Raw genomic sequence first — 72089 nt, 5'->3', positions numbered from 1 at the left:
ATTAATTAATATGTTAATTAATCAAACGAATAAGTTTGTTTTAGACCTCATGTTAGTTTTGGGCCTCAAGGCCCAATGGGCTTCAAATGTCAAGTCCCATAACTCAAGTTGTATGACAACTTGAAAACACAAAGGGCATAAAAGCCCAATGAACCCACATGGCCGGCCATTGAGAGTGTGAGGTAGAATTGATTTTAATTTCAATTATGCCACTCAATGTAAGTGGCTATAGAAAGGAAATTATCACTCATTCCCTCATAAGGGTTTTCTAGAGAGAAAAAAGTAAAACACAAAAAGCTCTATCTTCTTTTAGGAGGCCGGCCACCTTAGGAAGAATGGACTAGCATCTATTTCTTTCTAGGTTGCTCATCTTTTCCTCAATGTTATCCTTGGTGTGAAAACTTAGAGGATCCATTTCTTGAGAACTTGGAAAATCCATTCCTTCATCCATATCCAAGAAGTCATGGAGCCAAGAAGCAAAGTTCCTCCATCCACATCCATAGAGCCAAGGAGCAAGGAGACTAAGTAAAGAAGGCCCTCACATGGGTGAATATCCTTTGCTAAGCAAAGAGGTGCTTTAAAGGTATAAAAGTTTCTTAACTCTTTTCTTTAAGATTTTCTTAACTCGTGCATTTACGTTATGTTTCTTTAGTTATTTTAGTACTTTAAGTTATTTTCGTGTGTTTGTAGGTCGAAAGGGCTAAAGGAGCAAAAAGATGCATTTTGGAGACTTTTGGAGCACTTTTGGGCTAAGGACGGATAGCTTATGCTTGAAGCCAAAGTGTTGGACGAAATTGAAGACCTAATTGGAGCCAAAGTGTTGGAACCTTGTTCTCTTTAGTTTTAGGACATTTAAACCTTTCCTAATCCCAATCATGCCATGCATAACACACATCCATTCTAACACATTGTCATTGCACATGCATTTCCTTCATTAGTTAACCCACATGCACTTATCACTTATCATCACCACATATCATATCACTTAATCACTTATCACTTATCATCACCACTTAACCACTTATCATATCATAACCACATATCATATCACTTATCACTTATCACTTAACATATCATCCACCTACTTCACCTACAACATCCACTTCACCTACAACATCCACCTACTTCACCTACAACATCCACTTCACCTACAACATCCACCTACTTCACCTACAACATCCACCTACTTCACCTACAAATGACATAGCCATATGTTCCCTCCACTACTCCTATAAATACCCTTGCATTCATTCATTCATGGACATCTCATTTTTCATACACAACACACCACAAACACTTCCATCTTCTCCCTAGCCGTGAGTCTCTCCATTTTCTGCACCATTCCCTTCCCTTTCTCCTCCATTTCTTCCATTTCCATAATCCCCCAATCCATTCAACACACCAACAACATCCCTTAGTCCTTGTGCTACAACGAAGACGAAGAGAAGAAGGCCTAAACGTTCATACAATTCACGTTTGAGTTGTTGGAATGTTTACGCGTTTCTTTGATTTCAATGTTTAAATTCAATTCTCTTTGTTTTGTAATGGAAGAGAAGAGTGCCTAAACGTTCATACAATTCAAGTTTGAGTTGTTGGAATGTTTAGGTGTTTCTTTGATTTCAAAGTTATGAGGAACTAAACCCTTTTTGGCTAGGGGTGATTTCAATACCATGTTTATTTATGTGATATGAATTGATGAATTCCGGTTATGAACTCTTGATTCGTGAATGCAATTGGCTTAACTATTTGATGATTAACTTATTTGTGTTTGTTGATTGAGGGTCGACACTTAATTAGCATGCATGAATATGTGGCTAAAGTTTAAGAAGGTTTCACATAATCGTTACTAACTTATACTTGAAAGTAGTGAAGGTCGCTTGTCACGATCGCGTTAAGTTTAATTCTTAGCATGAGTAACATGATGTCATAGTTACAAATGCTTTGTCAATGCTTATGGTTTTCATTATTCTTGATGATCTTCGATTGTATCTCTATTATGATGACATGTAGGGAACTTTTGAGAATGTTTTGGGTTGTCGAATGATGCCATCCAATCCAATAATATAAGGAAAATCTAAGGGTTAACTAGTGATGTCACGGTTAATTTGGGGCATTGTCGTTCATAATTCAATGAAGGAATAACTGGAAATTGATTCATATGCATAAATATCATGTGTAGAGAAAGAACCCTTAGCTAGCTTCCCATCCATTCATTTCCGTCAAATCCATATTTACAATTTGTTTTGTTTCCAAGTATTCATTTTAGTTTAAATTCGTCCAAATCCAATTCCCCCCCCCCTATTTCGTTGAAGTCTTAGTCTTAATCTTTCTTATTTTTAGTTTTGCTTTCTTCGAGCATTAAATAGTGTTTTATATTGTGTTTTTATGTTTTTAAGTCAATTTAGAAGGTTTTAGCAAGCCCTCCTAATCCCCGGTCTAGAACGATCCCTCACTTATCCATTCTACTACAATTGTCAAACGAGGGTTTAATTTGAGTGTCAAGTAATTCTCGCACCAACTAGCATCTATTTCTTTCTAGGTTGCTCATCTTTTCCTCAATGTTATCCTTGGTGTGAAAACTTAGAGGATCCATTTCTTGAGAACTTGGAAAATCCATTCCTTCATCCATATCCAAGAAGTCATGGAGCCAAGAAGCAAAGTTCCTCCATCCACATCCATAGAGCCAAGGAGCAAGGAGACTAAGTAAAGAAGGCCCTCACATGGGTGAATATCCTTTGCTAAGCAAAGAGGTGCTTTAAAGGTATAAAAGTTTCTTAACTCTTTTCTTTAAGATTTGAGCTGAGTCTTGGTTCACCACAACTACTAGGCCTTGAATTTCATGGGTAAAGTTTTGTTTTTGAGTGCATACAAGCATGATTCCGTCTTGAATTGTTAATTGCATGCATAAATGTTGCTCAAATGAACATTTCCATCATATTTATCAAGGTGAAAGTTTGAATATGGGAGCAAATGGCTTTCAGGGAAGTTTTGGAAACAGTTCATATCAAGGCAATGAGACTTATCAGGGTGAAAGTTCAAATATGGAAGCAAATGGTTATTAATGAGGAGGCTATAGATTTACTGGAAGTAATCACAGGTCATTCAATCTTCAGACCAATCATGGTACATTTAATTCAAACAGAAGTACTTATGGAAACAATGCTCAAAAACCATATTTTGGTATCAAATTCAAAGGGAATAATGGTGGTTTTTCTTCCGGTCAAAGCAAGGGCTCACAGTCAGGTTTTCATGATCAGTCTTCAAATGGTGGTTCTAGAAGTGGGACTACTTGGCAGAATTGGAATGGTAATACCAATTTCAGATCATCTATAACACCTGAATGACAAATCTGTTCTCGAAGAGGTCAGACAACTCCTAACTGTCATTTTAGAAGTGTCAATGGTTCCAATTTTAAAAAATAACAGTTATTAGTGTGTCAAATATGAGGAAAGAAAGGTCATGTTGCTCTGGAGTGTTATCACAAGAATACCTATGCATTTCAAGGAGTTCCACCACCACCACCAACAATCACTACAAGGATTACTCAAGGAACTTAAGATTTTTCTCCAGCAAGGAATGATCAATCACCTTAAGGTTTTTTTGCTATAGATACATGGGTGTTAGTTACTGGAGCTACACATCATATGACTCTGCCAATGTCAATAATATGAACCAAGTCATAGCTTACAATGGAGATGCCAAGATAATCATTTGAAATTGTGAAGGTTTGGATGTGAAGCATATTGGTTCAACTACTCTAGTCACTCCAGCTCATTTTCTATATTTGAAATATGTTTTACATGCTCCTAATATTACTGTAAACTTATTGTCAATGAAGAAATTATTTCATGACAATGGTTGCTAGTTTATATGTGATGATCTTGTGTTTTATATACAGGACAAGGCAACCAAAGTGATACTATACCAAGGAATGAGGGAACTTTTCACCATACTTGTGACAATGTTTACAAGGACAAGTTCAATCAATGGGTTGCAAAAAGAGTTGAAGGCTGGATTTCTTGGGAAGACTGTTAAAACTGCAATATGGCACAAAAGGTTGGGGCACCCTTCTGAAGAGAAACTAGCTATTATGTTGAGATCTGCAAAAGTGCCAGTTAGTGTAGATATTTCTCAGTCATTGTGCTCTTCTTGTATTACAAATAAGATGTGTAGACAGCCATTTCCTGTAAGGCAAAGTAAAGCTAGTTGTATGTTTGAAAAATTGCATTCTGATGTATGAGGGCTTTCTCCAAAGACTTCAATAGAAGGATACATATATTATATCAGCTTTATTGATGAGTATTCTAGATTTTTATGGATTTTCCTTTGATTAATAAATCTAAAGCTCTATCTATGTTTGTGAAATTTCATGCTTTTGTATTCAATCAGTTTAATTCTTCAATTAAGTGCTTGCAAACTGATGGAGGAGGAGAATATGTCAGTAAAGCATTTACTAGTTTTCTGGAATCAAAAGGGATAATTCATATGATTTATTGTCCTTATACTCCTCAACAGAATGGTATTTCTGAGAGGAAACATAGGCACCTAGTAGAAACAGCATTGACTTTTATGGCTGAGGGAAATCTACCTCTAACTTTCTGATTTCATTCATGTGCTTATGCAGCATTTCTCATAAATAGAAAGCCTTGTAAGGTATTAGAGATGAAATCTCCATGTCAAGTACTGTTTGGTAAAATCCCAGATATACAGCATTTGAAAGTGTTTGGCATAGCTGTTTATCCTTTCCTCAGGCCATACAATTCAAACAAACTGCAAGCAAGGTCAGTGCAATGTGTGTTTATGGGTTATGCTATGGGGTACAAGGGAGTAATTTGCTACAATATGATAATTAGAAAACTGATCTTGTCTAAACATGTAATTCATGATGAGTTGGCATTTCCTTATAAGATGCAATCAACTACAAGGGCAACTAGATCACAACAGGTCCAATCAATGGTTCAAAAACCCATTCTGGTTCAAATGCCCATACCAAGTATGTCTCACAAACCTCAAAGGGAGAATAATAATAGCTATCAAAGATAATGTGTTTGCTTCAATGTCTGAAAGTAGTGATGCCACCAGTTCACATGCATCAGCCTCTTCTCCAGATTCAAATTTTAGGTATGATTCAATGTCACAATTCATTACAATAGACACCAGTTTCACATGCATCAAATTCACAGACATCAAGCACTTTTTCATAGTTAAGTTCTATTTCTAATTCATTGTCACAAGGTGCTTCTTCATATCTAGAGCTTTCTCCCTTCACTCTCACTCCTTCCGGTATGTCATAGATGTTGCATGTCCATCATGATACATAACTTGAGTAATACTTCCTATCTCAACCTCTACTTCATCTGATATTGATGTCTCCAAAATTGCTTCAATGCATCCAATGATTACTAGATCAAAGAGTGGTGTGTTACCACAAATGAGCTATAAAGGATATCTTGCTGCCTTACCTGAGCTTCAATATTTGCAATTAACTTCAGATGAGTACTTTGGTGGAGGGTTTTCATTCTTAGCTAGTTTTGTTGATGCTTCTGAACCAACAACTTTTAGAAAAGCTACATCCATGCCACGATGGTAGAATGCAATGCAAGAGGAATACAATTCTCTTAAGGATCAATCATTGGTAGCACATGGGTGTACAAACTCAAAAACAATCTTGATGGATCTATATCCAGGTATAAAGCTAGGTTGGTGGCACAAGGTTTTTCACAAGAACAATGAGTTGATTACTTAGAAACATTTAGTCATGTGGTTCGACATACAACAGTGAGAATATTACTAGCATTGGCAACAATCAATCAATTGGGAGTAAGACAGTTGGATATCAAGAATGCATTTTTACATAGTGATCTTCAAGAGGAAATTTGCATGAAACAACCTCAGGGATTCGTGGATATGGCCAATCCATCTTATGTTTGCAAGTTAATCAAGTCATTGTATGGTCTTAAGCAAGCTCCAAGAGCGTGGAATTCCAAGTTCACAAGTTGCTTGTAATGGGGTTCAAAGCTTCTACTTTTGATTCCAGTTTGTTTGTTAAGCAAAGTGATGGTGATGTTGTCATTCTACTCTTATATGTAGATGACATTATACCTACTGGATCAAACCCGAGCAAGGTACAAAGTGTAATCATAGAGTTATTTAAGGTGTTTGAGCTTAAAGATATAGGAAAGCTGACTTATTTTCTTGGTCTGCAAGTTAACTACAAGAAGAATGGGGATATTTGTGTCAACCAGTCTAAGTACATAAAAGACTTGTTGCATAAAGCTAGTATGGAGTCATGTAAACCAGCATCTACACCATGCAAACCTCACAATCCATTGCTAGTTACTGAAGGCACAGTGATGACTGATCCAAGTTTGTATGGCAACATTGTTGACTCTCTACAATACTTAACCTTTACACGACCGGATATTGCATATGCAATGAATTCCGTATGCCAGTTCATGGCTTCTTCCACAGAGATACATTTTGGAGCCGTGAAAAGGATCTTGAGATTCTTAAAAGGAACTCTACAAATTGGTATAACTTTTTCAGCTGAAACTACAGTGGGAATCACAGTGCTTATTGACTCAGATTGGGCTGCAGATTTGAACACAAGGAGATTTGTGACAGGTTATGTTGTATACATTGGCAACAATCCATTTTTATGGCAATCAAAGAAGTAGGATTCTATATCACGAAGTTTTACAGAAGTTGAGCATAAAGCATTGGCACATATTGCAGCTGATGTTGCTTGGATAAGAAATGTTCTTAGGGATATAGAAGTTGTCTTACCTTTTCCTCCAGTGATATACTGTGATAAGAAATCTGCAATTGCATTAAGTGCCAATCTAGTTTTTCACTCGAGGATCAAACACTTAGACACAAAATATCATTTCATACGGGAAAGAGTTCAAAAGGGAGATATTCAGGTTCAATATTTACCTACTGAAGATCAAACTGCAGACTTACAAACTAAGGGCCTACGCAGTCCTTCATTCTTAAAACATTCATTCAATCTCAAGCTTGGAAACCCAGCTGAGATTGAGGGGGGGGGATGTTGACAAATATGCACACATCAGTAAGAGATGGTTTTGACAGATGGCCTACACATCAGCTAAGGTTGATAGGATTGTGGTTACATAGCTAAAAGGATAAGAAAAGTTAGTTTCTGGTGACTTAGCTGTGAAACTAAGGTTGTAGTATAAATAACAGTTTCTCTGTAATTCTTATTTAATCAATACATTCATAGCAATTCATTCTTCGTTCTCTCTCTCTCTCTTCTTTCTCTCTCTCACTACATTCTTTTGAGAAGGTTTTCTTTGCTTCTTCTTCCTTTCGAGATACTTAGCTTAGTGTTAATAACTTGAACTCCTTTATATGTAAATCTTATGCCTATAAATGTGCACTCTAATAAGAAGGAAATATCACCTTGATTTCTCCTCCACTTTCTCTATTGTCTCTTACTCTCCATTTTATTTCCAATATGTTATCAACACAAATGTCTGATGTCTCCATGTATTCTTTAAATTCTTTGCTAAGAGAGAATCACATACCATGATGGTAAACACAACTTGGATGGTGTAATAATTCATTTGTAAATTACCAAGTGTGTGATGTGGCTTTCGCTCATGCTATTATTTGTTTTCTTTTATGCACAAAAGCCTCCATATTTTTTTTCTTCTACACGATATGATAAATATAACCATGAATTGCAACATCGGTTGATCAATCATGGTATGATATTGATACATACGATTCCTTTCAAGAGTCATCAATCATTCATAGAAATATTTATGTTTTTATATCTTTCATTTGAACTAGAGTCATTGCGTGGTTTAAAGATTTCCATATTCAACATTGGACATCATAATGCTCTCAATTATTCTTCCTTGGTTGTGTTTGACTCTTATTTGGCACAGTTTCCTTTCATATATAATATGTATAAGACCAGATGAAGCCGTGTTAAAAGAAAAAAAATAATAATGCCGTATGATCTAATGGTTCTTTTACTCTTATTTGACACATTTTGGTTCTTTTTCTTGTTTTTAGTATCACGATTTGCTGTCAACTAATAGTTTTCTTATTTCTTTAATTATCACGTTTAATGTGCATCTTACTGTTTCAACTCCATAATCAATGAGACAAAGTAATCAGTTATGTTCATAAATGTTTAATAATTAAGAGTTGACCGATGAATCTATTGATTCAAAAGCGTGGAATGGGTAAATGTCACAGATGATAAACTGATTTCTTACTTATGTTGCTCTATTTTTATTAGTATCGTCTATAATAATTGATGAATCAAATATTTTCAAGCAGAAGCAAGTGGAGGAAAAGGATTTTTGAAACTTGCTTGATTCTAAGTATCTGGGAGTTCAATGGGTTCTCTACCATATAAAGAGCTATAAAGAATATAAAATGGTCTTTTAAGAAGCCTTAAGGATAAAGAAAAAAGAAGTAATATGAGTATAACAAGGATAGCTACGATAGAAGAGTTTCCCGGGCCTTTTATCATAACTTCTGCTCGTTGCATACCTTGATCCACTATTGTCCGAATAACATTTCCTGCTACAATTTGAGCAGCAAATGGGTGCTTCATATTTTCCTGGAGTTCGCTCCCATAAATATAGCCATCCCTACCCCCTCACATCAATCCCACGAGCCTCTTATCCATTTTCACCACATCAAGGTGGCACTCTACCGCTGAGTTATATCCCTTCCCTTCCCTTGCTCCCCATCGAGAAATAGAACTAACTAATCCTAAGGTAAAGGGTTGAGACTTCTACGAATAGCTCTTAATGCCGCATCTCTTCCGAGACCCGAGCCATAACTTCTGCTCGTTGCATACCTTGATCCACTATTGTTTGAATAGCATTTCCAGTTGTGGTTTGAGTAGCAAATATCGAATTCTTCCTTTCGAGAAGGGAGGATTAGAAAAATCCTATTGATTGCAGCTTTCTTCAGACCTATGGGAAAAACATGAAAAAAAAGGCTCAAATGGTACAATCCTTCCGTCACCCCAGAATGAAAAAGGGCACCATAACACCAATTGCTACAGGAATACCATTTTGTTGACCTATGCTAGAAATTACAATTGTGGGAATCTTAAATTTATGGAGTAAATCGTAGCAATGGTCCTTCAACTTTAACCCAATTGGATCAATGGTCCCCTCAACTAAAAATCCATTACCATTGGTCTGTCAACTCATCAAAACATGCAACTATAGTTATTTTCGTCAACTCCGTTAAAATGAGTCACATGTCATGCACGTGAGACTAAATCCAAGGGCAATATATGGAAAATCATATAAGAAAAATTGTATCAATGATACCTCAACTTTATTTAAACTGGAGAAATTGTCCCTCAACTTTAACTCAATTAGAGCAATAATTCCTCAACTTTAACCCAATTATAGCAATGGTCTTTCCAACGTAAATAATTTTGACGAAGTTGACGAAAATGACCATAGCTACATGTTTTGATGAGTTGAGGGACCGATGGTAATGGATTTTTAGTTGAGGGACCATTGCTCCAATTTGATTAAAGTTGAGAAATTATTACTACGATTTAATTACTCTTTTATGCTAAACTAATTAATATGTGCCATGTACGTTTTCCTCTTTTCACCTTTCATATTTCATGGTGGAAAATGTATTACAAATTAGAGAAATGCTTAAAAAAAAGTTTAGCAAAATGCTAAGGGGATTCTCTCAAAAGTGGAACTTTCTATGAACTCTCCCCTGTTAACTACATTGCAAAAGCTGAAAATTTGATACGGTCTACAGAAGAAGAAGATGATAGAAAGAGAAACAAGAGAGATTGTAGAGGAAAATGAAAGCTCTTGAATGTATTAATCTTTCTGATACAATAGTTCTAGCTATATATACAAACACACTTAACAACCTAACAAACTTCTAACAAAGTTGACAACTCTATACATCAAATGAAGTCATATGTTCATCGCCATCCAACATACTGGATAGTAACACATGTCACTTAATATTTACCATCTCACAGTTTAATGTCAATTATCATGCCAAAATTATAAAAATTATACAAAAAACATGAGGTGGCAGAGAGTCCCATTTTTTATAGAATTCCCTTAGCATTTCTCTATAAATTTACAATTATATCATATCTACTATTTTTCATGGTGAGGAAAACCTTAATGTAAGCATTTCTATCATCCTTTCTTGTACCATGCATTTATTAAAGGAAACGCATGTAGGATGAGTTTAATCATGGGATCAAGATGGTACACACACATTATTAAGATAATGGATAACAAGGTTTTTTGGTGTATGGTAGGCCTGACAATTCCTGACACGATCTAATAACCCAACACAACACAACACGAAATTAACAAGTGTTCGGGTCGACACGATAACGAATCGGGTCGTTATTTGGTAACCCGATAAGCACCTATTAAGATAATGGGTCGGGTATATACGTGGGTAATATGATACACGATAAGTAGAATATTAATTTAATAATTTTATAACCCTACAAAAATACTATAATAATTATACCCCCAAAATATTAACTATAATAATTATATATATGTATATATTAAATTTTAGGGTAAAGTACAAAAAACTACCTCAACTATTGAGGTCACTACAGTTTCATACCTCATCTTTTAAAATTGACAATGTCATACCACATCTTACGAATTTGTGACAATGTCATACCTCCGTCAATTTTTCTGTTAATTTTTTTGTTAAGTGCTGACGTGGCAAGAGACTGGGACCACTTTCTATTAAAAAATTATGAAAAACTAAAAAAAAGTATTTAATATTTTTTAAATATTAAAATTGTGACACCTCGTCTCGGATTTTTCGTACCGTAGGGGTGAAATGACAGTTTTGCCCTTAGTATGTTTATTTAGTTGTGTGGTCATTTTTGGGCTTTGGTTGGTGGAGTTTGGACCACACACACACCTTCACACTCACCCTCTCTCTCTGCCCTGTCCCGAGTCCCTCTCTCTCTCCCATTCCTATTCTTTTTGTACGGACGACACCCAAAACCCTTGAAACCTTCACAGATCAAGGAAACAAATTACATATTCGTGCTCGTGAGGTCCTTAGGAGTTCAACCATACCCATTTCAGGTAAGGATACCTTTGTTTTCACGTCGAACTCGGCATCCCGATTTTGGTCACTGTTCATGCACACGTTAATTCTTGTGTTTTTGGGAATTTCAAGCTTGTAGGAAGCTTGGTGAGGTCCTTAGGAGGCTCAGGGTGGTTCGTTTGAAGGTTTTGGATGTCGTGATCGTGAGTTGCAGGTTTGGCCGGAGTTGGTGGTGTTTTCCCGGCGAGATTCCGTTGGTTTTAGTGCTTGACAGTGGTATGGATTTGTTCCTCTTGTTGTAAGCTTCATTTTGGTACCAATTTTGTGAAATTTGGTTGAAAAACGAAGAAGATACAAAGTTTTGAAAATTTCCCAGTTTTCCGACATCGGAGTTTGGCCGGAGAAGATGACGGAATATTCCGTCAGTTTGGACAGAATATTCCTAACGACGTTAACGACTTCAGTTAGATTTAACGGAATATTCCTGACGGCGTTAACTGACGCCGTCAGTGTGCCAGGCACGTGCCTGCACGTGGGCGTCGCGTGTAGTCGTGCCTTGGCCAGCGCGTGGGGGCACGTGCGGCGTCGGAAAATTTTTCTAAAAATATGAGGATGTTCCTGAGGTTGAGTAGATCACGTTGGTGTATTCATACACCCCATTTGAGCATTGTATGAGAAGTTATTTCGTAAGGTTGGTTATGTGCTTTAAAATTAACGTTTTTATAGTTGTTTCGTATATAGGTGAGACCTATTCCGAGGACAAGCGCGGTCACTCGAGGCAAGGGGGTTACGACCCTTCTACATACCAGTGAGTGGGCTTTTGGTTTTCTGTATATACCTATATACTTATGTTTTTCCCAGAAAGTGAAATGAAATGCTTATATGTTTATATGCCATGTATATTGTTTGCCCAGTTATTTATGCATTATTGTTGCATATTTATATGTGTGTTGGTGCTGCGGACGCATAGGTAAGTGCCAGGTAAGTTATGGTTTATGTTTACGTTCAGTAGTGATTTGAGATGCATAGAGAGCTCATAACCTGCACCCCTGGTGTTAGTGCTCCCGCCCAGAGTTGGGCACAGTCCTTCACGTGATGTTCACCTCCCGCACCACACGCTCATCTTAGATCTAAGTTAGGTGCACAGTCCTGTCGTACAGACCACTTTAGGTGGTTCCGACTTGTAGGTGACCTGCGATCATTCGCCCAGCCTTCACGTGATCGTAGCACTTGAGCGTACTTATTATACACCCAGTCCTGTCGTACAGACCACTTTAGGTGGTTCTGACTCGTGTGCAGGTATAGTTAGTGAGAAGGAGATTTAAGCTCTAGATTCAGCCGTACAGGTCACGTTAGGTGACTCCGGCTAACAGATTACATGGCATTGTTTGGCATTACCTGAGTACTTGCATTTTATTTCGAGGCATTTGGCATGACATATTTCCGAGCATGACTTATATACATGTATATTCTATTTTCTGGGAAGTATACAGGTTTTACGGCGAGGGGTTAGAACTTTGTTTTAAAATTGGTTTTTGAAAAACTTTGTTTTTGCCCACTCACGCTTTCTGTTTTGCGCCCCTCCAGGTTCTAGTTGGCTAGCACTTGTGGTGGCTTCCCAGAGGATTTTCCCAGCATATCTGACAGATTATCACCAGTGTAGGACCACCTTTGGGTGTGTTTATGTAGTGTTGTTTCTCCCGGACTGCATTAGGTCTTCGTGCTCTGAACTTTGTTTTCACACTTACTCTTGCACATGTATGTTCTTACTTTGTGTATAGCTGGTTTTTATTTATTCGTACTTTTATTATTATTTATTAGCTTCCGCACTGTGCACATGGTTACGTCACTTCCACGTGACGGCCAGCATGCCCTGATCTCAGTCGGGGTGTGTCAAAAATCATAAATAAAAGTAAAATTCAAAAAAAAAAAATAATAATAATAATAAAAAAAAACCCTAGTCGTCCCTTCCCTCCCCCTCTCTCTCTTCCCCATCTTCATCTTCTTCTGCTTAATCTTTAACACAAAAATAAATAAATAAATAAATAAAAATAAAAAATAAAAAAATTTGAAAACCCAACCCCACCCGCCCCCGCAGGAGAAGGAGGAAGAACCAAAGAAGAAGAAGACAGAGGAAGAAGAGGAGGAGGAAAAAAAAAATTGAAAACCCAACCCCACCCGCCCCCCCCCCCCCCCCAGGAAAAGGAGGAGGAACCGAAGAAGAAGAAGAAGAGGAGGAGGAAAAAAAAAATTGAAAACCCAACCCCACCTGCCCCCCCAGGAGAAGGAGGAAGAACCGAAGAAGAAGAAGAAGAAGGAGGAAGAAGAGGAGGAGGAAAAAAAAAAAAAAAATTGAAAACCCAACCCCACCCGCCCCCCAGGAAAAGGAGGAAGAACCGAAGAAGAAGAAGAAGAAGGAAGAAGAGGAGGAAAAAAAAAAGAATTTGAAAACCCAACGCCCCCCCCCCCCCTTCTTCAAAGGAGAAGGAGGAGGGGAAAAAAAAAAAAAAAAACCAAAAGAAGGAAGAAGAAGGAGAAGAAGGAGAGGGGAAAGGGGATGCCGCACCTCTAAGAAATTTTTTTGTTTTGTTTTTTATTCTTAATTTTTTTTAATATTTAATTATTAAAAATATATTTAATTATTTTTTAATCTAGCTGGATTAGTGAGTGGTCCCTATCTCTTGCCACGTCAGCACTTAACAGAAAAATTGATGGAGGTATGACATTGTTACAAATTCGTAAGATGCGGTATGACATTGTCAATATTAAAAGATGAGGTATGAAACTGTCGTGACCCCAATAGTTGAGGTAGTTTTTTGTAATTTACCCTAAATTTTAAATTAAATTTTATACCCCTAAAAACTATAATAATTAATATGCATCATGTTGTCCCTTGAAGAAAAAGGAAGGGAAAAATGAAAATTATAAGAAAAGCTGAAAAGGAAACAAAAAAGAGAGGGAAAGATGGGACCTAGTGGTATTTTCAATTTTGCTTGCTACTAGTAGGGTGGGTTTTTCCACCGTGGTCTCTCAAGTGTGCACTTGTTATTGTTAGGATAAGATCCGACAGCTATGTTCCTGACACGTATACGTCATTTACCTCTCTCTCTCCTTTTTTTCTTGAGAAAATTTTCATTGTAACGGGAACACAAATAGTACACCATGTGTTTTAATAGAAGTGGTGAGAATTTTTTTTTTTTTAATTTATTAACTTTTTATCACACATATCCCACTATTTTTATAATGACACGTGATGTACTACTTCGTGTACCGGTCAATTATACGTACAAAATAAATAGAGTTAAATCTACTTAATAAAAATATATATATACACACAGCATTGAACTTGTTGGGATACGCATTCTACAAAACTAGTTTTAATGATCTAACCGTCAAACATGATTGTATATACTTCGAGATCACATACGCCAAAAATTGAAAAAAAAAACAAACATTCTGAGATCAAGAAACGGGACAAAACTTTTCAACGGTTATAAAAAAAAATCACGATTTAATGATTATTTTAACTCTGATTTTGATGATTTTTTACAGGTACACTCCTTGATCCTATATGAATACAATGATTGAATTCGATCTTCAATTTAAAATATTTACACTAGTGGATACCACAAAATTTTATGTTATACTTAATGAAAGTATAAATAAACTCTTAAGTATTAGTGAATCTATTGTTTTGATGGGATATGCATTCTACGAAACTAATTTCAATGATCCAACCGTCAAACATGTTTGTATATACTTCGAGATCGTATACACCAAAAATTGCAAAAAAAAAAAAAACATTCTAAGATCAAGTAACGGGACAAAACTTTTCGACAGTTATAAAAAGAAAAATCACGATTTAACGGTTATTTTAACTTCGATTTTGATGATTTTTTACAGTTACACTCCTTGACCCTATATGAATACAATGAATGAACTCGATCTTCAATTTAACATATTTACAATAGTGGATACCACAAAATCTTATATTATACTTAATGAAAATATAAACAAACTCTTAAGTGTTAGTGAATCAATTGTTTTGATGGGATACACATTCTACGAAACTAGTTTCAACGATCCAGCTGTCAAACATGTTTGTATATACTTCGAGATCTCATATGCCAAAAATTGCAACAAACAAACATTCAGAGATCAAGTAACGAGACAAAACTTTTCGACGGTTATCAATAAAAAATCACAATTTAACGGTTATTTTAACTCCGATTTTGATGATTTTTTACATCTACACTTCTTGACCCTATACGAATACATTGAATCAACTCGATCTTCAATTTAAAATATTTACACTAGTGGATACCACAAAATCTTATGTTATACTTAATGAAAGTATGAATAAACTCTTAAGTGTTAGTGAATCTATTATTTTGATGGGATACGTATTCTACAAAACTAATTTCAACCATCAAACATGTTTTTATATACTTCAAGATCGCATACGCCAAAAATTGCGAAAAACAAACATTCTGAGATCATGTAACGGGAGAAATTTTTCGACGATTATCGACGAAAAATCACGATTTAACGGTTATTTTAACTCCCATTTTGATGTTTTTTACAGGTACACTCCTTGACCCTATGTGAATATAATGAATGAACTCGATCTTCAATTTAAAATATTTACACTAGTGGATACTACAAAATCTTATGTTATACTTAATGAAAGTATGAATAAACTCTAAGTGTTAGTGAATCTATCATTTTGATGGGATACGCATTCTACGAAATTAATTTAAATGATCAAACCATCAAACATGTTTGTATATACTTTGAAATCGAATATGCCAAAAATTGCAAAAAACAAATATTCAGAGATCAAGTAACGGAAGAAAAGTTTTCGACGGTTATCATTGAAAAATCATGATTTAACAGTTATTTTAACTCCTATTTTGATGATTTTTTAACAACCACACTCCTTGATCCTATGTGAATACAATGAATAAACTCGATCTTCAATTTAAAATATTTACACTAGTGGATACTACAAAATCTTATGTTATATTTAATAAAAGTATGAATAAACTCTTAAGTGTTAGTGAATCTATCGTTTTGATGGGATACACATCATACGAAATTAATTTCAACGATCCAACCGTCAAAATTGTTTGTATATGCTTCAAGATCGCATACACTAAAAATCACAAAAAACAAACATTCAGAGATCAAGTAAAGGGACAAAACTTTTCGACGGTTAGCAATGAAAAATCACGATTCAACGGTTATTTTAACTCCGATTTTGATGATTTTTTACGACTACACTCCTTGACCCTATATGAATACAATGAATGAACTCGATTTTCAATTAAAATAGTTACACTCGTGGATATCTCAAAATCTTATGTTATACTTAATGAAAGTATGAATAAACTCTAAAGTGTTAGTGAATCTATTGTTTTGATGGGATACACATTCTATGAAACTAGTTTCAATGATCCAACCGTCAAACATGTTTTGTATATACTTCAAGATCGCATACGTCAAAAATTGTAAAAAACAAACATTCAGAGATCAAGTAATGAGACAAAACTTTTTTATGGTTATCAACGAAAAATCACGATTTAACGGTTATTTTAACTCTAATTTTGATGATTTTTTTTATAGCTACACTCTTTGACCCTATTAAGTGTTAGTGAATCTATCATTTTGATGGGGTACGCATTCTACGAAAATAATTTCAACTATCCAACTTATTTGTATATGCTTCTAGATCGCATACGCCAAAAATCGCAAAAAACAAAAATTCAGATATCAAGTAACGAGACAAAACTTTTCAACAGTTATCAACAAAAAATCACGATTTAACGGTTATTTTAACTCCGATTTTGATGATTTTTTACAGGTACACTCCTTCACCCTATATGAATACAATGAATGAATTCGATCTTCAATTTAAAATATTTACACTAGTGGATACCACAAAATCTTATGTCATGATGATCGATGAAAATTGAGGATTTTGTAAAAGGAATAATATGCAAGCTTTGAGTTCCATCGGCAAGGTTTAAACTTTTGAGAAAGACTTCACAACCTTGAAAACAAAAACTCTTTCATTTTGCATATCCTTGCACATTTAATATTTTATAATAGACTAGTAGTGTATGGATGTTTGTTTCTTATTTTCAAGTGTAGATGTAGTACTTAAACGACAAATGTGTTTTAATGTTTTGAAGTAATATTTATGTGGCAATGTGTGGTATGTGAAAATTTAAGAAAAAAAACACATTTTTCTTAACGGGTCATAGCGGGTCATAACGGGTCGGGTCATTTTACCCGTTGGGTAAAGTGACCCAACCTGTTAAGGACCCATTAAGATAATGGGTGTGACACGACACGACTCGTTAAAATAACAGGTGTTACACGAAAACGATATGAACACGATAAACACGACCCGTTTGCCAGGCCTAGTGTATGGACATCAAACCCTGAATTACGAATAACAACGTTTTGTCCTACTCATAGAAGTTCAGACGGAATTTCCTTATATGTTGAACCGTTTGCATTTATTGTGGCATTTTCTATGGAATTCTTTTTCATTTTCAATGGTATAAGTAGTATTTTAATTAGATTTATTAATAAATTTAAATAATAAACTTAAAACTAATAAGTTTAAGAGGAGGCTATATATATATGTATATTGTAACAAACGATATTATCTATACATTAGGGGGGGAGGAGTGAACTAAGCCTTATAATGAACTAAGAATAATGTAGTTCAAATTCATCTTTGGCAAAAACCGAACTCAAGTCCTCTCACTTCCAAGTGAAGAGGGATCACTATATTTAACCCATTCGGTTGGAGAAGGTATACGAATATGACCTAATATTATTCACTATTTTTTTTTTTTTTTTTAGTAGAGCTATAATTCTTGACGAACTTATATTTAGCCTAATCGATTGAAGATGCTTAAAACTTAGGCGTGGGCTCATAATAATAGGCAGGCATGCGCTGAAGATATAACATGGACAGCATGGTGCAAAGGGTTGGACTGTGACAGCCAGCTTGATGGGTTTGGGCTTGGGCTGGACATTGTGTAGCCTTGCAGGCAGCTCCAAGACGGCTTTACGTTCGCAAGTGACTTGAAAGTGAGGGAGCTAGGGCGCGGCAGGCAATTCATGCAGGAAATATGTCTTAAATACCTAATCACTTGATATGATTTTTTTGTGAAGATTTCATGTAATAATTTTATTTTAGAAGTCAGGCAACAGGTCGGTCTAATAAGTCAGAGGTTATAGCTGAAATCGTGCACAATTCTGGACGACTGAACAACCTAACAATAGTTTGGTCGGCCCCTTTTTCTTGAATTCTATGTGGCCTAGCTGTGACTTATTTGAACCGAAAATTTCAGATACTATATAAATAGACATTAGAGAGGTTTGATGTTGCAACCCTTTTTAAATTTTCAAAGACCACTTTTTTTTTTTTTTTTTTTTTAGTACAACGATATATGGTACACTAAGAAAATAGAGAGTTCAGCTATACCACAAAATGGATAACCTAATTTAGTATTGAATTCATCATCTACGAGATTCGAACCTAAGACTTCTCACTTATAAATGAAGAAGAATATCACTAAACCATAATATTGAATGACAAAACACTTTCCTTTTGAATTTATGGTCTTTATTTATTTATTTATTTTGATAAAATAGGATTGGGAGTGTGTGAATGGGCTGCTTTGTTTTTGGCTAGGATTCATGAACACACCCGAGGACAGAGGGACACACGTAAAATAAATTCAAGTGGGACAAATAAAATAGAAATACTTGGTTTTGCCACCTTGATACAATGGGAATTGGACCGATCGTAGGAGTTAAACTATTAGCATTTGACCCAATAAAACTTATTTCTTCAAAATTATTGATGCTTGTATTATACTATTGCCATATGCAGCTGGTAAATTGATAAGAATTCAGTCCACGAGCACAAAGGGTGGATAATAACTTAATGGAATTCTTTTGATCTGTAGAACGATAGCATTTAATGTGTTAAATAATTAGTTGTTAAGAAGAGAAAAATCGGTAAGAATCAAAACTTACATCAATGTGGATAAGCATAATTGCTTTTTATTATTACAGTAAAGCGCGACCTCAAACTTCTTGTAGTTCTTGTTCGTGGTATAAATTCAAAAAATAAAGGTGTTATTGGCAGTGAAGAAAGAAAACCCTATTTAAATGTACGAAAACTCTGGAACTGCACAATTCACAAATAAAATATAAATGACAAGAGAGCATTTTCTCTACTCTGTTTGATGAAGCAATGGAAAACTCAGTTTCTATTTAAAAAATAAAAAAAATAAAAGAATTGTGTATGTGTACGTAGATGTCTATATCATGGTACGATACTACGATGTACGTTTTACGATTTCCCTAAATTGTGTGGGCCTTATATTAAGTATTAGAGCTGGCGTTGAGGGAGAGCTATCGATTCCGTAGCACAGGGCCCCCAAAACAGTTTTTTTTTTTTTTCTTTCTAATCGGATATTCTATGAAATAATATTATATTATTTTTCTAAATACAAACACTAATCAGAACTAAGGAAAAGATATAAAAATCATAGTGGCCCCACAAGCCACAAGCAACATGAGGAGAAATTTTTAGTTGTGACAGGAATATAAGTAGTACATCACGTGCTTTAATAGGAATGCTGAAAAATTTTATTTTTTAAGTTATTAACTTTTTAGCACATATATCCCACTATTTGTATAGTGACACATGATTTACTATCACGTGTACCAGTCACCTTGAAAAATCTCTTCTACATGAATGCCTACATAAGCCACTAAATTGTAAGAAATTTTATAAAAATTATAAAATAATAATATTCCTCACAATGTTTCTTAATTCTCACCGCAAGAGTCATAGTCCACTTCTCTCTCTCACCCAGATGCCCCTCTCCTGCTTCTCCTGTATCTCCCCACCTCACTACTTTTTTTTTACACAAACCATTAAACCCTAAATTTAGAATTTCATGTCATTGAAGAAAATTTTCCAAATCACAAAGACAATTGAAGTGGTCAGAGGGATGTAGATTTCGACTAAAGTAAGGTATTTACTAGTTCAAGTATATTAAGTTGGAATTGAAGATTTAGGTATTTTTATTAATAATGATTTTTGTTTCCTTTTGTACTTTTTAGGGCAAAACTCATAAAAATTAATCAAGTAATTGTCATAGCACAAGGGGAGTAGTAAACAAAAACCACTAGGTGCACATGAATTGCGAACTATCAGGTTTTATTGTTTATACTTAGTATAATTTAATTGTGATATTGCTTGAGATATAAAAGATGACACCTACTAAAAAATATTCACGTGGCTACTTGAAACGCCAAAGAAAAAAAGGTTGAACAACTGACTCGTCTAAAAAATGAGTTATTGATAGGTTTTTTGTTAAAGAAAAGGAACCATAAAGTTCAAATTTTTATTTATTTTTAAGATTGTCTTAAGAAGGGCACCTTTTATAAATTCGCACAAGATCTCCGAAATCTTAGAGACGACCCTATTAAGGAAATGCTAATTAATGACAAGTTGACAACCATGGTTTAGTTAGTAATTAGTAATTACCCACACATTTAATTATAATCTAACCTCTTGCCACAAGTTTAAATTCGTTATTTTTATTTTATTATTTTATTATTTTTAAAATATATTATTTGTTGTTTACTTTTTTTTCAATTTTTTTCTTTTTTAATTATTATTGTTTCCATGGAAATATATTTTAAAAATAATAAACTTACTAATCACCTATAGTGCCATTACGTGGGTAGTTGTTTTGTGTGTGTGTGTGTGTGTGTGTGTTTTTTTTTTTTTCTTTCTTTTGAAATCCTAGTAGGAGAAGGGCAATTTTGAAATTATGAAAGCTTCATCCCTTTTATTTTTTTTTTCTTTTTAGTGTGTGTGTGTGTGTGTGTGTGTGTATGTCGAGGGTAGAGTTATTCACACGCCTCATTTTATCTTTCATACACTTTTGTTATTTTGTCCATTGATCTTTAAAAATTCATTTGATCCGACGACTGAAAATTGAGCGAGGTGTTGGAACCAAATTCGCACATCGCCACATGTGGTAAAGATGCACAAATCCGAGTACCTGTAAAACAACAAACAATTGTGAATAAGCCTGGGGGCTGCGTGCAAGCCAAAAGCTCTCTGAAGGTCAAGTTTATAAGCAAGTATAAGACTTAAGCAGTGGGCAAGAAAGTTAGAGTCCAATGATTACGTGACTAGAGATGAACCCTCGAATGGTGTACTTATACTAGTCAGGAAATAGACCTTTTTAGGATATAATCTTTTATTAAGTTGGGAGAATCCTAAAAGATATCTAGGAGTAGATATTACATCTTCTTAGGAGTGTGATTACTTGGGCACATGCCAATTTCTAGATAATAGGAACTCCAATATATTAGGAAACCTGACTGATTCCATCCTAGATCAGGTTCCCGTATCTTGCGGAACAAACATAATCATTCTCATCGAAGTAGCTCGGACTTCGCCAACTACTTCGGAACAAGATGATGGTGGCACTGCTGCTCCATTAATCCAATTATACTCGGAGTTGTTGAGTCTATGACCAAACTTCCAAGATAGTTGTATTCTGATCTGCCTTACTCCGGCTTTGGAAAATCATGGTCCCACAATTGCCCCTAACTATGCATCTGAAAGGAACATATTCCCCTTAAGGATGGATAGTTATCCAAAGACCATGCCTTTCAAAGTAAGTAGGAATATGTACCGTCTAGTTTTCAATCTTCATTAGGTGATCTATTTCTGAGATGTTTCGGATTCAAACGTTTTGTCTCGAATATCCTACCACAAAAGGTCGCAATGATGAAGTTTGTCTTTGTTGCATGTTCACGTAAAACGAGAAATTCCTGTCAATTGTAACCATCCAATTTGCGAATCCCAAGTGAAGTTGGTTTGCATCCAACGAATGGATGACTCCTCATCGCATCACTTATATAACCTCGAACCCTTCTCTTCATCTTCCCAAAAATCCCCAAATCACTTGAGGAAAAAAGCTCTAACTTATCACTCATCCATTCAAAAAAAGTTTAATCCCTTTAATATTCTCTAATGGCCGCGTCTACGAGCAGAACTTCAAAATCATCCAAAAATTCTTCGTAGAATCTTCCATTGACAAGGTGTGTAGTTAAGAAGAATGACTAGCCTTCGTTCAAAGCTATCTGGATCTTCTAAACCAATGCAAGGTTTGGTGGGTACCTGAGCACAACGTACAAGCTGATCACCCTACCTTATCTGATCATCAGGGTCCCTGCACCAAAATCCATCCATGGTTTTTGGACTTAGGCCTTAGATTTCCTCTATCTAATCTTTTAAAAGGCATCTTGATTAGCTACGACATGGTTATCTGTGACATGGCCTTGACTGCCTTTAAGTTCATTACATCTTTTAAACTACTTAATCATTAGTATGAGACTGTTCTCGGACTTCAAGAATTCATGATGATGTACAAAGCGCGAAAAAACTTTGATGGCCATTACTACTTCATGCCTAAACCCAACCTTGTTCAGGTGCCATACATCTTGGATATTCTTTGGCAGGATAAAGACTGGTTCAAGGATATCTTAGTAGTCAATGGTGATTTGGAGGGTGATATCTCAGGGGTCAGAGTTAGGAACATCCCTTATCCTAATTTATGTCTTAACAATGACCTGGAAAATATTGGCGTGTGTTGACCGGAGTTAATCAATTGGGCAATGCAAATCCTTACTGAGCGCCGTAGTTGGAATTGGCTGACTTATCTAGTTCGATCCTCAAATCGTAAGAAAAATGCAATTATCAATCATTGCTCTAAATTTCCCTTTCTAGATCCCAACTGGATTGAAGCTAAAGTAGTTTATAAGGGGATTGATTTCCTCAAACCCAAAATTTCTCAAACTCCAGCAAAAAAAAGTGAAAGCAATCCAGCATGACTTCCTTAACGTTGTTGTTAACTACACCTTCTTAAATACTACTACTAATAATAGAAGTGATGCCCGAGAATCCTGAAAAAGAGGAAGAAATCCCATTATTGAGGAGAATGAGACGTCTTGCCACTCTGACAAATGCAAATCTAGAGACATCTACACCATAACTTTTCATATGACGGTTTCAACCTTATTCGTTTCTATCTTGATAATCAATGCAACAACAACCACCTGAGTCCGAGCTTGAATCTTCATCTTTGCAATAGCAAATAGCTTTGCCCCCTTGCCAAAAGGAAGTTCAGTCCTCGAACCTCTTCTAACCTAGTTTCAATACCTCCAGTGACAATGAGTCTACCTGAGCCCATTAAGATGCCTTCTGGAGCTAACAACCTTTTGACAACTACCAAAATTGAAGGACGAGTGCAGTCTCCATTTATGATTAGGCCTTCAATAAATCATATTGCCTTCCCAGCAGACTTCGAAACGCCGATTTTTCCTGAGCTTTACTTTGCGTTACAATTGCCTTTACAAACTACAAGGAAGTTTGTACATCTTTTGAGGATGCCATGATGCAATGTCACGAAAGCCGACATGAGGTAACCTTTCATTCTATTTTTGAAAAATAACTTTGATAATTTGTCTTTCTTTTTTTTTTCACTTGCGTTGATCAAACTTATGTCTGGACGAATGTGATAATCTTTTGCCAAAAGGAGTGAATTCATTAACTTGAGCGATCTTTTTTACATGAATCAAAAGCCAAATTGCAACTCAAGCAACAGTTGCAGGCTCAATCAGTAGAACTAAAGAGGTTATAGGTGGAGTAACAAGCCATGAAGTTCATGAGCTAGAAGTGGAGAAGTACATTGATGAAGCTACTTTCAAGGAGATTAAAGTGAATGAATACAAGGAAACTCTTGCTGAGGTGTGGTAAGAATTAGACCTAGAACGCAAAGCCAAAGTTGAGGCAAAGCAAGCTCTGGTACACCTTAAAGCTAAATTAAAATGGGTGTTATCTTTAGAACTGAGGGCTTGGGAAGAGAAGTGAATTGATCTCCAATTAGAGGTGGAAAGACTTCACCATGAGGTAGAACAAAAGGACAGTGTGTGTTTTGCAGATTTTCAACCACTCAAGGACGAGCATGAGTTTGAAATAGTAAGTCTTTGTGCATCTCACCAGAAGATGTCCAAAGAGAAGGACACGGAAAGAAACAACTTCGGATATCTCTCAAGCTATACACGACTAGACCATCTGAGAGTTTAGGATGTTTACAAGATTCTGAAGGAAATCCAAGAAGCTAACTTCCACGTCCGAGAATAATTGAGGAATAAGATTTCTAACTTGAAGGTGGAGCAAGAAAATGAATCTACCTTCAGTGATAATCCAACAGCTAATGTTTCCTTCAACTTCTGCCAAAGGCAAGGTTGTTGCCAAGAGGGATTGTTAATAATGTTCGCATTGGTTTCTTTGATTGCTAGGATGGAGGCATGTTCCATCCATAACTTGAACAACTTTTTGTTCCTAGTCACGAGACTTCGTGTTTTTCTCTGCATTTCTTTTTGTGAATGAATAATATTTTTTCGAATGATGTTTGTGTTTTCAGTATAGTAGTTTTTACCCAAGTGATTAAGTGCTTAAAACTTTCCATCCTTTACTCATACGTTGCTGTATATAGTTTAATTTGACAATCTTTTCCGAAGTAGAACACGGGTAAGCTTGTGGGCCTGAGAAAATGCTTGAAGCCCCTATCGGGAATAATGATTCGGAAAAACTTTACCTCCCAAACTTAGTGCCTATAAAAATTTCCATCATGATAGTCAGAGTACCACCTTAATCTAGTACCAGGTATCAAACCCATCAAAAATATTTTTCTCTGCATTTGCCTTAATGCATTGATCAGATTAAGGGTGGGAACTGTCGTCTTGTATCCGGAATGAGCTCCAGCTTTTGTCTTCACTTTGTCTATTCTTCTTGCCTCTGTTTCAAAGTTAAGGGTCTTGATTCTACAATGTAAGGCTAAGGGAAGATTTCTTCCTTTGTTCGAATTTCTAATTCCTTAAAGAGTCTTAAATGAAAGTTCTTTGAAGACCCGATCGCCTGCATGCTGGTTGGAAACACCTTTGTAATCTTTTTGTCAAATCCAAGCGTTTATGATCGAACTACCTTAGCTAACTTGGCCAAAGAATTTCCACGTACAAGAGCTCCTTTGGAATAAAATTTCTCTTTGGGATTGCCTAGTTTGGATTCCCCCTTCGGACCTAGTTAACACATGGTGTAGTAGAACATACTTGAACTAGTACGTTAGTCCGGGATATAAGTATTCATACTCATGGTCGGAGTTCAAAGCCACTTTAAGATGGTTTTCAGATTGCCCTTTAACTATTTCCTTTAATGGCGTAAAGTCCACGTTTAAATGTGATACCACAACATCTCTAGTTATATTTCCGGTGGCTAAATGACGCATTGAACTTCCAGGTCAGGGTGCCATATGCCTGTGTCCATTACCAATCGTAACCGCACTGATTACGGCTCAAGTCTCTCAAGCTGCTAACCAAACAATACGGGATAGTCTAAAAAAAACTCCTCTGACATTATTACTTTCAATTTTTAGACTTGCGATCATGTGAAGTTTCAATGTAATGCATTGCTAAAGTGATTGAGGTATTTTCTACATCATCGAAAACAAAAAGAAAGAAGAAACATATATTTGATCATAAGATAAACAAATTCCAAAATTTCTTAATTAATAAAGGAAATATGTTTGTTTAGAAAGGGGCATGATTGAATCCGGAAAAGATTGCCTACAAATCTCTGGGAAGGAGAATCAAATCACTGGTATAGTGTTTAGAAAATATGATATAGCATAAGTATTACATCAGAGATCATGTTTGATGACAACCTATGGGGGGGGGGGTGTTAAGGAGATGAAAGGTAACTAGGTGGTTGTACGGCTATGCCTGAGCCATTAGTTTCATTGTTCCCAGAAATTGGATAGGGGCCCCTATTGAAGGTATGAAATGTATCCTTGCTCTTGTTGATGTTGTTGAGAATGCCATTATTTTGGGTGCACCTTTAAAGAGGACATTTACTCCTAATCCATTATCTACTAGGACTTGGCTAACCATAGCATTAGAAATTTGTACCTTGACAATAAGAGCCTCGTAAAAGAGAATGGATAGCTTCTAAGTCTTGGTCAAAGTACATCAAGATGTTAAGGTCAACATGTATTGGTTTACTCATTGTTCTAAAAATCTCCGCCTAGTGCCGCCTATGCGCTAAGCAGCTGGCCACCGCCCCAATTAATGCCTAGGCGTTTGAAAATTAAGAAAGGGTGCCTAAACTTGCTGAGGCGCTCGCCTAGCCCGCCCAGACCCACCTAGACATATGCCTAGGTTACGACTCACTTAGATAGAAATAGATAACTTTCTTTTTGCATTTTATTATTTCCAATAAATTGTAAGAGACTTATTGAACACTTCAATAAACACACATTATATGTTGGCTCCCTATGTTTTCATTATGTTCCAATACTTCATAATATATATGTCATTCTATTTTCTAGTTTATGATGAAATTATATATATTTTAAGAATAAACAAACACTTATTTACATGAAATACAATAGATTTACTTAAATCCGCCTAGTCTGCCTAGGCGCTAGGCTCCAGTCCACTGTCTGACTAGCGCCTAGTGTCTTTTAGAACCTTGGGTTTTGCTGATTGAAGCCATCATTTGAGACTTTCTGCATGCTGCATTCCTTCCCTTTTGCGTCCTTCCTAAGTGTTCATGTTTTCCATATACGCAGTTGATTATGAGGAATAGTTTTTTTCCTTGGCATTAGATCGGGTGAAAGTCCTGAACCTTCATACGCTTTAGCATCGCATTTTAGGAGTAGGTCATTGGGATTGTATGTCTGGGCTTAGATCAATGATTCTTGTTGGGGTCTGAGCAAGTGTTATCTAGATCATTGGCTCCTTAAAGTAGGAGACGACGTCTTCGAGGGCTTTCGCTCACATCTCGAGGTTGACGAGTATTACCCGTTCCTTGGCTCATTAACTTCTCTGAAAGTCCTTAAAAAACACATGTATGCGCAACATGTTTTCCTATACTTGGTCCATGAATAAAACATCCTCCTCGTGGAGAAAGATGACATAGTCATAGCATAATCGTTTGAGAAGGGCCTTCATGGGGTAGAGTGATCGGTTGAGATGAATATAAGTTCGCTATCAATGAAAGCACCAATTGTTGGAACCCGCAGATGGGGGAGATGCACAAAGTCGAGTAACCTGTAAAACAACAAACAATTGTGAGCGAGCATAAGACCAGTGGGATGAGGGAGGGGTGTGTGTCAACCAAAGGCTCTCCGGTCAAGTTTGTAAGGAAGTATAGGACTCAAGCAATGGACAAGAGAATTAGAGAGCGATGACTGTGTTACTAGAGACGAACCTTGGAATGGTGTATTTATACCAGTCGAGAAAGAAACATTTTCAGGATAAAATCCTGTATTAAGTCAGGAGAATCCTAGAAGATATTTAGGAGTAGATATTGCATACTTTTAGGAGTGTGATTTCTTACGACGCATGACAATTTCTAGATTGTAGGAACTCCAAGATATATAGGAATCATGGCTGATTTCGTGCAAATCAGGTTCCCATATCATGCAGAACAAGCATGGTCATTCTTAGGAAAATCGTTCACACTTCGCCCACTCCCCGGAATAGGAGATGGTTGCACCACTGCTTGCTCCATCAAACAAGCTCCTCTTGAAGCTGTTGAGTCTATGACCAGACTTTTAAGATAATTGTATTCCGATCTGACTTACTACAGCCCTCGAAAATTATGGTCCCACAAGGGATGTATGAAATGTAAAAATGAGTGTATAGATAACACCACCATTTCTCAAATTATTAATAGGGAAACACCTTGTTGAAAAATTGTTGAATGGATGTTACTCTCCAATAATAGAAAGTGGTAACCATATCCAGTGCGAAGGCTAAATGCAAGGAAATGACTAAGGTAGTACGTTAGTTACTATAGATCCAAAATATAATGTGCGACTTAAGTTTCAAACTGACAAGTAAAATGAAGTTATGTTGTGATAACAAGGTAGAGTTGCCATTTTTCTATATAAAAAAAAAAAAATGTGCGGAAATCATCTATTTTATAATTTGCCAATATTTATTGTTTCTTTACGCTTGCTTTCATTGTTTGTTGAAAAGTAAATTAAAAATTCTTAATTACTTGTTTTGTTCAAAAATATTTTCTTTAGAATAATACAATTCCTACTCTCCATGCCAATTATTCTACTCTAAAAGAAGATAAATTAGGTTATGGAACACCATAAGTCAACCACTAGCTAGGTGGCGAAGTTATATTTCATTTATAATTGAAAAATGAGATTAGTCACTTAATACAACAGTATAGTAGTATTCTTTTTTACTTGTAAGTGAGATATTTGAGGTTCGGTTCTCGCTAAGGACAAATTTGAACCACATTATTACTAGTTCATTGTGAGATTTAGCTCACTTCTCTATTTTTTTAGTATAGATAATATCATTTATTTAAAAAAAAAAATTGAAAAAGGAGATTAACATATTCTTAATTACGTTCTTTTGTTCAAGATATTTTGTTAATCACAATTCCTACTCTGCATGACAATTATGACAAAACAAGCATATAAATAAAAAAACTGAGCAAGAGGAAGACAAATAAACATAAGCACGTGAAGCCTACCAACTTGTACGTTAACCTTACTTGTCTTTAAGAAAAAATATACAACCGAGTGTGTTAATCATACTTATCTCACCAATCATTCATGTTTTAGTCACATACTTCCAAAATAACATCATGGGTTTGGTTCGTGATTCGTAATTTAATAAACACAATCCATTAATCAAACATGTGCTCGTTCACGTTGAATAACCACACCCCGGGCCACCGGAGACTATCATGTGTTTCATCGTCACACGTCCATTCACATATCTATAGCTTTTTGTCGTAAGCATAAATATTTTGAAATAAAATAATAAAGTGTTTGATAAACTAATTATAAAAGTACTTTTAACAAAAAGCAGTGCTATAATGTTTGATAATTTTTTAGATAAACGAGTTGAGACTTTGTAAAATGATAAAAATGAAGAAAAAAAAAATGTAATACTGAATGTACTATTAATTTAATTCTTTAGAAAATAAAGATCAATTATTAAATATACTTTTTTAAAAATCTTAACTTAAACCTACCACGAATACAAATTAGTATGACAAATTACTTCAAAATACTAAAAAAATTCAAACTAATAGCTAGGATTCATTAGCACAACAGACCCTTCTCCTTCTCCAGCTGCGCAATTCATTTGTTTTGCCTTCCTCAGGATCATGGCATTTTCACCGTGTTCATTATCTTAATTGATCTGAGTGAAATCACGATGCAAGGTCAAAAGAACACCTCAGGAATTCATTCATGGCGTTTAGTGTCTGGATTGTGATGGCGCTTCTTTGGATGTTATCCCGAAGTGGCCTACATCCCCTCATTTGCCTGCGAAATGAAAAGTTAACATTTTCAAGTGTCAAGAGACAAACTTAAGGTTGGCAAAGAGTTATAATATATTAGACTCGGTTATCATATGATAAATAACAGCCCCTTTTTTTTAGCCAAGATTCCAATAAACTTGGCTAAGACAATGAGACATTTATATTAAAAGAGGATTTAGACTAAGTCACACAATGAACTAGATATAACAAATTGATATTAAACTCATTATCGACGAAAAGTCGAACTTCAGATATTTTATTTACAAATAGAGAGGGAATGCCATGAGAAAATACTCTTTTTCCTTTAGCTTCGCTAGGGGGTTTCTTTATAGAGGCCCCTCTTACATTACTTGTATTTTTCCTGTGATTTAATGAAAGGTGTTGTAGGCATAATTTACTGAACAATTATGGAGGTCATAGAGAGAGGGGTGCGACAATAGAAGAGAGAAAGAGAGAAAGAGAGAAATGTGTAATTGTGAGGTGTGTTCTATTCGACCTCATTGTGCCTTTATTTATAGTAGTAGGGAAGGTTAATTCCTTACCCTTTTAGGATTACAACTCTAATAGGATATTGTTGTCTCTAAAAGTTACAAAACCTACGTGGCGCGCAGGCCGAGTAACTAATAAGCTAACTACGTCCTTCGGTCGAATGCGGGGCGTGCCAACTCGTCGGCCGAGCCTGGCCGAGGAGTAAAATATGTTGATGTAGCTTTGAGCGCGTTGCTGACTTCTTTAACTTGCGATTGCGACCGAGGAAGGAACACTCTCGGTCTCTGGGTTCTACAGCCTGAAGACAAGGCTGCCAATTCTGCGGAGTTCACAAATCGTCCGAGCCCGATTCGGTCACTGTGATTATGTTCGTGAGAGTATAAGCACGTCGAATCGAAACCAAGGTGTATGGACACAGGTACTCGAACGTGATAGATGTCTTGATGGTAAACGTAGTTCGGCTGTCGGAATGCCGAACCCTGAAACTCACTTGTGAGTATCCGATCATAAAACCACTCGGCGACCAGTACGCCGAGCAATGTAATTCGTAACACCTAACTATGCCGAGAAAGCTTAGCAAGGTGACCCCTGCCAACAAAGGTTCGAAAACCTTTCTCGACCGAGACTTGGATAGATAATCAGTCGACCTCGACGCAGTGCTGTTTATCCAAACTGAAGATGCTTCTTGGTCGTCTGATTCTGCGGCAGCAGTGCTGTTTATCCAAACTGAAGGTGCTCGCCGGGCGCTTCCACAGTGCTGTTTATCCAAACTGAAGGTGTGTCGGCAGGAAAAGAAAAGGAAAAAATCTCAAGATGTTGAGAGGTTTTGCGCAGGGCAATTGTATGCTGATTCTAAGGTCCCTCTTCTTGTTGCATGATTTCTTGTATTTATAGTGCCCCATTCCCTGAAACCGACTCCGATTTGGATTGGGAGTCATTTTCCCAATTCGCCTCTTCCTTGAACAAACCTACTCCTACTGGGATTCTGAATTTTCCTTCTTTTCGGGACTTCATTCCTTGCTGGTCGAGAATCCTAATTGCACCAGGATTTCCTCGACATTTCTATTTATCTGGATTACTTCTGATGGGATTTGGCCGACCCTGCCAGCTGGCCCGGGCCTTATTATTCGGCCCATAGTATTTATCATCTCCTTGGGCCGAGCACATCCTGCTGCTCGGCCCAGCAACAATATTTCGGGCCCAAACAGATATTAACTACTAAGGGCAATATTCAAAGATATCTCTAGATACACTAGGATTTACACAATCACATTCCTAATCTAATAGGACTACAACACTACCCCTTGAGTGTGTAAATACTCAAGTGAATGGCGCATCAGGTCTTCAGTGATGAAGCAAGTACAATTAATGAAGTCGTCGACACAATGAGCAAATGCGAGTCTCAAATCAACGAAAGAATGCATAAAAGGTAAAACTCACAAAACATTGCTATGGTGAAACCCAAGATGGGAGAAAACCCATAGGCTAAGGAGAAAAGTGAGAAGTTGCATTAAGTCAAAGCTATACGTTTTTTGAACGCAAGTAGAATAGCTCACAAGGGTATGACTAGCCCAGGATGGGTGCCTTGTTAAAATCTAGTTAGGTAGAAAAAACCCAGTGGGAAAAATGCTCCTAATCGTAGGGAAAAAGAGTACATTAAGATCAAGTGAGTATACTTCTGGATATTCCCCTTGAGTTTGGCAGAACTTCCAAAGGAGATCTACAAGCATTGCATACGAATAGTTAGGCATACCAATTCCTCGGACAAGCTTCTGGAAGGTTAACTTTAGTCGGCAAGGTTGTCTAGGATCGGCTTGCATGACTTCAATCTCCTGATTCTTTGTTGATGTAGATGTAGACGCAATATGTCTTGGTGTTTGACTTCATTGATATATCATGGCTTGGTCGGGTTGATACATGCAGCATAATCTTCATGGATCGTCGTTGGGACTCAACGATGGATGAAAACAACAATACTTCGAATATGCTTAACAAGAACTCTTAACCATGTCTCACTTACAGCGTAGTGAAGTGGGGTGAGTCTTGGAACGATTTGAAGATTTCGCAACTAAGGTCATATCGTGGACCTCTAAGATATTGCGATATCCCTAACGGTAAAGACATAACCTATGAACACGGAAATTTCTTGAAACAAGAACACGTGTACAAAATAATATATTATGATTTTTTGATTTTTTTTCCTTTGGGTTATGATCTCTTCTACAAATTTAGCCTCTGATTCGATCTTCGTGAGGTGTAGATGTGCTATTGACCCAAGGGCCGTTGAGGCTTGATCTTAGGATGAACAGTTGTGTAGATTTGTTGATGTTGTTGTTGATGATCTAAGGGTGGTGGACACTTGATCTTGGATGAACAATTGTTTCTTCAAAGGCCGTCGGGGCTTGATCTTAAATGAACGGTTGGTTTTCTTCAAGGGCTTTTGGGCTTGATCTTGAAGAATAGATGTGTGGATTTGTTGATGTTGTTGATCCAAAGGGCCGTTGGGGCTTGATCTTAGAATGAACGATAAACACTTTCTTCAAGGGCCGTCGAGGCTTGATCTTGAAGGAGGATTTTACGAAGAACGAAGAGAGCTTTCTTGATCTTTTGGAATTCTTGGGAATTTAGATGCTTGAGAGCTTTGGAGTTTCAAAGCTTCAAGGATTTGGGGAATTCTCTTCCAATTTGGGAGTAGAGAAATGTATTGGTGAATTGGTTGATGATTGATACCTTGATGGAGAAGCCTATTTATAGGCCTTGAGAATGAATCACCACCACAAAATTTTCCCACCCAAGCATAATTTTCCCACTTAATGCAATATTAAAATTGAAGTGGTCTAACATATGGCCTAATTTCCCACTTAATGCAATATTGAAATTGAAGTGGTCTAATTTATGACCTAATTTCCCACTTAATACCATTTTAAACTTGAAATGGTCCAACTTATGGCCTAATATTCCCACTTGATACAATTTTAAACTTGAAGTGTGCTTGCTTTGTTATTGCCCAAATGAGAAAAACTTGCTTTGATCCATAATGGATTGAAGTGTACATGCCTTGTCATTGCCCAAAATGAGAAGAAAAACTTGTTTTGATCCATAATGGATTGAAATGTGCTTGCCTTGTCATTGCCCAAAATGAGAAAAACTTGCTTTGATCCATAATGGATTGAAATGTGCTTGCCTTGTTATTGCCCAAAATGAGAAGAAAAACTTGTTTAATCCTCCAAGGGTATTTCTTTCTATTTTGTTGAGTCACACGCCATGTGTACAATTTGTACGACACGTGGCGTAAGCCATGTATGCCCTAACATGTCAAAACTTTAATGTGTTGGTGAACATTTGTTTCACCGAAATTTCGATTTCTACAAATGCCCGCACTTTAAGGCGTGTCGTATACATGTGCTTGTCACGTGTAGAAGATGTGTTTTGAAGTTTCTCAATGTAGATGTCGATCCAAGGGCTGTCAAGGCTTGTTCTTGAAATGGACTGGAAATTTCTTCAAGGGCCACTGATGCTTGATCTTGAATTGGGCTAGAGTTTTCTTCAAGTGCCGTTGAGGCTTGTTCTTGAATTTGGTTTGAAATTTCTTCAAAGGCCGTCGAGGCTTGATCTTGATTGATATTGGACCACAGGGATCTTCACGTGGTAGATCTTTTCCCTTGTTGACTTTCCACAACTTTGATCTTAAACAGGGTTGAAGGGTTTCTTCTGCTAGAGTTGCACCAAATGTCTGAATTTATTCCTTTTATCTGGAGCTGAACTTGATTCAAGGGTGGTGAACACTTGATCTTGAATCGGACTTGTGATTTCTTCAAGGGCCGTTGAGGCTTGTTCTTGAATTTTGTTTGAAATTTCTTCAAGGGCTGTCGAGGCTTGATCTTGAAAGAAATTGGACCACAAGGAGCTTCACATGGTAGATCTTTGCGCTTGTTGACTTTCCACAGCTTTGATCTTGAACGGGGTTGGGGGATTTCTTCTGCTAGAGTTGCACCAAATGTTTGAATTTACTCCTTTTATCTGGAGTTGAACTTGATTTAAGGGTGGTGGACACTTGATCTTGAATCCGACTTGTGATTTCTTCAAGGGCCGTCAAGGCTTGTTCTTGAATGGAATTGGACCACGAGCGGTGTCACATGGCAGCATCTTAGTGAGCCGACTTAAAACAAGTCCGTCAAGTCTACAGTACTTTTCAACCCTGATATGAGATACTTTTTCTTTTTGAAGAAGTAGCGGATGAATCGACACATGTTTTGTTGTGTTTGTCTCCACATGCTTCAATGTATCATTTTCGCTTGCCTTATTTGTTCTCCAGGCAGATGTGGTATCTTCTGCTACCTTGTCTATTTCCCCAGCAAAGCGATGCTAGGTAAGCAATCAGGGAAGGGTTCCAGGCAGTCGGTTCCTGACTAGAAGTGTTCCGACTGATTACTCTCTTTCTCCTTGTCCTGTAGGTAAGAACAAGGACAAAGAAAAAGACAGGGGAAAAGCATGATATGAGATACTCTTGCTTTTGAAGAAGTGGTGGCGATTTGACAGCGTTACACGACAAGACTTTACTCTTCGACGATGGTGCCAGTGAAAGGTTGTTGAAGCTTTTGAAGTTTTTTTATTAGAGCAACGTTGCCGAGCTTGGATTTGACTTAGACTCCTCTATCTGGATTATGCCATTCTACAAGGAAGGGCGTCGTGCTTTAGTGATCTATTTCAGCTCATCATTGATCCTTCTGCTTCAATCTCTTGCAGTATTTGTCCCTGGTGCAGGAGTGGAATGCAACCTTTGCATTTAAATTGTCTTTCAAAACATTACTTCTCAGCGACGATGAGTACTCGAGAGTAATGCAAGGTATGCAACTAGGCAAAGGTTCCATGCAATCAGTTCCAGATCGGAAGTTTGATTTCAGGTTCCTACTGATTGCTCTTTTTCTCCTTGTCCTGCAGGTAAGGGCAAGGGCAAAGGAAAATACAGGGAAAAAGCATGATATTAGATACTCTTGCTTTCAACCCTGATAATATGTGATACTCTTGCTTTGGCGTGATTTGTTTGCAAAGGTATTCTCGAAGAGGAAGAAAACTGAGTATTTTGAGAGGCTTTATTGGGAGTGTACTCTCGGAGGTAAAGAAGAGTTAGGCATTTTTGCAGGTCTACCTTGCCGTGAAGGACAAAGGTCGACATATATATGGATTTCCTAATAAGTAGTGGTGCTGTTCCTTTACTCTTGTCAACGACAGTGGGGTAATTAGAACAGTAAGATTCACGCGTTTTCAACTTTGCCAGAAATCTTTGACAAAGTTACCTGTAATGTCCGCAAAGTTGAGGTTACATGTGAAAGGTGCTGACAAGTTTTGATCCAGCAAATCCGGTTTTTGAAATTCAAAGAGTGATGACTCTTCGATCCTTGAACAAGCAACCCAGCTTTTGAGGTTCGGAGAGTGATACCTCTTTGATTTCTGAACAAAAGCCTCTTCGATTTCTGAGTAAACACCTCTTTGATTTATGAATAAACAGCCCTGTTGCCTCTTCTTTTTTATAGAGGCAACAATTGTGTTTCAAAAGCACGCTTGAGAGTTACTGCATGTAGAGGCTACCCTATTTGTATTTATGAGATTTTGATTTACCTGACCTCTTTTTCCTTCCTTATTTCTATAAATGGCTTGCCTGTCTGATCGGTATCTTGATTTGAATGCTGGGGAAGATGCCAACATGCCTTCTCAAGACAACATATGGCACCCATCCTTCGTATCCCGTAACGGTCCTCTTACAGTTGGGGACTCTATGATGAAGAATGACATAACTGCTACGGTGGTTGCTAGAAATCTTCTCACCCCCAAGGATAACAGGATCCTTTCTAAGCGGTCTGATGAGCTGGCTATTCAAGACTATTTGGCTTTCAGTGTTTTGTGTGCGAGCTCTGTATCGAACATGGGCCAACGCCTTCTTGCTCGTACTCGTCAAGTTGAGTCACTAATGGTTGAGATGGCAAGTCTTAAGCAAAAGATTAGAGGGCTTAAGCATTAAAATAAAGAGTTGCACATGCTTGCTAATAGTTGCTCAACGAGCATGAAGAGAAAGCTTGACCAGCTACAGGAATTTGAAAGTCAGATTCAAAGTGACCATCAGATGTTCGTGGCTTTACTCCAGAGGCGCCTATTGCTCTGAAGTTTTACTGAGTGTTGAGGCTCCAAACAATCAACCTCCGACACCACTTCTTCTTAGCGTTCCGCCGAGTGATGAGGCGACACCTGATCAACCTTTGTGGAGACGCCCTCTTATTTGCTCTTTTTTTTTAATTATTTTTTTATTTTTTTTGGTACAAAATAATATTTGTTGCCTTTATAATAAAAATTGACTTTAATAAAATCTTTTTTTTTTTTTTTTTTTTTTTTTGACGTGACTGAACTCAAAGTTGAATGTTCGAGCTGCCTACTACTCTTCCAAAGAAGAGATCAAGTCGTAACATAGTTCAAATGCATATAATTTTTTTTTTTTGTGCCGTACGCAATTTATGCTCTTGCGGGCTAGGAGCATGGAGCGTTTGCTTTTAGGGGTAGTAGCGTTTCAAGAATCTGCCCTTGATGGGGCTGATCCTTAAGCTGTCTTCTGCCATGATTAGGTAGATGCTGTTGGTGTAGACTTCTTGTATTACGTAAAGTCCATCCCACTTTGATGTGAACGTACTTTTTGTTTTGTGAGTTGTGATGATAGGCCTACGCAATGCAAGGACGAGATCTCCCATTTGAAAATAACGAGGGCCAACTTTCTTCTTGAAAGCCTTAGAGAGTCATGCCTGATAACACTCCAAGTGTTGTTGAGCTTCGAGCCTTCTTTCATCCAGACCTTCCAGCTTTTGAAAGCGCAACTTTGCATTCTCTTCATCAGTCAAGCCTTTTTGTATAGCCATCCTTAGTGAGGGCATATGACTTTCGAGTGGTAGAACAACTTCAACGCCATATACGAGAGAATAAGGTGTAGCTTAGGTAGGAGTCCTATGTGTCGTCCTATATGCCCAAAGTGCTTCATTTATTCTTTCATGCCAGTCTGTCTTTGTTCGACCGATCACCTTCTTTAGGAGGTTGCACAACATTTTGTTGAATGCTTCTGCGAGACCGTTGGATGGAGCATGATACATAGAAGACTTATGCTGCTTGAACTTGTATTTCTCGCAGAGCTCATCCACGAGTCAGTGATAATGTAGCGAGGTACACCATATCGGTGGATGGTATGCTCTTTGATGAAACGGACGACAATTTCCTTGACTTCCTTTAGGGGTATGGCTTCAGCCCACTTGGAGAAGTAATCTTTTGCAGCTAGGATGTAAGCTTCTCCTCCAGATGATTTTGGCGTAATTGGTCCTACAATGTCCAATCCCTATGTGTCGAATAGCCATGAAGCAGTTGTAGGGTGTAATTGTTCAGGCAGTTGATGTATGAAGTTGGTGTGGAATTGGTAGGCTTGGCACCTTTTGTCATGTTCCAGGCAATCCTTCACCATGCTTGGCCAGTAATAACCTATTCTTTTGAGTTGGAAATTGATGCGAGAATTACTTGACACTCAAATTAAACCCTCGTTTGACAATTGTAGTAGAATGGATAAGTGAGGGATCGTTCTAGACCGGGGATTAGGAGGGCTTGCTAAAACCTTCTAAATTGACTTAAAAACATAAAAACTAAATTAAAATACTCTTAACAAGACTACTATGACTCAGAAAGGCTTTGAAAAACTCAAATTGTCTAAAACAATCAAATTGACTCAAAAAGAAGCTAGAACTTGATTTAGACGAATTTGCAATTGTTTATGACTCCACAAGCTTAAAGATACAAAAATAAAACAAATACGAATGATTAAGACTTAACAAAATAGGGGGGGGGAATTGTGGTTGGACGATATTAAATTAAAAAGACAGAATATAATTAAAGGCAAAATGTAAATATGAATGTGATAAAAAATATGGATGATGGAATAGCCAAGGGGTTCTTCTCCACACATGTTACACTTGCAAACAAAATTGATTCTCAGTTGGTCTTTCGATAAGTTGTGAAACTCAATGCTCCAAGTTAATTAGATCCGCTTAGATTAACTTTCAGATTTCCCTAAATTCGTTGGATTGAATGGAATACGCATTACAACCAAATTATTCTTAATCAAAGTCCCTAACTATGGAATACGCATGATAGAGACATTTAACCAAGATCATTAAGTTCAACGGAAATCATAAACATCGACGAGGCATTCGTTACTATGGAATACGCATGAAACTTATGCCAAGAATTCGTTTAACGCGATTGTTTATAAGCAACCTCTACTACTTGTGAATATAAGTTCATAACGATTAGGTGAAATTCACTTATATTCTAGCGTCATATTTATGCATGAAAATTAAGCTTGCAATCTCAATGAACATACATAAATAAGTTATCAATCAAACAGTTAAACGAATTGAATCCACAACTTATGAAATTCCAACCAAACGTAATCAATTCAAAATGCAAATATAAACATAGTTTCGAATCACCCCCTAGCTAAAGGGGGTTTAGTTCCTCATAACTTTGAAATTAAAGAAACACCTAAACATTCCAACAACTCAAACGTGAATTGTATGAACGTTTAGGCACTCTTCTCTTCCCTTCTCATACGTACAAAACAAAGAGAATTAAATTTAAACTTTGAAATCAAAGAAACACCTAAACATTCCAACAACTCAAACTTGAATTGTATGAACGTTTAAGCACTCTTTTCTTCCTCGTTGTTGTAGCACAAGGTCTAAGGTGAGCTTTGGGGATTATGTGAAGTGTTTTGGAGGGATGGGAAGTGGTTGGATAGTGGCTGCAATGAAGGAGAAAAACTGCACAGAAAATGGAAGGGGAATTGCGGCAATGGATGTGTATTTGTGTTGTGTGAAGTGTTGTGAATGGAAATATGAGATATGAATTGAATGGCGAGTGAATGAATGAATGCTAGGGTATTTATAGGGGTGGTGGAGGGAACATATGGCTGTTTGTTTAAGCATTTGTGTGGAGGAATGATGGAAAAACAGCTAGGACACATGTGAAAACTGGAATTGCACAAGGGGAGCAAAGGGAACCCACGGCATAGATGGATTTGCATGTGTTTGGGAAGCTTTCTTGCTCATTTTCTGGATGCAATGATGAAGAGTTTAATAATTAATGCATGTAGGTGATTGAAATGATGAAGAATGAGTGGTGGATGTGTGAATGATTGAATGTGCATGTGGGTGAATGTGAAGGGAATGCATGTGAGGATGCTGGAAATGCAATGGGACTCACGGCACAAAGGTTCTTTGGTGATGAATGTGGTTGATTTAATGGAGGAACAAGTGCATGTGTTGAATTAGTGGTGCATGTGATTAAAGATGGAGAAGGTGGTGTAATGATGAAGTGGAATGGCTGAAAATGCAAGGGGGAGTGAAGGCCACGGCAAAGGTGTTTTGGTGCATGTGTTGGCTGTTTTGTTTGTTGGTTAAAGCTTGTGTTTGCATGTGAATGTTGTTTGTGTTTTAAAGAATGAATGGTGGTGTAATAATGAAGTGTGATGAGTGATAAGTGTATGATATGTTGAGTGATAAGATAAGTGGTTATTGATATGTAGATGAATGAATGATATGATAAGTAATAAATATATGATATGTGGTTATTGATATGTAGATGAATGAATGATATGATAAGTAATGAATGAATGATATGTGGTTATTGATATGTAGATGAATGAATGATATGATAAGTAACAAATATATGATATGTGGTGAGTGATAAGTGAATGGTTTGATAAGTGATAAATGAACTAGTTTAAAGGGCTAGGGTTTAAGTACATAGAATGGGCCTAAAATAGGTTGGTTTGTATGGCATAATGTGTTGTGTCTTCAAGTGCATACAAGGCCTTCAAATTCGTCCATCCTCTTGGCTCCATGGATAAGCTATCCAATCCATGCCCAAAAAATGCTCCAAATGGCCTCAAAATGCACTTTCTTGCTCCCTAGGCCCTTAGAACCTGAAAACACACAAAAGAAGCATAAAGGACTAAAATAACGAGAGAAACATAACGTAAATGCACGAGAACAAGCCATTTAAGTCGCATGAATATGCTCCTATCAAATACCCCCACACTTAGCTTTTGCTAGTCCTCGAGCAAAACAGAATAAAAACAAATAAACAAAACGACACTAAACACGTAAAACACAACCTAAACCTTCCAACAACCGTCTTAGGGATTTCCAATGCACATGACACGTTAAAAATCATCATTCTCACAGATTTTAGTCATCTTCACACTTAAGTACATTCTTAATCATAGTCACCACATACTATTTCACAATTAAGCATTTAAAACCATGTTTTGAATGTAGTAACATGCCTTAGAGAATTTGCTCAAATCCTTACAAGATATGCACTCGTTTTTCACACAGATTTTCTGACTACACTCCCTACACTAGGTATATGTGAGAAGATTGATGTAAACATGAAAGACTAGTATCTCACATATGTTATAACAAAGAAAGCATTTTCTGGATTTACGATAATGACATGAATATGATCTCATGAATGGAATGCTACTACTTAGAATGAGAACCAGTGATTCCATAAGCTCATATCAATTTCAAACTCCGCAAATTGAAACACATAACACTCAAGATAGAAGTTGAGGGATGTAACGGGGCTAAGGGTAATGGTTTAACAAAGAAAGGTAGAGTACACAAACGTTCTTAAAGCAATAGTGAGCAAAGTATTGAATTAGGCACTTAGAATTCCCTTTAGAACGCAGAAGTTAACTTTGAACACCCAAGGGGAAGTCACAAAACTTAGGGCCATATTCAAACTTTTTGGGCCCTTTCGTCAACAATCACACTTGTGAGTCCATTCTCACTTATTTTCATTTTTTTTTTTTTTTTTTTTTTTTTTTTTTTTTTTTCTCTCTTCGTGCCTCCTTTAAGACTTAGGCACATACATACACACAAAAATCCCTTCCCCCACACTTATTTTCTGCAACATATTAATAAAAAGGAATTCAATTAAGTCATGCTCACTATCTTTCAAGAACAAAGGGTACGGATGGTCCTACTCTAGGCTAGGTAAGAGGTGATGTGGTTAGCAAAGAAAATAGGCTAAACGAGGCTCAACGGGGTTAAAACTTACAACAAATACGAAATATGGGAAGTAAGGCTATTTGGTTATGGTGGCAACTACACAACTTCATCTTGATATATGTTATGCAATTCAATGTCATGCTTTGAATGAAACGGATATAAGTTCTGGCATTTAGTTCTATCATGATACAATTGCATCCTAAGTAGCAACCAAGCAAGGAATAATGAGATCATGCAACAACTTTAGAAAACACAGAATCACAGAAAATAACTCTCCAAAGAAGGTAATGGCTCGAGTCTCACAGGGTTGTAGCGTTTGTTTGAATTCCTTCCTTCAAGCATGTTACAAAAACGAATTTTTCTTTTATGATTGCATGTGAAGTCATACCTTATAACCATAACCAAGCATATACCAAGAGTAAATCAAACTTTTCTCTATGTTAATAACTCTTTTTAACCGTCATGCAATTACAAACCAAATCCTTATCATTGTGTTGGAAGGTACCCTAAGACACAAACTCACAAAAACGACTCAAAACACTCTTTTTAGGCTTTTCAAAACAATTTTTCAAATTTTTATGTGCTTTTCGGCGTTATAAAAACAAAACATACTAAAACACTCTAAAACAACTTAAAAACACCTTAAAACAGCAAGGAACAATATTTGAAGTTATGGGTGATAAAATCCCACGAATTTGCATTAACAACATTAGTTACCCCCCCACACTTAAATCAAACATTGTCCTCAATGTTTTAAGCATAGATTCACACAAAACATAAGTAAATACACAAAAAATACTTAAACATACTAAACATGGCAGAATGTAATTAACAAAGAGAAGAGTTTAGAGACGCAAATCTGGTTATAGAGTGTAAATTCCATCTTCTCCTTGGTAATTGCATTGAGGCTTTTGATCTTTGTGATTCCACATGCTTACTCTTGAACTGGTTTCTGCCCATCGCTGATTTTCCTTTGTGCTACTTCTTGAACTGGGCAGCATGATGGTTCTTTTGGTCTTCCCCGAAGGTCTGAGCTTTCCCCCTTTATCTGTTTCTTTGTTCAATCTTTGCAGGAGTGGTCCCTTCTCTGGAAGTGTATCAACCGTTGAAGATGACTACTCGAGAGCAACGCTAGGTAAGCAATCAGGAATAGGTTCCAGGCAGTTGGCTCCAGATCGGAAGACTGACTCCAAGTGCCGGCTGATTGCTTCTTTCACTTTGCCATGCGAGTAAGAACAAGGACAAAGAAAAAGACAGGGAAAGAGCATGATATGAGATACTTTTGCTTTTGACCTTTATGATATGAGATACCTTTGCTTTTGAAGAAGCGGTGCATGAATCAGCACATGCATTTCCTCCTGGGTCATCTTTACTCCAGGCGTCTGGTATCATCTTTGGGGAAGAAGAAAATTTTGAGTAATTCAAAAGGCTTTGCTGGGAGTGCGCCCTCAGAGGTGAGAGAGAGTTGGTGTGCATTTTCTTCAAGTCTGCCTTGCCATAAGAGATGAAGGTCGACAAATATAGGGATTTTCTGAATAGAAAGTGGTGGTACTGCTCTTTTACCCTTTGTCGACAGACGTCTCTTCGATTTCTGAACGAACGGCTCTTCGATTTCTGCATGGAAAAAGTAGTCACGGGTGCGGCTCTTTTGACAAAGCCGCACGCGTTTTCTGAAAAGCAGAGAAAGCGTCGCCGAACTTTGCGCTTGTCGGCTAAAGACGTGTAATTGAGATGATGGCCTCCACGTGTTATCAGCTTTGTCAGATATCTTTTGACAAAGCTGAGCGCGTTTTCTGAAAAGCCGCGAATGCGTCGTCGAAATTTGCGGAGGAAAATCCGGATCTCTGAATCGGTGGACGCGTCGCCATGGCTTTTTATGGAGCTATCGATCACCCCAACAAATACACTCTGAAGAAATCCCATTCTTGAAAAATCGACTCCGGCCCTTTGAGAATTAATTACATCCACCCCTTGAACACTTTTGAAAAATGGCAAACTCATCGAACCTTAGCTTGGAATTGAGCCTTAGCAGTGATGCGGGCGCGCCGCGTCAAGGTAACGTATGGCGCCCTTCTTTCTTTTCTTCTAACGGTCCTCTCACAGGTGAAGACTCCGTGATGCAGGACGCCACAACAGCTACAATAGTAGCTAGGAACCTCCTCACTCCGAAAGATAGTAGGCTGCTGTCAGGACGGTCCGATGAGTTGGCCGTTCAAGAGTCCCTCGCACTTAGTGTTCAGTGTGCGAGTTCTGTGTCCAACATGGGCCAACGCCTGCTTGCCCGCTCCCGTCAGGTGGAATCATTGATGGCAGAGGTGGAAAGTCTCAAGCAGGAGATCCAGCAGCTGAAGTATGAGAATAGAAGTTTGCACGTGCTTGCAAACAACTATTCGACGGGCATGAAGAGGAAGCTTGATGAGCTGCAAGAGTCTGAAGGTCGGATTCACAGTGACCGTCAAAGGTTTTCGTCTTTCCTCCAGAGGCACCTTTTTCCTGGCTCATCCAGCGCTTGGCCAAGTATTGAGGCTTGGAATGCTCTATCTTCGATGCCTCCCGCTCCGATGCCTTCTGTTCCTACGCCTTCCGCTTCAAGAGTAAAGCCACGTAGTGGGGCCTCAAGCAAACAACCTTTGTGAAGCACCATCTTTCTTTGTTTAGCAGTGCCTATCAATAAATCAAACATTTTCTCAATGTTACAATCATAAACTCACACAATTAATAAACAAACAAACAATAACAACTAAACAACCTAACAAGGCAGAAACGAAATAGCAACAAAATGACTCAAATGACTCTAAAAACACATATTTTTGGGTTTTTTCAAAAGAATTTTTTTTTTTTTTTTTTTTTTTTTTTTTTTCAAATTTTCGGAGTTTTATACCAAGACACTATAAAACACACTAAAACACTCTAAAAATGCTTAAAACAGCAAGAAACAACATTCTAAGTGAAAGGTGAATAAATCCCACGAAATTCATGCAAATACAAATTGTTTACCCCCCCACACTTAAATCAAACTTTGTCCTCAATGTTTTAAACAGAAAGTCACAACAGAGCAAGCAAATAAACAAATACGAGAAAGAAAGCAAAGTAAAGGCAGTAAAGAAAAAGAAAGGAATAAAAATAAGTCTCTTAAAGGGGTTTCCAAGTTCTTCTCTATTCGGATGCATGGGTTGCCTCCCACGAAGCGCTTTCTTTTACGTCTTGCAGCCGGACGGTACCTCCGTTTAAGCTTGACTAGGTTCCACGGCATGGAGGGATACCTCCTCCACGACATGCTCCTCAAACATCTCGTAATAGGGCTTCAACCGATGCCCATTCACTTTGAATTCTTGCTGCGTCCTTGAACTTTTGATTTGCACTGCACCATGAGGGAAAACATTAGTAACAACAAACGGGCCAATCCATTTAGAACGCAACTTACCAGGAAACAACCGTAGGCGAGAGTTGAAAAGTAACACTTTCTGCCCAACTGTGAAGGTCTTGGTTCGAATCATTTTATCATGGAATGCTTTGGTCTTGGCTTTGTACATCCGGGCATTCTCATAGGCTTCATTCCGAATCTCCTCAAGTTCATTCAATTGGAGCTTCCTATGAACTCCCGCTGCATCTATGTCCATGTTGAAAATCTTCACGGCCCAATGTGCCTTGTGCTCTAACTCTACGGGCAAATGACATGGCTTACCATAGACGAGCCGAAAAGGTGACATCCCAATGGGTGTTTTGTATGCCGTACGATATGCCCACAGTGCATCATCTAAACGTAAGCTCCAATCCCTCCTTGTTGGTCCAACGGTCTTCTCCAAAATTTTTTTGATTTCTCGGTTAGACACCTCGGCTTGGCCATTTGTTTGAGGATGGTAAGGTGTAGAGACCTTATGGTTGACATGGTACTTTCTTAGCAACGCCTCAATGGTCCGATTGCAAAAGTGAGACCCTCCATCACTTATGATTACTCTCGGCATTCCAAACCTAGCAAAAATGTTAGTTTTCACGAAATCTGCAACCACCTTAGAATCGTTAGTACGGGTGGCTTTTGCTTCCACCCATTTAGAAACATAATCAACGGCTAGCAAGATATAAGTGAAACCATAAGATGGAGGGAAAGGGCCCATGAAATCAATGCCCCAAACATCAAAAATTTCAACATTAAAGACAGGGGTTTGCGGCATTTGGTCCTTGGTACCTATGTTACCCATTCGTTGGCAACGATCACAAGACATACAAAAGGTTCTAGCATCCCTAAATATAGTCGGCCAATAAAAACCACACTCTAGAACCTTGAGGGCAGTGCGTTGTGTGCCAAAATGACCACCACATGCATATGTGTGACAAAAGCTTAGAATTGAGGGAAATTCAGAATCATGCACACATCTACGTACAATTTGATCTGAGCAATACTTCCACAAATAAGGGTTATCCCAAACATAGAAACGTGCATCATTTTTAAGCTTATCACGTTGGTGCTTGTTTAGTTCATTTGGAATTTTTTTAGCCACCAAGTAATTCACTAAATCTGCATACCATGGTTCACTTACCTCAATGGATAGAAGCTGCTCATCGGGAAAAGTTTCAGGGATAGGTACGGCATGTTTATGCTCCTCGTGGATCATTCGGCTTAAATGGTCAGCCACTACATTCTCGCTTCCTTTCTTATCCCGGATTTCAATATCAAATTCTTGAAGAAGAAGAATCCAACGGATAAGCCTCGGCTTTGCTTCCTTTTTCGTGAGCAAGTACCTCAAAGCTGCATGATCAGAATAAACGATTACTTTAGTACCAATTAAATATGAACGAAATTTATCTAAAGCAAAAACCACAGCTAGAAGTTCTTTTTCCGTCGTGGAGTAGTTCAATTGGGCATCATTGAGAGTCCGAGATGCATAGTATATGACATGCGGCCGCTTGTCTCTTCTTTGTCCTAGAACAGCTCCTAATGCATAGTCGGATGCATCGCACATGAGCTCGAACGGAAGGCTCCAATCTGGAGGTACAATAATGGGGGCCGAGACTAGCTTCTCCTTGAGTTGGTTAAATGCCGAATTACACTCTTCATCAAACTTGAATGGCACATCTTTTTGAAGCAATCGGCAAAGAGGGTTGGACATCTTGGAGAAGTCCTTGATAAAACGCCTATAGAACCCTGCATGGCCAAGAAACGAACGTACCTCTCTAACCGAAGTAGGAGAGGGTAAGTGACGTACAAGGTCTATTTTTGATTTATCTACTGCAATTCCTTTTTCTGAAACAATATGTCCTAAAACTATACCTTGTTTCACCATAAAGTGACATTTCTCCCAATTCAAGACAAGGTTAGTTTCAACACATCGTTTCAAAATTAAGGTCAGATTATCCAAGCAATTATCAAATGAACTCCCAAATACACTGAAATCATCCATGAAAACCTCAATGATCTTTTCAACAAAATCGGAAAATATACTTACCATACACCTTTGGAAAGTGGCCGGTGCGTTGCATAAGCCAAATGGCATGCGACGATAAGCAAATGTTCCAAAGGGACATGTGAATGTGGTCTTCTCTTGATCATCCGGGGCTATCACAATTTGGTTATATCCAGAGTATCCATCAAGAAAACAGTAAAAAGCATGACCGGCTAACCTTTCGAGCATCTGGTCGATGAATGGCAAAGGAAAGTGATCTTTCCTAGTCATGGCATTTAGCTTCCGGTAATCGATACATACGCGCCATCCAGTCTGAATGCGTGTAGGCACGAGCTCATTCTCATCATTCTTGATAACAGTTACTCCGGACTTCTTGGGAACGACTTGAACTGGAGAGACCCAACGGCTATCGGAGATAGGGTAGGTCACTCCGCAATCCAAAAGCTTGATTATTTCCTTCTTCACCACTTCCATCATCGGAGGGTTGAGACGGCGTTGAGCCTCTCGAGTTGGTTTAGCCCCCTCCTCAAGAAGTATACGGTGCATGCATGTGGTAGGGCTTATTCCTTTAATGTCGGCCAAAGTCCACCCTATGGCCGTTTTGTGTTCTCGCAGCACCCTCACAAGCTTCTCCTCCTCCATTGCCGTGAGACTTGATGAAATGATGACGGGCAATGTTTCGCCTTTTCCCAAAAACACATACTTCAAATGGTCTGGCAACGGCTTAAGTTCAAGCGATGGTGCCTGAACAACAGAAGGTAGCATCTTAGTGGAAACTGAATTTGAAAGTGAGAGTGGAACCTTACCATATTGTTGTGGCAATGACTCAAGGGCTGCCACAACCTCAATTATTTCTTCACTAGAACCCATTGCAAAGAATTCCTTCTCCTTGTCGTGGCCTTGCATTGGCCCAAATCCTTCATTTTTGCGCTCTATGGCCTTAGTGATGGTTGTTTCCAGGGCGTCCTCGTTCAATTCTTCAAGGTATACCTGCGCCAAAGAATCGATAACATCAATGGAAAAACAAGAATGGTCATCAACGGGATATCTCATAGTTTCAGAAATATTAAAATCAATCACTTCCCCATCGAATTCCATTGTCAATGTGCCTTTGTATACATCAATCTTCGTTCGGGCCGTCTTCATGAATGGCCTACCAAGGAGAATCGGCAAAGATGTAGAATGGGCTGAATCCTCCATGTCTAGGACGTAGAAATCAGCCGGAAAAATTAAATGGTTCACCTGCACAAGCACATCTTCCAAAACTCCTTTTGGATACGCGTTAGAACGATCGGCCAATTGTATAATTACACCATCTTGTTTTAATTCACCCAAATTCATAGATGCATAAATAGAATAAGGCATGACATTTATGGATGCACCTAAATCAAGCATGGCATGTTCAAAACGATTATGTCCAATCACACAAGGAATCGTGAAACTACCGGGGTCTTTGCACTTGGTAGGCAGTTTACGTTGCAAAACAGCGGACACATTCTCGCTTACCTTCACTACCTCTTTGTTTGCCCTTCTTCTCCTTGTATTGCATAGGTCCTTGAGGAATTTAGCATACTTTGGAACCTGTTTGATTGCATCGAGAAGCGGTATGTTCACTTGCACCTTCCGGAACGTTTCAAGAATGTCCTTCTCGCTTTCTTCCTTTTTTTCTTGCATGAACCTGCGAGGAAAAGGTACATTGGGCAGATTAGGACGTGAAGTACATGAATTTGAACTTAAATTACCTGATTTGGCCGAGTTAGGGTGATCTGCCTCAGGTTGTGTCGTCTCTTCATCTACTTTCTGGGCAGATTTGGGATTGTTTGGCTCGGTCCCAACTTCTTTTCCACCCCTTAGGGTGATGGCCTTGGCGGATTCGAATCCTCCCTTTGGATTGACTGTGGTTGAGCTAGGAAGCTTTCCTTGCTCTCTAATCTGTCCAAGGAACTCAGAAATCTGCCCTATTTGTTTCTTCATATCCATCATCTCCTTCTCGTTATTTTCTATTCGGTTGTTTTGATTTTGCAACCCCTGCGAAATAGAGGTTAGTAATTGCATAGCTTGATTACTTTCCAAAGACGTACCTGAATGAGATGATGCCGAAGGTTGTTGGGATTGTTGGGGTGCATACGGCTTGGAATAAAAACCAGGGGGGTTTGGCCTAAATCCTCCTTGTTGGGCAGCTTGTTGTGGCTCCCTCCATTTGAAGTTTGGATGGTCCCTCCATCCGGCATTGTAAGTGTTCGAGTATGGGTTGTTTTGATTTTGTCCTTGGAAACCAATTGCATTGGCAGATTCCCACCCACCATTCTCGATTAGTTGAGGGCACTTGTCGGATGGATGCCCTTGAATTGAGCACACGCCACAAACTTGGTGTTCTTGTGCTTTTGGACCAATCACAACCTGAGAAACAAGAGAAGTAAGATTAGCAAGTTGTGATTGAATTTCAGAAATAGCACTCACCTCATTTACACTTTGTTGCCGTGGGGCTTCCCTTTGGCCCACTCCTTCATATTGTTGAGCGTTGAGCGCTCGGTTGGCTATGAGAATCTTGGCATCCCTTGGTGTTTTGTCCACCAATGCTCCTCCCGCTGATGCATCAACCATTTGACGTTCGATAGGAAGGAGGCCCTCATAGAAATATTGAAGGAGAAGTTCCTCCTTCATTTGATGTTGGGGACATGAAGCTACAAGGCCCTTGAAGCGCTCATAATAAGCCGGGAACGTCTCACCATGATTCTGTTGAATACCACTAATTTTCTTCCGTAGGAGAATCACTCTCGAAGTAGGGAAGAATTTCTCCAAGAAAGCACGCTTCATACTCTCCCACGAAGTCACAGTTCCCGGGGCTAGTTCGTAGAGCCAATCTTTGGCCTTGTCCATAAGTGAAAATGGAAAGGCCTTCATCTTCAATATACTCCCATCCACATTGACGGGGGTCATGCTCGAACAAACCACCTCGAACTCCTTCAAGTGTTTGTTGGGGTCTTCCATAGACAAGCCATGGAACTTCGGAATATGGTGTAACAAACTGGATTTGAGTTCAAATTCCTCAGTCTTCCCCTCTGCAGCCGTGGGGTATTGGATACAAAGAGGCAATGCATTATCCAAACCTGAGGCCGAAAGCTCCTTGATGGTTCTATTATCTGCTGCCATGGCTTGTTCTTCTTCAAAAATCTGATCCGTGGGCTTTTCTTCTACACCTACTTCGTCTTCTTCAAGCCCAGGTTGTGGTGGAGGTTGTGGTGGCTCTTGTTGACTCCTCGTTCTCCTCAAAGTGCGTTCAAAATCACCGTCAAAGTCGGAGATGTTCTCTATAATAGGCCGAGAGCGACGAGTCATACACAGTACCTAAAAAACAAGGAAACAAACAAACTAAGAATCTAAAATAAGAATGCACGAAAAACAAAAAAAATATAAAAATAAAGACAAAGGATTAGCAAAGTTGCTAATCCCCGGCAACGGCGCCAAAATTTGATGCGAGAATTACTTGACACTCAAATTAAACCCTCGTTTGACAATTGTAGTAGAATGGATAAGTGAGGGATCGTTCTAGACCGGGGATTAGGAGGGCTTGCTAAAACCTTCTAAATTGACTTAAAAACATAAAAACTAAATTAAAATACTCTTAACAAGACTACTATGACTCAGAAAGGCTTTGAAAAACTCAAATTGTCTAAAACAATCAAATTGACTCAAAAAGAAGCTAGAACTTGATTTAGACGAATTTGCAATTGTTTATGACTCCACAAGCTTAAAGATACAAAAATAAAACAAATACGAATGATTAAGACTTAACAAAATAGGGGGGGGGAATTGTGGTTGGACGATATTAAATTAAAAAGACAGAATATAATTAAAGGCAAAATGTAAATATGAATGTGATAAAAAATATGGATGATGGAATAGCCAAGGGGTTCTTCTCCACACATGTTACACTTGCAAACAAAATTGATTCTCAGTTGGTCTTTCGATAAGTTGTGAAACTCAATGCTCCAAGTTAATTAGATCCGCTTAGATTAACTTTCAGATTTCCCTAAATTCGTTGGATTGAATGGAATACGCATTACAACCAAATTATTCTTAATCAAAGTCCCTAACTATGGAATACGCATGATAGAGACATTTAACCAAGATCATTAAGTTCAACGGAAATCATAAACATCGACGAGGCATTCGTTACTATGGAATACGCATGAAACTTATGCCAAGAATTCGTTTAACGCGATTGTTTATAAGCAACCTCTACTACTTGTGAATATAAGTTCATAACGATTAGGTGAAATTCACTTATATTCTAGCGTCATATTTATGCATGAAAATTAAGCTTGCAATCTCAATGAACATACATAAATAAGTTATCAATCAAACAGTTAAACGAATTGAATCCACAACTTATGAAATTCCAACCAAACGTAATCAATTCAAAATGCAAATATAAACATAGTTTCGAATCACCCCCTAGCTAAAGGGGGTTTAGTTCCTCATAACTTTGAAATTAAAGAAACACCTAAACATTCCAACAACTCAAACGTGAATTGTATGAACGTTTAGGCACTCTTCTCTTCCCTTCTCATACGTACAAAACAAAGAGAATTAAATTTAAACTTTGAAATCAAAGAAACACCTAAACATTCCAACAACTCAAACTTGAATTGTATGAACGTTTAAGCACTCTTTTCTTCCTCGTTGTTGTAGCACAAGGTCTAAGGTGAGCTTTGGGGATTATGTGAAGTGTTTTGGAGGGATGGGAAGTGGTTGGATAGTGGCTGCAATGAAGGAGAAAAACTGCACAGAAAATGGAAGGGGAATTGCGGCAATGGATGTGTATTTGTGTTGTGTGAAGTGTTGTGAATGGAAATATGAGATATGAATTGAATGGCGAGTGAATGAATGAATGCTAGGGTATTTATAGGGGTGGTGGAGGGAACATATGGCTGTTTGTTTAAGCATTTGTGTGGAGGAATGATGGAAAAACAGCTAGGACACATGTGAAAACTGGAATTGCACAAGGGGAGCAAAGGGAACCCACGGCATAGATGGATTTGCATGTGTTTGGGAAGCTTTCTTGCTCATTTTCTGGATGCAATGATGAAGAGTTTAATAATTAATGCATGTAGGTGATTGAAATGATGAAGAATGAGTGGTGGATGTGTGAATGATTGAATGTGCATGTGGGTGAATGTGAAGGGAATGCATGTGAGGATGCTGGAAATGCAATGGGACTCACGGCACAAAGGTTCTTTGGTGATGAATGTGGTTGATTTAATGGAGGAACAAGTGCATGTGTTGAATTAGTGGTGCATGTGATTAAAGATGGAGAAGGTGGTGTAATGATGAAGTGGAATGGCTGAAAATGCAAGGGGGAGTGAAGGCCACGGCAAAGGTGTTTTGGTGCATGTGTTGGCTGTTTTGTTTGTTGGTTAAAGCTTGTGTTTGCATGTGAATGTTGTTTGTGTTTTAAAGAATGAATGGTGGTGTAATAATGAAGTGTGATGAGTGATAAGTGTATGATATGTTGAGTGATAAGATAAGTGGTTATTGATATGTGGTTATTGATATGTAGATGAATGAATGATATGATAAGTAATAAATATATGATATGTGGTTATTGATATGTAGATGAATGAATGATATGATAAGTAACAAATATATGATATGTGGTGAGTGATAAGTGAATGGTTTGATAAGTGATAAATGAACTAGTTTAAAGGGCTAGGGTTTAAGTACATAGAATGGGCCTAAAATAGGTTGGTTTGTATGGCATAATGTGTTGTGTCTTCAAGTGCATACAAGGCCTTCAAATTCGTCCATCCTCTTGGCTCCATGGATAAGCTATCCAATCCATGCCCAAAAAATGCTCCAAATGGCCTCAAAATGCACTTTCTTGCTCCCTAGGCCCTTAGAACCTGAAAACACACAAAAGAAGCATAAAGGACTAAAATAACGAGAGAAACATAACGTAAATGCACGAGAACAAGCCATTTAAGTCGCATGAATATGCTCCTATCAGAAATGCAGCTTTGGTCTAGACTGATATGCCCCGCATACACCTGAATGTGCTTCTTCCATGGCTTGGTTGACTTCTTCTTCACCTAGGTATCTTAGAAGTACCCCTTTAAAAGAGCGTCGGTAGAGTGTTCTTTTGTAGTAGAGGAAGCGAGGTGTTCGTCGACGTATTTCAGAGTGATGTCTAGGATCTGTGAACACGAAAGATTCCTTGAAACAAGAAACCAGAATAACGTGTACAAAATAATATTTTTGTGTTTATGATTTTGGGGTTACGATCTCTCTCAAATTTGGTCCTCTGATTCTATCTTCGTAGGGTGTAGGTTTGTGGATGAGTTGTTGATCCAAAGGGCCGTCGGGGCTTGATCTAAGGATGAACAGTGATGAACGGATCTTCAAGGGGCGTTGGGCTTGATCTTGAAGAATGGGTGTATGGATTTCTTCAAGGGCTTTTGGGCTTGATCTTGAAGGTTGATGGATGAGCAGATCTTCAAGGGCTTTTGGGCTTAGTCTTGAAGAACGATTGGACGTGTGGATTTGTTTGTGCTGTTGATCCAAGGGGCCGTTGGGGCTTGATCTTAGGATGAACGATGAACACTTTCTTCAAGGGCCGTCGGGGCTTGATCTTGAATAATGGTTGTGTGGATTTCTTCAAGGGCTTTTGGGCTTGATCTTGAAGGTTGATGGATGAGCGGATCTTCAAGGGCTTTTGGGCTTAATCTTGAAGAACGATTGGATGTGTGGATTTGTTGAGGTTGTTGATCCAAAGGGCCGTTGGGGGCTTATGCTTAGGATGAACGGATGAACACTTTCTTCAAGGGCCGTCGGGGCTTGATCTTGAAAGAGGATTTAACGAAGAACGAAGAGAGCTTTCTTGATCCTTCGGAATTCTTGGGAATTTGGATGGTTGGAAGCTTTGGAGTTTCAAAGCTTCAAGGATTTGGGGAATTCTCTTCTAATTTTGGAGTAGAGAAATGTATTTGTGAATTCCTTGATGCTTGATACCTTGATGGAGAAGCCTATTTATAGGCTTTGAGAATGAATCACCACCACAAAATATTTTTTTCCTTTCCAAGCACCATTGCCTAATTTTCCCACTTAATGCAATATTGAAATTGAAGTGGTGTAACTTATGGCCTAATTTCCCACTTAATACCATTTTAAACTTGAAGTGGTCTAACTTATGGCCTAATTTCCCACTTAATGCAATATTGAAATTGAAGTGGTGTAACTTATGGCCTAATTTCCCACTTAATACCATTTTAAACTTGAAGTGGTCTAACTTATGGCCTAATTTCCCACTTAACACCATTTTAAACTTGAAATGTGTATGCCTTGTCATTGCCCAAATGAGAAAAACTTGCTTTGATCCGTAATGGATTGAAGTGTGCTTGCCTTGTCATTGCCCAACATAAGAAGAAAAACTTGTTTTGATCCTCAATGGATTGAAATGTACTTGCCTTGTCATTGCCCAAAATGAGAAGAAAAACTTGTTTAATCCTTCAAATGTATTTCTTCCTATTTTGTTGAGTCACACGCCATGTGTACAATTTGTACAACACGTGGCGTATGCCATGTATGCCTTGACACGTCAAAACTTTAATGCATTGGTGAACATTTGTTTTACTGAAATTTCGATGTCTACAAATGCCCCCACTTCAAGGTGCGTCGTAGACATGTGCTTGTCACGTGTAGAAGATACGTTTTGAAGTCCCTTAATGTAGATGTCAACCCAAGGGCCGTCGAGGCTTGATCTTGAATTGGGCTGGAAATTTCTTCAAGGGCCATTGAGGCTTGATCTTGAGTTCGACTGGAAGATTTTCTGGTTTCCACCAATCGTTGATTTTCCACAGGCTTAGTCTTGAACTGGGCTGGAGGATTCTTTTAGTCTCCCCCGAAGGTCTGAACTTACTCCTTTTATCTGGAGTTGAATTTGATTCAAGGGTGGAGAATACTTGATTTTGAATCGGGCTTGTGATTTCTTCAAGGGCCATCGAGGCTTGATCTTGAGTTTGACTGGAAGATTTTCTGGTTTCCTCCAATCGTTGATTTTCCACAAGCTTAGTCTTGAACTGGGCTGGAAATTTCTTCAAGGGCCATCGAGGCTTGATCTTGAGTTCGACTCGAAGATTTTCTGGTTTCCTCCAATCGTCGATTTTCCACAAGCTTAGTCTTGAACTGGGCTGGAGGATTCTTTTGGTCTCCCCCGAAGGTCTGAACTTACTCCTTTTATCTGGAGTTGAATTTGATTCAAGGGTGGAGAACACTTGATTTTGAATCGGGCTTGTGATTTCTTCAAGGGCCATCGAGGCTTGATCTTGAGTGAAAATAGGACCATGAGCGGTTTCAGGATTCAGACACATGGCAGGCAAGCACGAGGTGGAGGTGATGACCTGTTTCTTTGTTCAATCTTTCCAATTCGTATTAAAGAGGGTTAGAGGATAACTCAGCATATGCAGTTGTTGCGTTTGCTGACTATCCACAAGATTGATGTTTCATTGTCACTCGTCTTAGCTGTTCTCCAAGCAGATGTGGTCCCTTCTCTGGAAGTGTATCAACTGTTGAAGATGACTACTCAAGAGCAACGCTAGGTAAGCAACCAGGGAATAGATTTCAGGTAGTCGGAAATTTCTTCAAGGGCCATTGAGGCTTGATCTTGAGTTCGACTGGAAGATTTTCTGGTTTCCTCCAATCGTTGATTTTCCTTTGTGCTACTCTTGAACTGGGCAGCAGGCTTCTTTTGGTCTCCCCCGAAGGTCTGAGCTTTACTCTTTTTTTCTGTTTCTTTGTTCAATCTCTCCAATTCGTATTGAAGAGGGTTAGAGGATAGCTCAACATATGCAGTTGTTGCTTGTCTCCACATGCTTTAATGTATCATTTTCACTTGCCTTACTTGCTCCCCTTTGCAGAAGTGGTATTTCCTTATGCAGGTGTGGCATCTTCTCTTGTAGTATTTGTCCTCTGATACAGGAGTGGAATGCAAACCTTGCATTTGAATGGACCATCACTTCTTGGTGGCAACTGGTTTGAGTGGAGGTTCCGACATATTGCTTTCTCTATCCTTGTCTTGGCAGGTGAGAACAAGGGCAAAGGAAAAGATAGGGAAAAAGCATGATATGAGATACCTTTGCTTTCGCCCTTGATGATATAAGATACTTTTGCTTTTGAAGAAGCAGCGAATGAATCAGCACATATATTTGTTGTGCTTGTCTCCACATGCTTCGATTTACTGTTTCTTCCTGCCTTATCTGTACTCCAGGCATCTGGTATCTTCTTTGGGGAAGAAGAAAAATTGAGTACTTCGAGAGGCTTTGCTGGGAGTGCGCCCTCAGAGGTGAGGAAGAGTTGGGCATTTTTTTTTGCAGGTCTGCCTTGCCATAAAAGATGAAGGTCGACATATATAGGGATTTCCCAATAGCAAGTGGTGGTTATGTTCTTTTACCCTTGTCGACAAACGTCTCTTTGATTTTTTAACAAGCGTCTCTTCGATTTCTGAGCGAGCGCCTCTTCGAAAAAGTAGTCACGGGTGCGGCTCTGTCACCACGCTTGTTGTCAAAGGCGCGTAGTTGGGATGATAACCTTCACGTGTTTTCAACTTTGTCAGAGATCTTTTGACAAAGTTGAACGCGTTATTTGAAAAGCTGCGAAAGCGTCGCCGAACTTCACGCAGGAAAATCCGATTTTTTGAATCGGTGGTCGTGTCGCCTTGGCTTTTTATAGAGGTATCGATCACCTCCAACATGCACACTTTGAAGGTCGCCCGTTTGTGAAAATCGTCTTCGGCCCTTTCTGATTTTACTCCATCCACCTTTCTCTTTTAACCTTTTGACAATGGCTAACCCGTCTAACATTTGCTTAGATTTGAGTCTCAGCAGTGATCCGAGTGCGCCGCGTCAGGTAAATGTATGGTGCCCTTCTTTCTTATCTTCTAATGGCCCTTTGACAGGTGAAGATTCTGTGATGAAGGACGCAACAACAGCTACGATAGTAGCTAGGAACTTCCTCACTCCAAAAGATAGTAGGCTGCTTTCAGAACGGTCTGATGAGTTGGCCGTTCAAGAGTCCCTAACTCTCAGTGTTCGGTGCGCAGGCTCTGTGTCCAACATGGGCCAACGCCTACTTGCTCGATCCCGCCAAGTGGAATCATTGATGGCGGAGGTGGAAACTCTTAAGCAAGAGATCAAACAGCTTAAGCACGAGAATAGAAGTTTGCATGTGCTTGCAAATAACTATTCGACGGGCATGAAGAGGAAGCTTGATGAGCTGCAAGAATCCAGTGGTCGAATTCAAAGTGACCGTCAAAGTGACCGTCAAATGCTTGCTGCTTTCTTCCAGAGGCACCTTTTTCCTGGCTCATCTAGCGTTCCACCAAGTATTGAGGCCTCTTCTTTGATGCTTCCCGCTTCTGTAGTTTTCCCAAGTAGTGGGGCTTCACGTGAACAACCTTTATGAAAGCTCCATCTTTTTTTTTTGTTTTTTTTTTGTTTTTTTTTTTTTTTGTACGCACTTGTAATTTCTCGGAGATCAATGAACATGCTTTATTTTATTTAGTGTATTGTGCTAAATACAGATAAAACATATACATCACCAAGATGTGTTATTTCCTTGTTTTTTTTTTTTATTTTATTTTTTATTTTGATGATGTGACTGTACTTGAAGTTTTGAAGTTTCAAGTTGCCTACGTACCCTTGGTTGAGGAGGGATCAAGTCATGACGTAGTTCAAATGAGTGATGGTTTGTTTTTTGTTTTTTTTTTTTTTTTTTTTTTTTTTTTTTTTTGATGATTTTGCCGTACACAATTTATGCTCTTGCGGGCCAGGAGCTGGTGCGTTTGTTTTAGGGGTACTAGCGCTTCAAAAATCTGCCGTTGATGGGGCCGATCTTCAACCCGTCTTCTGCCATGATTAAGTAGGCGCCATTGGTGTAGATCTCTTGTATTACGTAGGGTCCATCCCACTTTGATGTGAACTTGCTTTTTGTCTTATGAGTTGTAATGATAGGCCTACGCAATGCCAGCACGAGATCTCCGGCTTGGGAAGACCTTGGGCGGACTTTCTTGTTGAATGCCTTGGATAACCGTGATTGGTAGCATTCTAAGTGTTGTTGAGCTTCGAGCCTTCTCTCATCCAGCGCTTCCAATTCCTGAAGGCGCAACTTTGCATTTTCTTCATCAGTCAAGCCTTCTTGTATAGCCATCCTTAGTGAGGGAATTTGACTTTCGAGCGGTAGAACAGCTTCTACGCCATATACGAGAGAATAAGGTGTAGCTTGGGTAGGAGTCCTATGTGTAGTCCTATATGCCCAAAGTGCTTCACTTATTCTTTCATGCCAATCTCTCTTTGTTCGGCCGATTACCTTTTTCAGGAGGTTGCACAACGTCTTGTTGAATGCTTCCGCGAGGCCGTTGGCCGGAGCATGATACATGGAAGACTTGTGCTGCTTGAACTTGTATTTGTCGCAAAGCTCGTCCACGAGTCGGTTGGAGAACTGCTTTCCGTTGTCAGTGATAATGTAGCGGGGCACCCCATATCGGTGGATGATATGCTCCTTGATGAAACGAACAACAGTTTCCTTTTTTACTTCCCTTAAAGGGATGGCTTCAGCCCACTTGGAGAAGTAATCTGTTGCAGCTAGGATGTAAGCTTCCCCTGCAGATGACTTTGGCGTAATTGGTCCTACAATGTCCAATCCCCATGCGTCGAACGGCCATGAAGCAACTGTAGGGTGTAATGGTTCAGGCGGTTGATGTATGAAGTTGGCGTGGAATTGGCAGGCTTGGCACCTTTTGGCGTGTTCCAGGCAGTCCTTCACCATGCTCGGCCAGTAGTAACCCATTCTTTTAAGCTGGAAATGTAGCTTTAGTCCAGACTGATGTACCCCACACACACCTGAATGTACTTCTTCCATGACTAGATTAACTTCTTCCTCACCTAGGCATCTCAAGAGCACTCCTTCAAGAGAGCGTCGATATAGTGTTCCTTTGTAGTAAAGGAAGCGAGGTGCTCGTCGACGTATTTCAGAACGGTGTATGAGATCATCTGGAAGCTTTCCGTGCTCTAAGTAGTCGATCAACGGCTGTCTCCACTCTTCAGCATCGACTGGAAGTACTGAGATGACATTTGTATCATCTAGTGACATTTCATTAACGAGCGGAATCACCCATCTTTGGCAAACTGGCACGTCTGCAACTTCATCTTTTCCTAGTGTCATACTCGAGGCTAGATTGGCGAGAGCGTCTGCCATTTGATTTTCCTTTCTTGGCACATGTTCTAGTGTCACAGCTTCGAACTTTTGTAGCAGTTGGGTCGCTAGCCGGAAGTATGGGACGAGATCATCTTTCCTCACCTCATATTCAGTTAAGAGTTGATTGATTATGAGCTTGGAATCACCATATACCTCAAGAGCTGTGATTTCCATGTTGATCGCCATTTGGAGCTCGATGATCAATGCTTGGTACTCAGCAACATTGTTGGAGCATAGCTCATTCAGTTGGAAGGAGTAAGGTAGTATTTGCCTTTGTGGCGACATGAATACTACTCCTGCCCCCGCTCCGTCTGCTCGTGCGGATCCGTCGAAGAACATCGTCCATGTTGGGAAGATGTCGATGTAGAACACCTCATCGTCAGGCAAATAGTGTTTGGTGTTGTTTGCAGTTTCAGCTCGTGCAGGCAAGGAGCGTTTGGTGCCGTTTGCAGTTTCAGCTCGTGTAGGCAAGGAGCGTTTTGGTGCCGTTTGCAGTTTCAGCTCGTGCAGGCAAGGAGCGTTTTGGTGCCGTTTGCAGTTTCAGCTCGTGCAGGCAAGGAGCGTTTTGGTGCCGTTTGCAGTTTCAACTCGTGCAGGCAAGGAGCGTTTGGTGTCACCTTTTAGGCTCGTGCGAACGAGGAGCTTGTGGTGTCGTCTGCAGTTTCAACTCGTACAGACAAGGAGCTTGTGGACAAGATGGTTGCTGCTTGTCCAATTTCTTCGAAGCGATCTTCGAAAGGCATTCCTCACAATCTTCATAGCAAGGAGCCTTGATCGAGAAATTGAATAAGTCTTCGATGAAGAAGAGATCGCGCATGAACGATCTTTGTGTTGAAATTTTCTTATCTTCAACATTTTCACATTGCTTTGGAGGTTGGCGAAAGCTGCTTTCCCTCCTTTCTGATTGGTGCACTTGTGGAGAAGACATATGTTTCTCGTGCAGTTTATTCGGAGTGACATGAGTCTATCCTTCAATTTCACTTGACTTGGAGCATGCCCCCAACAGTTAAGGTGAAGACTTTGAGTCGAAAGAGCCAGAAGTGACATCTTTCTTAGGGATTTCATCTTCAGTGCCGTCCTCTTCGTTTTTTTGGCATGAAGATTTGCCAGTGTGGACGATGATGCGCCTCCTTACTTTCAGTGGTTCTTTTGTGTCGACCTCTAGGATTGCTTGGCGCTTCATCCTTGAAGGAATCAAGCTTCGAACGTCGCCTTTTTCTGCTAATCCATCGAACTTTTCTTCCTTTGGTGTTGTCTTCCTCTTTCCAAAAGGCTTCTCATTATCTTCAAATCTTTCTGAAGCTGATCGTCGCAGATGAGAGATAGCTGTGTTGCTTTGTTTCTTAGGCTTTAACAACCTTTCAAAAACAGAGCTTTGGGATGTTGGCGCGTTAAGCCTCTTGAAGACAGAGGTTCGGCCTTGACTACCAATGCGATTAAGCACTGAAATTCTGGAGCTTGAATGGCTCATCCTATCGAAGACCGACGTCCGAGGGGCGGGTTTAGGCTCTTTTTGGTCTTGTTCAATGCTCACGCTGATGTGTTGAGCGCTAGCTTTCTTCACTTTGCTTGAAATCTTCAAGGGTGTATTTGGTGTGAAGCCAAGTCCAGCTTTGTTGTTGTCAACTCCGTAATCATACTCCAATTTCTTTTGAGTCTCGGTGAGGTCACGATCTTTGTCATTGACGGTGTTTGAAACCTTCTTTCCAAGATTTGAAGAGGAAGCAAAGTCATGCCTAGCCTTTGACATGAGTTCGTAGGCATTTGGGTTAAAGCCTTCTTCGGTCTTCTTAGTTGGAAGAGGGCTTGGTTTCATTTTGATGCCATGCTGTGCCTCCAGACGGTTGATGAGTCCGGCGGTTTGCAAGTTTTTCTCCTCTGCAGTCCGTGTGAGCTTTGCGATTGCTTCATTCATCTGAGCTAGCTGCTCCTCGATTGAAGTTACTCCAGTGGTCATGACTTGCATGGTTGTACTGCCGCTCGAATCAGCGTCAGAGAGTAGGGACTCTGAGTATTTCCTCAGGCTTTCCCCTCTTGATGCCCTTAGCGAGGCTAGGGTGATCACAGGTTCATGCCTCAGGTGCTCTTGTTCCTTTGACAGAGTTAATGCAGGGGCGGAAGCCGCGGCAAAAAGAGCTCTTGCCTTACTTCGGGTTATGGTGCCCGAAATATCACCACTTGCGGCGATGATGTTCTTGTTCTTTGCTTTGATTGCAGGAACAGCTTGATCCTTTCTTGATGCCATTTGCGTTTTTCGATGATTTGAGGATAGAGATGAGAGGTAGAGATATCCCACTGGGCGTGCCAAATTTGTGAACACGAAAGATTCTTTGAAACAAGAAACCAGAATAACGTGTACAAAATAATATTTTTGTGTTTATGATTTTAGGGTTACGATCTCTCTCAAATTTGGTCTTCTGATTCTATCTTCGTAGGGTGTAGGTTTGTGGATGAGTTGTTGATCCAAAGGGCCGTCGGGGCTTGATCTAAGGATAAACAGTTGATGAACGGATCTTCAAGGGGCGTTGGGCTTGATCTTGAAGAATGGGTGTATGGATTTCTTCAAGGGCTTTTGGGCTTGATCTTGAAGGTTGATGGATGAGCAGATCTTCAAGGGCTTTTGGGCTTAGTCTTGAAGAACGATTGGACGTGGTGGATTTGTTTGTGCTGTTGATCCAAGGGGCCGTTGGGGCTTGATCTTAGGATGAACGATGAACACTTTCTTCAAGGGCCGTAAGGGCTTGATCTTGAATAATGGTTGTGTGGATTTCTTCAAGGGCTTTTGGGCTTAATCTTGAAGAACGATTGGATGTGTGGATTTGTTGAGGTTGTTGATCCAAAGGGCCGTTAGGGGCTTATGCTTAGGATGAACGGATGAACACTTTCTTCAAGGGCCGTCGGGGCTTGATCTTGAAAGAGGATTTAACGAAGAACGAAGAGAGCTTTCTTGATCCTTCGGAATTCTTGGGAATTTGGATGGTTGGAAGCTTTGAAGTTTCAAAGCTTCAAGGATTTGGGGAATTCTCTTCTAATTTTGGAGTAGAGAAATGTATTTGTGAATTCCTTGATGCTTGATACCTTGATGGAGAAGCCTATTTATAGGCTTTGAGAATGAATCACCACCACAAAATATTTTTTTCCTTTCCAAGCATCATTGCCTAATTTTCCCACTTAATGCAATATTGAAATTGAAGTGGTGTAACTTATGGCCTAATTTCCCACTTAATACCATTTTAAACTTGAAGTGGTCTAACTTATGGCCTAATTTCCCACTTAATGCAATATTGAAATTGAAGTGGTGTAACTTATGGCCTAATTTCCCACTTAATACCATTTTGAAGTGGTCTAACTTATGGCCTAATTTCCCACTTAACACCATTTTAAACTTGAAATGTGTATGCTTTGTCATTGCCCAAATGAGAAAAACTTGCTTTGATCCGTAATGGATTGAAGTGTGCTTGCCTTGTCATTGCCCAACATGAGAAGAAAAACTTGTTTTGATCCTCAATGGATTGAAATGTACTTGCCTTGTCATTGCCCAAAATGAGAAGAAAAACTTGTTTAATCCTTCAAGGGTATTTCTTCCTATTTTGTTGAGTCACATGCCATGTGTACAATTTGTACAACACGTGGCGTATGCCATGTATGCCTTGACATGTCAAAACTTTAATGCATTGGTGAACATTTGTCTTACTGAAATTTCGATGTCTACAGGATCATCTGAAAGTTTTCCATGCTCCAAGTAGTTGATCAACGACTGTTTCCACTCTTCAGCATTGACTGGCAGTACTGAGATGACATTTGCATCATCTAGTATCATTTCAGTAATGAGCAGGATCACCCATATTTGGCAAACTGGCACGTCTGCAGCTTCACCTTCTCCTAGTGTCATACTCGAGGCTAGGTTGGCAAGAGCGTCTGCCATTTGATTTTCTTTTCTTGGCACATGTTCTAGTGTCACGGCTTCAAACTTTTGTAGTAGTTGAGTTGCCAGTCGGAAATATGGGACGAGATCATCTTTCCTCAACTCATATTCAGTTAAAAGTTGATTGATTATGAGCTTGGAGTCGCCATATACCTCATGGGCTGTGATTCCTATGTTAATCGCTATTTGGAGCCTGATGATCAGTGTTTGGTACTCAGCAACGTTGTTGGAGCATAGTTCGCTTAGTTGGAAGTAATAAGGAAGTACTTGCTTTTGTGGTGACATGAATACTACTTCTGCCCCTGCTCCGTCTGCTCATGCGGATCCGTCGAAGAACATCATCTATGCCAAAAGATGTCGATGTAAAACACCTCATCGTCAGGTAAGTCGTCTGAGATTTTCCAATCGGCTGGGATTAGATGGTCAGCGAGGAAGTCTGCTAGCACTTGTCCCTTAACGGCTTTAGCTGGGATGTAGATGATTTCGTATTGATTGAGAAGCAATACCCATTTAGCTAGTCACCCTGTCAAAACTGGTTTGGACATGACGTATTTGATTGGGTCAGCCTTAGCAACCAGGTGGATGGTGTACACATGCATGTAATGCCTGAGCTTCTGGATGGCGAACACCAAGGCAAGACACATCTTTTCTATTGGTTCAACTTAGCACCAATGAGAGTTCGTTTGAGGTAGTAAAGTGCTTATTTTTTCTGGGATTCATTTTCTTGTGCCAAGAGTGCTCCAACTGAACTTTCCTAAGCGACGATGTATAATATGAGCGGCTTCCCGGGCACAGGTGCCCTCAGGACAGGTGGACTTGATAAATACTTTTTTATGCTTTCAAAAACATTGCGGCATGTTTAGTCTCATACAAACGGAACATCCTTCTTCATGAGTCGGCTAAATGGTTGACAACGCCCTGCAAGGTTGGAGATGAAGCGTCTAATGAAAGCTAGTCGTCCTTGTAAACTTTTCAGCTCGTGCAGGTTTCTTGGCTCAAGCATGTTTTGAATGGCCTTGATCTTTGATTGGTCCACTTCAATGCCACGGTGCTTGACAATGAAGCCGAGGAACTTTCCAGAGGTGACGCCAAATGCACACTTTAACGGGTTCATCTTGAGGTTGTATTTTCGCAACCTTTCGAACATTATTCCCAAATCCTTCAAGTGGTCTGATCTTTTCTTTGTCTTGAACACCACATCGTCTACGTAACATTCTACGTTCTTGTGTAGCATGTCATTGAAGATTTTCTGCATTACGCGTTGATAAGTAGCTCCAGCGTTTTTCAAACCAAAGAGCATCACCTTGTAGCAGTAGATACCTTTTGGAGTGCGGAAGGCTGTTAGTTCCTCGTCTTTGAGAGCCATGCGAATTTGATTGTATCCAGAAGAGTCGTCCATGAATAACAGTGCCTCGTGGCCAGTGGTTGCATCCACCATGATTTTGATGATTGGCAAAGGGAAGTCGTCTTTCAGCAAGCATCGTTGAGGTCCCAAAAGTCTACGCAAACACATATTTGTCCCGATTTCTTAATGACAATGACGATGTTGGAGATCCACTTGGGGTATTGCACCTCTCGAATGAAACCTGCTTCGATTAGCTTGTCAATCTCGACCTCAATTTGTGGGATGAGCTTGGATCGATAGCGCCTTTGAGTTTGCTTTATCGGTCGCATTCCAAGCTTGACTGCAAGACGATGCACAGCGATGATAGGGTCAAGGCCGGGCATTTCCTTGTATGTCCAGGCCAAGACGTCTTTGTACTCTAATAGCAGCTGGTAGTACTCATCTATCTCGTCTGCACTTAGTAGCGCACTTACAAAGATAGGTTTGGGCTTCTCTTTCGTTCTTTAGTTGAACTCCTTGAGCTCATCAATCTTGGCTTACCCCCCGTCTTCGAGCTGTGGTGGTGCAGCAGTGACATCTTCCTCGAGGATTTCGTCTTCTTTATCTTCTTGGATTGTGATGTGGAAGACGTCTTGAACCTCCCCTTCATTGCCGTCCTTTTGGGCTTGTGTAGGCAAGGAGCTGTGCGCTGAGTGTTTGAATAAGTCTTCGAGGAAAAAGATATCGCGTAGTATGATGGGGATGGATGATCTTCAACACTTTCACATTGCTTTGGAGCTTGAAGAAATCTAATTTGCCCCCTTTCTAATTGGTCAATTTATGGATGCAACATAGGCTTCATGTGTAATTTCTTTGGAGTGACATGAGTCCATCCTTCAACTTCGCCTGACTTGAAGTATGCCCCCAACGGTCGAGGTGAAAACTTTGAGTCGAAAGAGCCAGAAGTGACGTCTTTCTTAGGGATTTCATCTTCAGTGCCGTCCTCTTGGACTTGTTGGCATGAAGATTTGCCAGTATGGATGATGATGCACCTCCTTACCTTCAGTGGTCCTTTTGTGTCAACCTCCAAGGTTGCTTGGGGCTTCATCCTTAAAAGAATAAAGCTTTGAACATCGTCTTTTCCTGCTAGACCATCAAGCTTTTCTTCCTTTGGCATCGTCTTCCTCTTTCTAGAAGGCTTCTTGGTTTCTTCAAGTTTTTCCAAAGCCGATCGTGGCGGAGGAGAGCTGGTCTTGCTGCTTTGCTTCTTAGGTTTTGACAACTTTTCAAAAACAGAGCTTTGGGGTGTTGGCGTGTTAAGCCATTTGAACATAGAAGTTCGTCTTGCCCACCAATGCGATCAAGTGTCGAAATTCTGGGTTTTGAATGATTCAGCCTATCGAAGACTGACACTTGAATGGGAGGTTTAGGCTCTTTTTGATTTTGTTCAATGTTCACGTTGATATGTTCAGCACTAACATTTTTCGCTTTGCTTGAAATCTTCACGGGTGTATTTGGTGTGAAGCTAAGTCCAGCTTTGTTGTTGTCAATTCCGTAACCATGCTCTTTCAATTTCTTTTGAGTCTCGGTGAGGTCACTTTCTTTGTCACTGATGACGTTTAAAACCATCTTTCTAGGATTCGAAAAGGAAGCGAAGTCGTACCCGGCATTTGACATGAGCTTGTAGGCATTTGGATCAAAACCTTCTTCGGTTCTCTTAGTTGGAAGAAAGCTTGGTTTTACCCCATTTGGCAGAGTTTTTATGAAGCCTTGTGGTGGTCTTGCAAACTTAGCATCGCTTAGCTGTGTCAGAGGCAAAACTGAATTTGTTTTGAGCAATTTTACATCACCTTTGTGCCAATGTGTCTCGGCTTTGCTTGCTCCAATTTCGAATGGGGATTGACCATTCTTTCTTCTCGACGTCGGGATGTATCAGAAGACGGGCTTGTTTGATCCTTTTAAGGATGTCCTACTCCCTTTGGTTGTTGCAGGTTTAGCAGGCTCATCATCGTTTTTGCTTGAAGATAGCACAGCTTCTCCTTCTTGCTTCTTGGGCGCTACTTGCCATTCCTGCTTTTTAGGTATTACTTTGCCCGTGGATTTGATCTTATTTAGAAGAGCTTCGAGCACTATGTCTTCCTCCATGTAGAACTTGGCATCTGCGAAGTGTGATTCGGCTTCGGTGAATGGCTTGGTGTCGCCTTGGATCACCTTCACTCCTTCGCAGTAAAATTTTAAGCATTGGTGAAGGGTAGATGGTACTACTCCATTTGCGTGTATCCAAGGCTTTCCTAAGAGGAAGCTGTAGGAAGTTCTTGCAACAATCACGTGGAATATAGTGCTTGACTTGAGTTCACCACTGATCATCTCCATTCGGATCATGCCCATCGCTCTTTGTCCTCCTTGGTTAAAACTTGGATTAGTAGGTGGCTTAGGGATAGCTCATTCACCTTGATGCTGATTGTGGTCATTGTTAACTTTGGCATGATGTTTATGGCAGATTCACCATCCATAAGCTTGCGGTTGACTTTCTGTTCCTTTACGTACCCCGAGATGAAGAGGGGAAGGTTATGAGGCTTTGATCCCCATAGTAAGTCTTTGTCCATGAAGTTGATTACATCCTGGGTGGCACAACATATGGCACATTTATGTGGCCGAAGCTTCAAGTCTTCGTTCTTGCTTTCTTCTACTTCATGGTTGTCAGGACTTGCCAAGACCGCTGCTAGTGCTATTCGCATCTTTTTTGGTAATCGTAGCGCTTTCTCAATGCTAAAGTGCGTTAGCAGAGCTTCTTTGGGTGCAAGGGTCTTTTCTTCCTCGATGGCGGTGGTTTTGCCTTTTGAAGGTTCTTCTATTTCCACTTCGACCATGTGACATGTAGCGGTAATGCACTAATGGAATAAGTCCTCCGGGAAGTACTCGTGTAAGGAGATGGGAATGCATGGTTCTTGCTCCATAGGTTCCCTAACATATGTTGGTTTAGTAGCTTTTATATTTCTTTTAGGCTTCCTATTGTTACGGTGGTGGTGCTTTCTCCCTTCCTCCCCCTTTGACCTTGTGGCTTGTGGTCTTGGCTTCCTCATCTTTTTATAGGTCACCAATGTCCACCCTTCTTCATCGTCGGTAGGTGCATCTTGTTCGCTTGCCCCCAATGATGATGGTGCGGAAGGTGTCGTGTAGCTTAAGCATTGGCGGGAAAGGTCAGGTGTCACTTGGAGAACCACGGGATCAAAGGATCCAAATGCAATTGTGGTAGTATGTGTTGTGGCCGTGTCTTCAAGGTCGAGCTCAATTTGCCCTTATTGTGCTAGCTTCATGATGAGTTCTTTGAGGATGAAGCACTGCCAACAAGATGGCTCACGATACGATGGTACTTGCAGTACCTAGGATCGTTTACGCGATTCATCTCTTCGGGACACTTGCATTCAGGTAGCTCGATCACCTTCTTTTCAAGTAAGTCGTCTAACATTGCAGCCATGTCAGAGTTAGGAAAATGGTATGTCTTTTGCTCCAATTCCCTCAAGGTATTTTTGTACTTATCTTGGGTGCAAGAAGGTTTATCTCTCTGTATCTCTTTCGCTTTGTTCTTGGAAGAGATTTTGACAGGTGCGGATAAGGTCTTGATAGGGGTGGTGTTGATGGTAAAAGCTTCCTTAGCGGGCTTCTTCCCATGATTGTCCCCCTTCGGAGCAAACACCTTGTCCTTCTTGAAGTTGGTGATTGGTTTTTTTTCCCATGGTGAGCAATGCTTAGCTCCATGTCGCGGGCGCAGGTGGCTAACTCTTCAAAGGTCCGTGGTTTGATGCCTTAAAGGATATAGTGTAACCCCTATTGCATGCCTTGGACGCACATCTCGATTAAAGAGATCTCCGAGAGCCTGTCCTTGCAGTCGAGGCTTAGATTACGCCATCGGTTGATGTAGTCCACGACTGGCTCTTCCCTCCATTATTTCGTGCTCATCAGCTCTAGCATGCTTACAGTGTGGCGAATGCTATAGATGCGATTGAGGAATTCCCTTTCCAATTGCTCCCAACTGTTGATGGACTCAGGCTCTAGGTCCGTGTACTACTCAAAGGTGTTTCCTTTCAATTGCTTCTAATTTATTTCAATGCTTTGACTCACAAATTCCACATAGCAAAATTGCATAATGCATGAAACGTGTGTGTGTCAATCTATATATATATATATATATATATATATATATATATATATATATATTGATAAATATATAAATGATATACAATATATATATATATATATATCAGAAGATAAATATAAATATAGGGGGTTCATGCATCATGGGGAATGTTTTCATGCTTCATGGTCGTTTCAAATATCTTCCTTTATTTTAAGCGTACCTAATTGGAAGAAAACAACAAAAGCCTTTGAATTTGTAGAAGATCATTCTCGGAAAGCCATAATTGCATCTCCAATGCATTGTATCACATTCAACACAGAAAAATTAAGTTGAATCAATAGCATGTAGATCAATTCAATAAATTAATCATAAGAAGAATGATTAAACGTAATACTCCCCTGATTGAAGATCAAACTTTCTTTAGCGCAGCGTCAAGATTGTGATGATAACGTGTTGTAGGCATAATTTACTGAACAATTATGGAGGCCATAGAGAGGGGTGCGGCAATAGTAGAGAGAAAGAGAGAAATGTGTAATTGTGAGGTGTGTTCTATTCCACCCATCGTGCCTTTATTTATAGTAGTAGGGAAGGTTAATTCCTTATCCTTTTAGGATTACAACTCTAATCGGATATTAACTACTAAAGGGAATATTCAAAGATATATTTAGATACACTAGGATTTACACAATCACATTCATAATCTAATAGGACTGCAACAAAAGGGATTTTTTTTTATTTTTTATAAAGTAAATGACTCCTGTAAAGTAAATAGAATTTCATCTATTATACTCACCTCATTCTTGAAATAAAACTCACTTAGAAATAAGATTTAAAAGACCATAGGCTCTAAGCGCTAGTTAGGCGTCAAGTAAGTCTAGCGTCTAAAAGACTAGGCAGTCCTAGGCAATGTTACATGTAATTTAAATTCATGAAAAATGTTGTTGGCACTCCAAAATCTCATTGTGCAGTCATCACAAGTGTATTTTTCTTTATAAATGTAAAAAGTTTGGAGCATACAATAAGAATTTTGGATTGCTATTAATAATTTCCAAATTTATTATACAACACATAAATAACTATCAACTTAAACTTAACAAAAAAGCTACATATTTGTCTTGGACATAAATTGAAAAATAGAATAATATATAAATTATAAAATATTAAAAACTTAACAAAAAAGATACATATTCGTATTGGACATAAATTAAAAAAATAGAATAATATATAAATTATAAAGTTTTAAAACATATTGCAAACACGAAGATCAAGCATATCTTATAGTTTATTTAACATGTAAAATATAAAATGAAAATTATGTTGCTGTCATATTTAGAATAGGAATGTGATTGTGTAAATCCTAGTCGATATGGGAATGTATCTTATATTCCTATTAGGAGTAGATTACCTATTAAATGTTGTACTCCTAAAGGGAAAGGTTTTTACCTATCCTACAACTATAAATAAAGGCACAATAAGGCGAATCAAACACACCTCACAATTAAATCACTCTCTCTTCTCTCTAACCATAGCCAGCCCCCTATCTCTCTCTAAACCGTAGATCGTTCAATCAAATTGGCCTACAACACGTTATCAGCACGCTCTTACCAGAAGCTGAGAAATTTGACTCATTGTAGGAGGAGGCTATCTTCCACAAAATTCAAAGGCTTATTCCTTTTCAACTAATCAAGTACGCTTAAAATAAAAGAAGATATTTGAAATCTCCATGAAGCATGAAAACATTCCCCATGATGCATGAATCCTTATATGTTTATATTTTCCTTCCGATATATATTGTGTATATGTTCATATATTTGTCAATATATATATATATATATATATATATCTATATATTTGTTTCATACATTGCACAATTAAATTGTTATGTGGAATATGTGAGTCAATGTATAAAATTAAATTAGAAGCAAATATGGGTTTCCTAAACCCTAGGTTCGAAAAATTGGGTATTTTTTTGGTATTACCATGGGATGGCATCACCCTAATGCTCTTGGACTACATGCGCAGCCCCTGTTGGGCTTGTTGCTCCATAACCATGAGCCTGTAGCCCTAGTTTCTTGGTCCACAGCTCGCAAGCCTAGCTTGCTTGGCCCCCGAGTCACGGCTTGCAACAAACCGAAGCAAGTCTATACGGCTGGGCTTCCCGCGCCAAACCTAAAGGCTACCAACCTTGTTGGGCCTTGCCCCGTGCCATCTTCCTTAGCCCCAACTGAAACCCAGCTGTGGCTGAGGTTTTTCTCCCACCCACCGTGGCCTGTAGCCCACTCCCGTGGCCTTTTTGGGCTTTGCCTTTTACTCAAGGCACCCAACCCGAGCCTAATTATTTATTAGGGCTATATTTCGACCCAATAATATTATTTAGCTTCTACAATCAACCCCGCATGGCCCAATTTATTGAATCAATTAAAAGTGACCTGCAGTCCATTAATCTGATAATGAATCCAAAATTATTTACCTAAAGATCACTTTTGGACATTAACGATTCAATAATTTGTTTTTATACATTGAACCGTCACATACTTTCGTAGTAACGAAGGTCTCACACTTGAGTTCCCGAAGAACCTCAATTCCACTATATTCAATTAGTACAGGAACCTCTCATTATGAATTAATTGTTCATAAAACTAAATTGAACCCATAGTTTCATATTTAGTGCATTTGAAACCTGATGTTTTCATTCAAAACATACCACATGAAACCTGAAGTTTTCATTCAAAACATACCACATGAAACTTGTAGTTTTCATGCATAAATTAAACCAATAAATGTCTATAGAACTTGCATGTTCTACAATATATGTCTATGGCTTACCATATGACTAATCACGTTTTTCCTTCTATTTTATGGACATGTCGAACTTGAACAAGCTCGATTTGAGGTGGGTTCAAGACGTGAAGCTCCATTTGACTGCAAAGGGTATTAAAGCCACCATCAAGACACCTATCGCCAACAAACCTATTGACAAATCTCAGAAGGCTATTGCAATTATCTTCATTCGAAGACACATCTATGATGCACTGCAGACTGAGTATCTCGCTGAGGATGACCCACGCACCCTCTGGCTTACTTTAGTCAACTATTTCGATCACCAGAAAGACATATACTTGCCTGAAGCAAGACACGACTGGCAGCATCTTCATTTCCAAGACTTTAAAGTTTGTGAATGAATACAACTCTGAAGTTTGTAGAATCCGTTCATTGTTGAAATTCTGCAAAGTGGAACTAACCGAATCGAATTTCCTAGAGAAGACCTATTCAACCTTCCATGCCATCAATCTTGTCTTGCAGCAACAATATAGGGCACAGAAATTCACCAAGTTTTCGAATTTGATCTCTGTTTTACTTCTCGCTGAAAAGCATCACCAGCTTTTGATGAAGAATCATCAAGCTCGACCTGCTGGCTCGAACGCCGTGCCTGAATCGCATGCGATTAATTCTAGTTACCATAAACGAAGAAAGCATTGTCATAGCCATGGCAATAGGCAGCAAGCCCCACCATGAGCCCAAGGTCAACAGAGTGTCGCACCTAAGGGAAGAAATGTGACCCAACAACGTCCATCATTCGCCCCTAAGGTCCCATTCAAGAACAAGGGCAAAACTCCCATTCAGCTTGCTTCTACTGAACTGGACATGTGTTATCGCTATGGATCAAGGGATCATTGGTCATGCATATGTCGAGCTTCCTCTGAAGTTATTGCCAAGTGTCATTCCCGTTATGAGTCTAACTTTGCATATGTGGATCATCCGGAAGATGTAACTACATCAATGGAGATATCAGATTTTCAGGAGGCGTCAGCGCCTATGGATGAATAAATTAGACATGTTTTTTAGGGTGTTTACCCTTAGTGGCCGAACCCACTAGGAGTGGCCGGCCCTACCCCCCCTATTTTTTCTAGGTTTATGGTT

General features: G+C 39.0%; 3 protein-coding genes across 3 annotated transcripts; 1 reads left to right on the top strand and 2 right to left on the bottom strand.

The window, feature by feature from the left end:
- Window positions 1-47531: 47531 nt before the first annotated feature.
- On the bottom strand, window positions 47532-49685 carry LOC137725511 (uncharacterized; the record flags this gene model as incomplete). The annotated part of the gene is made up of 2 exons (XM_068464228.1): window positions 49077-49685; window positions 47532-48263 (listed from the first exon to the last, which is right to left on the bottom strand). Coding segments are annotated over exons 1-2 (1341 nt in total), but the record flags the coding sequence as incomplete, so codon positions are not given.
- Window positions 49686-64176: 14491 nt separating this feature from the next.
- Window positions 64177-64700, bottom strand: LOC137725496 (uncharacterized). Its single transcript, XM_068464206.1, has 2 exons — window positions 64592-64700; window positions 64177-64502 (listed from the first exon to the last, which is right to left on the bottom strand). The coding sequence occupies exons 1-2, from the start codon at window positions 64698-64700 to the stop codon at window positions 64177-64179; spliced, it is 435 nt and encodes a 144-aa protein (XP_068320307.1).
- A 6332-nt stretch (window positions 64701-71032) lies between these two features.
- LOC137725486 (uncharacterized) lies at window positions 71033-71684 on the top strand. The gene is made up of 2 exons (XM_068464194.1): window positions 71033-71338; window positions 71472-71684. Exons 1-2 carry the CDS (start codon window positions 71033-71035, stop codon window positions 71682-71684), a joined length of 519 nt encoding a protein of 172 aa, XP_068320295.1.
- Window positions 71685-72089: the final 405 nt, after the last annotated feature.

This window comes from Pyrus communis, chromosome 1, assembly GCF_963583255.1.
Source record: "Pyrus communis chromosome 1, drPyrComm1.1, whole genome shotgun sequence".
Lineage (NCBI taxonomy): Eukaryota > Viridiplantae > Streptophyta > Magnoliopsida > Rosales > Rosaceae > Pyrus > Pyrus communis.
This window is presented reverse-complemented; position numbering and strand designations above follow the sequence as displayed.

Bases quoted from the DNA above. Each gene is read 5' to 3' on its own strand.
- LOC137725496 (XM_068464206.1), bottom strand. From the start codon at position 64,700: ATGAAGGGGAGGTTCAAGACGTCTTCCACATCACAATCCAAGAAGATA. The intron at 64,503-64,591 runs GTAAGCCAAGAT...TACTAAGTGCAG, and splicing joins CCACAGCTCGAAGACGGGGG to ACGAGATAGATGAGTACTAC.
- LOC137725486 (XM_068464194.1), top strand. From the start codon at position 71,033: ATGTCGAACTTGAACAAGCTCGATTTGAGGTGGGTTCAAGACGTGAAG. The intron at 71,339-71,471 runs GTTTGTGAATGA...CTTGTCTTGCAG, and splicing joins TTCATTTCCAAGACTTTAAA to CAACAATATAGGGCACAGAA.